Source organism: Microtus oregoni, unplaced genomic scaffold (assembly GCF_018167655.1).
Source record: "Microtus oregoni isolate MIOR12 unplaced genomic scaffold, Mior012 000053F_ref0000044, whole genome shotgun sequence".
Classification (NCBI taxonomy): Eukaryota; Metazoa; Chordata; class Mammalia; order Rodentia; family Cricetidae; genus Microtus; species Microtus oregoni.
Window position 1 is genome coordinate 4,601,243 of NW_024543829.1, and position 72,089 is coordinate 4,673,331.

The window sequence follows — 72,089 nt, forward strand, 5'->3', positions numbered from 1 at the left end:
TTAAACCTCTGTGTACAGTTGTGAAAGAACTGGGTCGTCCAGGCAACGTTGAGATTTGCTTGAGCATGATTTACCTCTCATATGCCAAAGCACATTTTATCTGTTTGCTGGTTGTGTGTTCTAGGTTTTGGCTAAACCTGTTTCTCCAGTTGCAGCACTGTCTGAGATTATCTGGAATTGAATGAAAACCAGAGTAATCTGCTTTACATACAAATATTTGAGTATACTTTGCTATTGGTGAAAAGGCGACAATAAGAAATATTTGAAGCAACTACTCCAAACAGGTTCCCAAATTTCAACTATTTGTTAATAGCTGTAATTTTCTCCTCATTTAGTATTAACATTAAATGAACTCATTAATGTCAGTGTGATAATGGATAGCATGAGTTAGTCATTGTTCAATCAATACACATTAAATATCTTACTAAAATTGAAAAGTATGTACTAATGCATTTACATACAATTATCTGGAAAAAATCGGTGGCACATGCCAGATAACAGTGTATCAATATGAAATGTTAGGGGCAAATGTTCTAGAGTCAAGCTATATCCAAAAAGGATGATTTCAATGAAAAGAAGCCAAAGGACATGGATCTTTCAGTTTGATGCTTTATTGCTCAGCAAACACATGCAGAAACGGACAGTTTCCTACAGTAGAGAGGACACAAATTACAGAACGTTCTCAAAGAAGAATCTGTGCCCACATGGACACAATGGTTAACCTCCAAGCAACGAGATGAATTGGCACACAGCTCTCTACAACCAAAGTCTTCCGAGGTACATTGTAAGAAAGCAAAGCATCCAGCTACACAATGTAAGCAGCATGCAAGTCAGCAGGTCAAGGACTATAAAACTATGCACTGCTTCTCAGTTTCACAATTCATATGGATGCTTAGGTCCACAAAGGGCCTATGAGCTAGCATAGATCTCTATATATAGCATAACTGGATAACTTCATGGCTGTTAGGGACCTCTGAATCATATATACATAAATAAATATTTCTCCATAGATGATGACAATGTGTATAGAAAAGATATGCACATATACAATATAGTTTTTACTTGGAAAATTGTGTCTTTAAGAATACTTTCAGAATTGTAACACAGAGAAGACAAATAGTATACTATAATTTCTGTAGATAGCAAATGAAATTCACAAGGTTTAGAAAATACACAATAGCTTATTTATACACACATCTACCTATGGAGTCTGGGTGACTATTTCCTCATCCAATATAAATATCAGAAAGTCTTTTATTTCTCTTTCTTTCCTTTCTGCTAGTGGCTTACCTTAACTAATTTCTGATGACCATACCACACTGGAAGCAGCCTTAATAGCCAGAGCTGATTCTTTTTAACCTGCACTTATTCATTTTCTTTCTCTTGTATGGATTGTCTTTTCTTGACCATCTAAACCAAGCCTATCCTTAAAAGAAATCCAATCTTCTTTATAAAATCCTTCACACGACTCTAGGACTCACTGATAGTCTATTCCCCTAGAGGAGTTCTAATGTTTGCAGTATGAAGTCATATAGGTTGTCTTTCTATTACGTACTCTGCATGTTTTATTCATTTTATTCGCATTTTAGTGATAATCTGTAATCACCTCTGAGCAAACAGACAATGTTTGATCATTACTAAATTAGGCGACAGATGTGAGGATGCTATTGAAGTTTGCACTCATGGTATATACACAAGGTCACGCTCATGGTATATACACAAGGTTGTGCTCATGGTATATATACAAGGTCACACTCATGGTGTATACACAAGGTTGCGCTCATGGTGGGTGTTTACACAAGGTCATGCTCATGGTGCATACACAAGGTCACGCTCATGGTGTATACACAAGGTCACGCTCATGGTGTATACACAAGGTCACGCTCATGGTGTATACACAAGGTCGTGTTCATGGTATATACACGAGGTTGCACTTATGGTATATATACAAGGTCACACTCATGGTGTATACACAAGGTCGCATTCATGGTATATACACAAAGTAACGCTCATGGTGTATACACAAGGTTGCACTCATGGTGTATAAACAAGGCCGCACTCATGTTGTATACACAAGGTCACACTCATGTTGTATACACAAGGTCGCGCTCATGGTGTATACACAAGGAGTGGTTGTCATCATCACCTGGCACAAATATAGTACAATTTAATGAGCCAAGAGAATGAATGGTTTAAGACAATAAAAACAATCAATAAGTTACATAATGGTAAAGATAAACCTACAGGAAAATCAGGCAGCATAAAGATTTTAGGTTATATTTTTTTGAGGGGGGGTGGTTTCAAAATAAAGATTCTCTGTAGCTTTTTGAAGCCTGTCCTGGACTCATTCTATAGATCAGGCTGACCTCAAACTCTGCCTGTCTCTGCCTCTCAAGTGTTGGGGTTAAAGGAGTGTTCCACCACAGCCCCTCTAGGTTATATTTTTTGGTTGGAGATTCACTGATTTACTTATTCAATCATTCAGCAGAAACTCAATGTCAAAGTCATGGTCTGACTTTAATTTGTGGGCTGTGAAGATGAAATGAATTTGTCCTAATGACATTTTCTTTTTATTTGCTTATTCAGAGTTATTCAGTATTCACGATTTTTGAAGGGTATATATGGAGGCTCAGAACAAAGTGACTTTCAGGCTGAGCTCAGAGTCCTCAGTAAGTGATAATTTCTTGAGACAGAGATAGACAAAGCACATATTAAGATAAACTCTCCAGTAATTTTTATGTATATCAAAACAGGAGTGGCTTGTACTCATAGGGATTAAATATTTGATTACTTATTGTGCCATCCTGTACCCTGTCAGCATCATGATGCCCTTACTGACTTCTGGATGAAGGCCTTTGGTCAGTTGGAACAAACTTATTCTGAATCGTACTGTACTTGTTTCTTTTCTGGAAAGATTTCACCTTTATTAATACTGGTCCAAGATGTTCGTGAGGAAGTTCATATTTCTTCCTGTTTGGCAGTCAAAGAATATGCACATGAATGGGATCCGTTTTTCTGTAAAGAAAGAAAAAGAAAGAAAGAAAGGAAGAAAGAAAGAAAGAAAGAGTCACTTAAACACTTGCAGGAATTCTAACTAATACTACGGTTAACACTACTGGTTACCAGCCTCTTAGTATAACTTTCAATACCCATTATTTCATTTTCTGCTAAAATAACATTTCCATTATTTCAGCTGAGATTCTATGGTATGGGCTCTATCAATACTTGAAGCCATCATTATGTGACTATGTAGTTTGTCACTGAATTCTTTTCTTGTCTTGCTACATCCAGATTATTGATAGTTTTGGACAATGTACTAACTTAGTATTGCATGTCCCAGCCTTTTCCAGTGTTTCTAGACAGAATTCTTTTTTTTTTTTTTTTTTTTTTTTTTTTTTTTTTTTTTTTTTTTGGTTTTTCGAGACAGGGTTTCTCTGTGGCTTTGGAGCCTGTCCTGGAACTAGCTCTGTAGACCAGGCTGGTCTCGAACTCACAGAGATCCGCCTGCCTCTGCCTCCCAAGTGCTGGGATTAAAGGCGTGCGCCACCAACGCCCGGCTGACAGAATTCTTAAAATATGAAAAAATCATATTCTATTTGGTTATCATATAGGTGCTTTGTATAAAAGAAGGCAGATTACATCTCGTTTGGTCTGATAATATCGAATACAAACATCCATGATCACTCTTGTCAAAGGATATTATTTGGGTATTGAATTAAGAATGATACGGATTAAACTTGCCAGTCAATGCAGTCCATTTGCTGTTGAAAAATCTTAATAGTAAACTGTATCCCAGTATGCAACTCCCCTGAATGACATCAACTGCTGAATGATTTAAGATCATAATTATAAATAAACACACAAGGAAAACCTTCCAGTGTCCTTTATGGTCTTCTTTATTTTGTGGAAAGTAAAAATAAGAGTGAAAATAGTTATTCCTAATTATAGTCCATTAAAATAGATTATGTAAATAAACCTTCTATCAAGTCATCTTAGGTATTAGCAGGTGGAATATTAAAGACTGGTTTAGGCTATAGTTCCTATGACTCTAATCTGCATTCTAAATACTGCCTAAGAGTGGCTATCTTAGGTTATATCACACAGAACTGCTTTCTTTCATTTTAGGGTAAGTTTTGTAAGAATAGAAAAGACTCGTTTGTCTCTCATAAAATTTTAGCAATGGTTTTTAGATATATTTAATGTTCTTTTCCAGGTTTCTAACTGCAGCTTGTGAAATGCCAAGTCTCTATTCATATTCATCATATCACATTCATATCTCTAAACATATCAATTCCACATTATTCCTACTATACAAATCATGGCAACCTAAATAGAAATTGTAGAAGCAACAGACCAGTTTTTCATTAACTAATACATTTATAAAAATTAGCATTTGCATAATATTTTCCTATACTTAGTATTTTCAGCAGAACATTTGTACATTCACTTAGGATACTTCAGGTCCACATTTGCTCTTTGAGGAAGTTGAGCAGAGTTTTCCTGCTCTGTGTAAAGTGGTATTTGTGGAAGGATGAGAGTTTGAAAGGAGGGAACAGGGAGACAACTATCAACAGAGTGTTCTACAAGATGTGTGTGTGTGTGTATTTGCTAGTGTAACACTTTATATTTGTTCAGCACAGTGTTTGTTTTTGTATATATTTATCCATTACCAGCTGAAGACATTTAAAATAAATTGCTCCAGAGTCTCAAGTTTGTGTCCTTGTCGCCAGAATGGTTCTAAATATTTGAAATGTTTCTTCAGCTTGGGGCTTCCTAGTCTTCTTGCAATCCCATATGCTTTCCTGACTTCACATGCAACACCCCATCCCCTCTAGGAGTTGAATCGGAAGGAAAATAATACTGAATATGTTGTTTGTAAAATTAATAGAACTATGGGTTAACAATTCAAATTACTGTCCTCTTAAAAGTTAATTCTTCCAACTTATCATTTGTAGATTAGAACGATATCACTAGTCCACATTTTTAAAGAAGCGACCAGAACAGAGTAGCTCTTGCTTTGCTAAGACGTGCACCCTCCATGAAACAGCTCCACTAGCGACTTAAAACCTGGTTCCATTCCGCGTTCCTTTACATGGCTTTGCTAAGCTGTTCCCACAAACCACTCATTGCTTTGGGTAGGTTATCAAGGTTTACCCATAATTCTGTGCATTTTACGTACTTAGAAATGTTTATGGGATTTGAATCTTTCCCATTTAACTTCAGCATGTAGAATACTTGTGATCTGCGTCAAACTTGAAAGGTTTGCCCAAACAGAGGAAGAAACCCTAAGAGGGATTCTTTATTTGCTTTTGGGATTCATCCACCTTTGCACACTTTCCTCAGGTGTGCAATCTCCCCAAAGTCCCTCAGCAATGAACAGAATTAGAAGTAATATTACAATGCTAGGAACCTTAGGGAGTCTCTTAATAAGATGATTTCTCTACACCAGCACAACTTAATTTGGTCCTGTAGTTTCCATTTGATGATATATAGTTCTGATTATCTATGGAGATACTTTATGAGTTAATGCAGCATGATACTGAATATTTTAGAAAGTTATACCTCCTTGGTGTAAATTCAGCTATCTGTTGGCCATTACACAGAAACGTTTACTTTTAGAATGGCATTTTCTTTGAAGGTGAAACACTATGGACTGAATTCTTTTGAATTTCTCATCTGATCTAAAAAAAAAAAAGGCTAACAAACAACTTTTCAAAACTTAAAAGGGAAAAACTGAGGCTATATATTGAATGTTCTAAGGTCAGAAAAGTGGATTTATCATGCATATATATGTATATTAGGTTAAACATGTTGTTTGCAATATCTGATACTGTTATTCATATGTGTCTGTATGTATTGTGTGGCCACTGGGTCACGATAATTTAATTATCAACTTTACAAAAAGAAAAAAAATTTCCCTCTCTGTAGTTGCCACACGATGTTTGAAGACACGGTAACTGAGATAACGGTGCTTAAGAGTCTACCAGTGTGTTAAACACATAGTAGATGTTCAATTAGATTATTTCCTCTCCCTAATGTAGGATGTTTAAAATATTCCTATTCTATTTTACATAAATTTTTGTACATGTGGATGTGTATTTTCTTGCACCTAAATATGTGCTTATGTGATTTGAGGTTGGGTCATTCTATTTTCCTATCTATATTTCTCCAATAGTAATTAATCCAGAATAGAAATTAAATAAAATAGATTGCTTAGTGTTATGCAGGTAAACTTCTGGTCCTTTCTGTAAATTTTTGGTTGCATCTTTTTACTGATAATGTGGAAGGAGAAAAATGTCTTTCTGGAGTAGATGAAGAAAATTTCATACAAGTATACCTAGAATGGATCCTGGATGATAGGATCCTCATGAACTCAATATATTCTTTATTAAGAAGGTTTAAAGGGTTAATTATCATTATCAAATAAACTTTAAAGAAAAACCATAAAATAAAGATATATGCTGGAGAGAGGAAAGTGACAGCTTTACGGGGCCTTTAAAATATGGCTTTTAGGCCCAACTATTAAAAATTAATGACTATGAAGCTCTCACCAAGACCAATTTATAGTCTTCAATATCTGACTGGTTTTATCCCAGTGGGTGAGTTATTTGAAGAGGATTAAAATAATACCTGTAAGCTTCCTGGGTAGAGGCACATTCATACCTGTCTAATAATAACTAGAAGGCTAGGTCAAAGTTCAACCTGTACAGATGAGCTAGCAATAATAGGCTGAAATCAGTTTAAAATAAACTCAGGAGGTTTGCAGTGTTTTAATTTAGAATCTGTAAACAAAATATCCTAGGTATTTGAAGTGAAGTAAGTCTGAAAAATGACAAGGGAGAGCAGGGAAAGACAATTGGAGGCAAGTTAAAGTCCAACTCAGAATCGGGTGTCTTCGCGTTGAGACAAAATAGCAAGAATTTGACTGATTTCAAACAGCTGAACCTCAGAAACTGCTTCAGACTTTTAAGCATGGCCCAGCTGGACGAATTTGCTTGACATAGCTCATTAGCTGATGAACAAGAAGGTTCAAAGGGGATTTTGGCTTTAATGGTTTTGAGAAAAAAAGTGAAAGCATGTTTTAAATACCCAGCCTGGCACTTGCTATATATTTGAATTTCATTGTATGTTGGGAGGTCGCTTCACAGAAGTTTAGACTGGGCATGCCTTTATTCCATTCATCATTTCGGAAACCTAAGAGCTGACAAAACTTAGGTTTGCTTCACATCAAATCCTCATGTTTATGATTTGGGGGGTATTTTGAGTTTCTAGTTCATTTTTAAACATGTAGCTTAGATATTCATAAAACAGTACTATACGTTGTTAAATGAAATGCTTAATTAAATCATTTTAAAATCACATTTTTTTTCAAACTGCAAAACGTGTAGATATTTGGAGCATGTGTGTATAAAATCACATTTGATAACGTTTTTGTGAAGAATTTAAACTATTGTCAAGATTTCATGGCAATGTCTTTACCCCAGGAAAGAGAAGGATTTCTCACTTTAAATGAAAGCGAACTGCCCTTTAGTTTCTATCACTTATCCCCTTCAGAGACAGACCCCAGTTTTGTGATTCTAGTTTGGAAAGAAGGAAAGTGAAAAAACACTGTCATGGGTTAAAGCATTCAGGGCCAAGACTTGTAGAATTAAAGGCAAGCCTGCCTGCTGTGTCTCCAGGGTAAGTATTGTCTGTTTTCTCTCGCATAGATCACAGCACAGAATTTCACTATGATTCACTTGCTTCTTATTCATGAATCAGCTCTGACTAAAGGTTACCTCAGAAGCCGAGCAGGTGTCATCAAATGACACTTTTGTGGTTGACACGTAAGTCTCAGTGACGGTGATGTCATCCAGCTCTGTGCTGAACCGGTCTGACTCCTTGATGACGCTGTAATTTAGAGCCACGCTGTAGTTGGCCGGTTTCTCTGTGGGCTTCTGCTTGCAATTGCAGAGCTTTCTGAAGGCTGCACGGAATTTCTGAGACATGAGGTTGTAAATCACTGGGTTGATGGCACTGTTGAGGTAAATGCAAATTCTGCAAAAGAGCAGGAACCAATTTTCCTGGAAAGGGCTAGAGAGAAATGAGTTGACAACCACAAGAGTCCTGTAGGGCATCCATAAAAGGGCAAACAGAATTACAACCACTGCCAGCATCTTGGTGACCTGTGGAGAAACAGAGAGATGCAGTACAGACACCAACAGAAACAAATCAAGCTAATCCTGCCGCCTTCTTCCCTTCCACAGTTATCTTTTCCAAGATGTAGTCTAAGACTGCCTTTCAGTCAGGTTTTTTTTTTTTTTTTTTTTTTTGTGAAGTTTAACCCAGAAAGTAGAATTGAGGGAGCAGAGAAGAATGTGACCCAGGAGGAAAGAACAAAATCGGAGTTTAGCTGAGATAGCTCTCGCTTGGACAACTGAACTCAAATTCTGTATTCCAGAATTATCTGTCAAAAAGACATTTATTCACCAGCTGCCCGCTACTCTTTGTTGAAGGATGTCTCACCTAAGTATTTCCAGGGCTTTCTATCTTAAGAACTCCTAGAGATTTTAAGACACATTTCTTTGATAGAAAAAAAGTCCCAACCTACAGGGACCTCTGAGTACCTAAAATGCAATGCCGTCAGGAGCGACCCACTTCAACAGTAGGTGGGATTAGTCCAGCTAAGGCTTTCCTTGCTGCTTCCAAATGTGTCTGTGACAAATACTATGAGACATATTTCTAAATCCATCACCTTAACTGTAGGAAATTATCCTAGACTTCCTCATAGGCCATCTGTAAGATGGGACCAAAGTACCTTCCATCATCAAAGGTGATAACATAATTGTGCTTTAAGATGCAGAAAAATTGCAGGAGCTGTGGCATGTCTTCTCGGTATCAGGTAACACTCAAGCGTTGCGTATTTCTAATCAGAAATGAAAAGATTATAATCACTTGGAGGGAGTACTGTGTCTGCCAGTTTTCAGACCAGGGAATGGGAGTCCTGCTGGAGTGAGGTGATCAAGGGCGCTCAGTGAAATCTGGCATTGTTCACATTGGACTTACAGTAAGATCACCTGGCTTTGATTCTACAAGTAGTTTTAAGATCTTAATCAAGTTATTCTTCCTTTTGGACATCTGAAGATCTGCCTGCTATGTTTTCTTCACTTTACAGAGTTATTGAATAATTAAAATAATGAGTGGGGTGGGACTAAAGCACCATAAAATTCTAACCTCCCATTAAGGGCATTATAGAGAGATCATAGTTTCCCAACTACATGATGAATGTACGTAATTATTGCAGAGATCATCTTTGCATGCAGATAATAACTAATTGATATTCTTTAGATATTTTTTGTTGCTTTGAGAGAAACCAACTTCTTTAGTTCACACTTTGTAGATGTTCTAGTGACCAATATCAGAAGTATATTCTTTCTCTTCCAATACTGAGGTGAAGTGAGTTGACAAGACAAAAAAAAGCAGGTGGAGTGCTCCCCTTTAGCGATCACGTCCTCCCCACTTCCTCCTTCCCAAAGCCTAGACCACTATTAATCTAAGCGGTGATCCTATAGAGTTACCTACTTCAAATATTTTATATGAATGAAACATACAGTCAATTGTGCACAGGTTGAGATATTTAGTGACCTGTACTGCAGCTTGTATTGGTTGCTTATTTCTTTTCATTGCTGGATACTATTTAATAGTGCATACATATTACATTAATTTTATTCATACTTTAAATATTTAGTTGTAATCACTGATACAGCTATGAAACTTTGGAGTTGTATGTGATTGATTGTGGCTCTTTCTGTTACCTTTTACTTCTGTTCCATCTGTAGCAGTAAAAGTACTGGTTGGTACATTTTTAAACTGATATCTTATATAATAATATGAAATACTCCTTTAACTTTGAAAGATAATTGTCATTATGATACATAGCAAAAACACTAATTGACTTTACAGATATATTAGAACGCAAGAAAGACACAGAGTAAGATGAAACCAAAATAGTTGGGATCCATATTTTTATGCTGTTCTTAAAAATAGAAGACTAGGGTCTGGAAGGATGCTCAGCGGTTAAGAATGTTTGCTGCTCTTCCAGGATCGGGGTCCCAGTATGCTCATCAGGTGGCTCACAGCCCTTTTAAGTGCCAGTTCTAGGGAATCACAGTCCATGTTCCTTTTCTGTTTGTCCAGACACAGTACACACCACACACACACACACACACACACACACTTACTAGAGAGGGGAGAGAAAAAAATCTGTTTTCTTTCTTTCTTTCTTTCTTTCTTTCTTTCTTTCTTTCTTTCTTTCTTTCGAAGATGGACTATAGCACAGCATTTTTGTTTCCTTAGGAAGCAGTTCCATAAAGGAAAACATTTATGATACAGGAGAGAATGAGGAATAAGATGCTTGAAGGACCAGTGTTCAGGATAGAGACCGCATCCAGTCATTATTAGTGGGGACAGGATCTCTTTTGCTTTTTCAGCCACATTTAAGACGTCAACACACTTTATAAAAAGAGCCAGATAAAAAATTATTTTTAATCACTCTCTAGAATCTAATAGAGTTCTAGTCATAGCTAATAGCTGAGGCCTTTGGAATTAGCTGATTTCTTTCACATCACTGGAGCATCTGCGGGAGAAGTTGGTCTTTCCATTTTGTTGATGAGGAAGTGGGAAATGAGCTCAGAGAAGCTGAGCAAAGGAGCCTGCTGCAGGTGACAGAGCAGCTGTTGAGCCTACACCCTTGACTCTGGTTCTTATTGTCTTTCCCTTCCTGTTCATTCACTACGACATCTACTTCTATAGATTTTGTTTGTGGACAATCTCGAAGGGTTGGTATTGCTACCACACATCACTGGAAACCTGAAATCTCCATGCTGCCCCCCCATGTCTTTTGGCCCCCAATTGAAGTCCTCCATTTAGTGTCCTGATTAGGGGACAAACAGTTGCCCCAAGGCAGTCAGGAGTCCTTCACACCAATCTGCTTCCCAAGGAAACAAACAAGAAAATTGAAATGCAGAAAATAGCCATGAAAAGTAATGGAAACTCGCGTTTCTTAAGACACAGTGCAATTAATTGCAAATCATTTATTAGGCTCTGGTTTCGTGGGACCTGGTGACACTTTAATTAATTGTCAGAGATCAACTTATTAGTCTTCCTAGGAAGACATAGGATATTTAGTTGGGATTCTTGTACTGATTGAGAAAAATACCTAAACTTTGATTCTGTGAATGATTCAGAGGGGGAAAGATTCTGTGTGTGGTCTTGGGATTCGCTGCTGTCAATGAATGAATGGAGTAGAAAAAGAAGGTGGAACTGATAGACAGTGTCAAGGTTTTCTAGTTTGTATCTGCCTTCCAGGAACGTGGGGCACAGACCATGACCCACGTTTAAACTTCCCTTGTACTCTCTTGTATTCTGTTGTCCTCTCCAGCGCCGAGGAGCTTTGCTAAGGCTAAAAAGTTGACGTCCAAACCTGTCCTTAAAGAGTTTCTATTGACAGCTCTTTACCTCTTTGTTTAATGAGTGATTTTCCAGGCATCATAGCAGGAAATCTTAATTTGTGAACAAGTTCTTTACCAATTTTGGATTCCTTATAGTATAAGTCCAGTGCTCTGCTTTCGACTTCTCAAGAAAAATAAATCAAGATGACACTTAGGAAACACATCTTGGGGATAAAAAGTCAGGAGGAGCCCTCAGTACAGAAGCCTAACCCATAACACATGCTCAGTGAATGGTTGTATTGCTGGGTAAATGTTTATTCTTACCAAATATGTGTGAGATAAGAATCCTTTAAATTAGCAAAGTGCTGTGGCTCTCGCACTTTTTTTTATGACTGGGAGACTCACTTTCAGAACACTTCATTCTGAAAGCAGTGGTTGGTTAATGAATACAAACCAGTTAGCCTTTAACATTCTAATGCCATCCTTTAAAGGGCAGCAATACATTCTGTGTCTGGACTCTATCCATGTTCTCTTGCTTTCTGCATATTAACAAAGTGTTCCAAAACTGGTTATATTTTGCTCTTAGCTCTCAGCAAAATGATCAATGACCTTTTGCATTTTGTTATATTAATTGAGGCAGTTGAAGGATAAACTGACTTCATAATTAAATAGATCTGAGTGAAGCCATGCCGCCGTGCTGATTGGGGCCCTGGTTTTTTTTTTTTGTTTTTTTTTTTTTTTTTTTGCTAGCAGAGTGTTCCGTTTTCTTTTGATGTATGTCTGGACATTCAGCTTTGAAAACAATAATTGGTGTGAGGCACTGCATACCAGTGTGAGGTCACCACTGGTGTTTAAAAGTTGAGTGATGATACTGGAAAGGGTCTTGGAATCAGCTCAAGATCCGTGGAAGCACAATAAAAATGAGTAAAGACTGAGTAACAATTCACTGTGGAGGGACCATGACTGTCAGACACTCTACTCCACATTGCTTATGGGTCTCTTGACAGGAAGCCATGCAGAAATGCAATTCCATGGGCTTCATGACTACTCCTGTCACCCATTATTGAATGTTTTATTCAGAATAGATATTTAAATTGTATTTGGTAATTCTTTCTTGAGAGATAGGGCTTGAAGGAAAGGGGCACACTGATAGATGGTTTTTAAAGATATGGGGGCAAACTGGTAGATGGTTTTTAAAGGTATAGGATTATGAAAGTGGTGCATACAACAAAAACGTTTTTCCTTTTTTCTCCACAGGTCTAGAATGGGTTGAGGTGGAGGTTTTCCCTAAAAGGCACAAACAAGAAGATGAAACTGGACTCAGGAGGCCCTCAGGTTTAGTAGGGACACACAATCTGTCATCAAAAGATACCAGAGTTGAGGTTACATGCAAATAAATGTATTTCTATGCAACACACAGTGTGACTTTTTCTATGTGACAACCACAGTTCTCAGGAAAATATACAAGTGTCACCTCACCCAATATAAGTGTGCAAGACTTTCTAGGCAAAATGGGTAGTGCTTTACACTGTTGTATGACATAGGATGAACGTGAGGCAAAAACCCATCAAGAGGGCATTGGGATGGGACTTTGAGCTGTGTGAAACTGAGGACCAAAGATAACTTATGTTGACAGTTCTCAGCACACAAGAAAGCTGAGTGCCTGTTATGGAGGGAGTGTGCAGTAACGTCTAATCATGTTTTCATATAAAATGGCAACACAGGATGGATGCTGAGAATATCCTACTCTAGTAACAGGAATTAGCATCCCAAAGGGAAGAAAAGAAGACATTTGACAGAATCTGTGCTGTTCCATGGCACATGTGTGTGTATTCTCTTCACATCAGCCCTGCCTCACCTGCATTGTGGAGGGTAAAATTGACAGCAGAAAATTAATATGTTAGTGTACAAGGCTACCTTGAGAAGATATGCACATTTGAGAACATAGTCTTTTTATCTTTATTAAGTACCATATATGGTTTTTCGAGACAGGGTTTCTCTGTGGCTTTGGAGCCTGTCCTGGAACTAGCTCTTGTAGACCAGGCTGGTCTCGAATTCACAGAGATCCGCCTGCCTATGCCTCCCAAGTGCTGGGATTAAAGGCGTGCGCCACCACCGCCCGGCTAAGTACCTTATATTTTGAGAGAAATTTTTTTTTTGATGTTTTCAAAACAGCAAACAAAACAAAAGTTTGGGCTTAAAGTTGGAATCGATGGAGGCTGTTTGTAAGAAGGAAGCCAGCATGAAATGAATTATTTCTAAACTGAGCCAAATGCCTGAAGTAAATAGCAAGACGATTTCTTTTCTCACTGTGACATTAAACCCTGTTGGGACATGTTTTTGAATGCGTTATTTCAGGGTTCTTCTGTTGCAAGCGATTGTGTCCTATGTAGCTGCTATAGTTAGGCTCCGTGCAGAACTTTCCATAATGCTAGCAACTATTGCTGCATGACTGTTCCAGGATTGATTACGTAGTCTTGAGAATGGTGCCTGCTGAAAGGCTGACTCTTCCCCTGTTGCTTGGATGTTTTCTTGCTCGCAGGAGGTGGATGTTTGGAAACACGCCGGGAAAGGCAAATCTCAGCTGGCAGCATTGAGATTCAAATTACAATAATATCTGAATTTAGAAAATAAAATGTCACTTTGAATTTTTTTTTTTTTTTGTGAGCCGTGCTACGTTTTATCTGCTGTGCTTTTGGTTTGTTCTTGAGCCATTCTATGCGCTATCTTTTCCAGGTAAGTTACCAGCAAAATGCTAACCGTAGGGAACGGCTGCCTCGTACGTCTTACTTCAGCGTCCTTAGTTTTGCTCTATAGCGTATGGTTACTGATTTTGAACATTTTATCCTGCTTGGAATGTTATGATTTTCACTGCATCTGGTGTCCCACGGCTGTTAGCATTCAGGCAAAATGCTTAATCACCCCAGGTGTTACCAGTTTCGGGGGGGTCCCAAGGCTGCGCATGCGCCAGCAGCATTCAGGCACATTGCCTAGTCACCCTAGGGTCTTATGCCCTATGTAATCTGTGCACACGCACAGCGTGGTCTCTTAATCTATAAGCGTGCATGGCGTAGCCATATAACCCCCTATATGTATACACCAACTACCTTTAAAAGGCTGACATGCCCATCACACACTCTCTCTCTTTCACCACATTCTTTCAGAGAAGTCTGTGCCCTCTCTTCTTTCCTTTCCCCACTATTTAAAAACTCTTAAAGTGGGTTTCTTTGTATATGTCGTCATCTGTTCTCGTGCATGGTAATGTCCCAGAACCCGCCTTAGACGTTCTAAATGGTCAGTTCTCTTAGCAAGGAAACTGGCATTTTGGCTGCTAGGTGTCACAGTTCTCTGCAGATTCTTCCTGAAGGTGACATTTTTTCCAATCTTCTCTCTCTCCCTTGCTTTTCTAGCTCTACAGACATGGTCTGGCAAGAGGGGACTGAAATATACACCGGTGGTCTGTTGTCCTTTGTTTGCCCGCTAGAAGCTTCGAAAACCAGTCTTAAAATCTAAAGTCTCAATGACAGAGGAGAAGTAAAGCTCTGAAATTTATCAAGAGTTTTGTGGGCATTTAGGGTTTTTTTCCTTCTAAAACTCTTGGACACCATCCTTTATCGAAAGACTGGCAGTGCCTGGGATGTATGTCACTCAGAACACACAGTCTGGACCTTGGTGAGACCTGTTAGAGCTTCAGAGCTAATTTCCTCACTAGCCTGGAAAAATACACAGAACAAACTGCAGCCCAGCTGTGTTTCATGCCTTCAACAAATCGCAAACTCAACCCGGTTTCATGATTTCAGCTTTTCTTAATTTTTATTTTTAGATAGGGTCTCTTTTACCCTATGCTGTACTGTATCTTCCCTAGAGGATGGCGATGGGATTTCAGACATGCACCACACAACTGGCTCTATTTTAGCTCTCTGATGTGCTACACACATTGTTCAAAACCAGAACCTGATTACTAGTCTAAGTTCCCAGCCAGTGTCACTCAGATCTCCTTTTTGTTTGTTTTCATTTTTTTTGGGGGGGGAGGTGCAGAGGGGGGCTTTCAAGACAGAGTTTCTCTGTAGCTTTGGAGTCTGTCCTGGGATTAGCTCTTCCAAGTAGACTGACCTCGAACTCACAGAGATCTGCCTGCCTCTGCCTCCCGAATGCTCGGATTAAAGATGTGCACCACCACTGCCCAGCTCCTTTGGGTTTTGATGTCTGTAATGTGGAATATGTTTAGTAAGAGGAATTGTATGTGTGGTGATTAATCATAAGGAAGATAGGAAATTCCAAAGTAATATGCATATACTTTTTCCATGTAAGGATGGTTATATTCACTGTCCTGTTGTGGAATCTGCATCCTTGCTAAGGGATGACCACTTCATCATCATATTAACCCAATGCCCAGAATGAAGCTTCTTTTGCATTTACCTTCTTATCGACTGAACTAGAAACTCAGCTGAGTCTGTAAGGTCTATGAGGCAAAGCAGGGCTTGCGAGGCCTGGGTTTGTTTTCTAGGCTTTTGACATAGATTTGCATACACCCAAGTCCCTTTTGGATGATATGGTCTCGGCTAATTTAAGAGTTATATAATAAATAAGGGGACAACTATTCAGACAGAGCTGTACTTTATTTCCAGTTCTACCCATATCTGTGTGACAGGGAACAAGCCATTTTACCCTTTGCAGCTACAGTACTCTTCTGTGAAATAGGAGATATCAACAAACAGACATGGTGGCACATACTTGTACACCCAGCATTGTGCAGGTGGAACCAGGAGGATCAAAAGTTCCAGGCCAGACTCAACTGTAGAACAGAACTCTATCTCAAAACCAATAAACACATAAGAACTATCTTAAATAGCATGCTCAAAAAATGACAGCTAAATTTACATTAGACTGATGAGATTTTCAACTATAGGAGAGCCATGGAAAAATTAGCCAAATAATCCCCTTTCAAAAGTAGCAATATTTAATATATCTTTACCACAGCACTAGGGACTTCATTGAATTATTTAAGTTTCAGAGTATTTGTGAGGTAAATATTTTCTTTATTTTTAAAGGAGACCCACTGACGTTAATTCTGGACAGAAGAGTGGATACTAATCATTCTTCAAGGTGTTCTCTCTCCTGTTCTGCTGCCTTACTCTTTTTTTTTGTTGATAGCTAAAAGCTGTATCCATCCTGTTCTTGCATTTGCTTGCCCACTTATCACTCTTTTCCTTCCTAGAACAAAGGTTCCCTTTCCTCCCTAGAATGATGAGGCCTACTCTACTCTACTCTACATACATGAAGCAATATGAACATGAATATCTAGCATGAAAAATAAATATTGAGGAAATGAATGGGGAAAGAATTCACTAATGCTGTGCATAACCTTGCTGCCTCCCTGGAATTCCAGAGACTGGTTCATACTTCCAGCCTGAATCACACATGTCACTATAAGGCTGTGTCTCTTTTCTTCTCTGACATGGAGGATCTTGGTGGCAGGAGTAATATTTTGGGCATGTTTTTTTTTATCTCTGCCCTAAAACAAGTCTATGAATAAAATGTTTGAAATAAAAGTTAAATTTAGAAAAAGAGGAAATTGTCTTATCTATCATCTCAATTTCTGCTGATTTCTCCCCCCAAAGGTTTTTTTGGGCACAGTTTTTATTCTGTGAAAGTGAAGAATTATTGGGTATACTGTTATAAAGAATTTAGGAAGATTAAAGAATCAAGGAGATTCCAACTTAATGTGGTTCATGCTTGAGTCGTGTTCAGTACAAAATGTTGATTGATGCTCTGTTACCACAAGCTTAAGTGAGGTGGGATTTGCCACCAAAAGTTACAATATCATTCTGACAGTTGTTCTATCTCATCTGCCTGATGTCACAATCAATCAGTTTGGTTCCTTAGTTATTCAGAAGTTGTAGAAAGCTGTTTCTCCCAGAGTCACCCTGCATGTAGAGATGACAATTTGGTCTTTTAGAGTTTCTTAATCTAGGATTCTTTACTACAGTGGGCAAAATATCTTCTTTAGAGAGATTTGGAGTTAAGTTTAAGGGAATGGTGTACAGGCAAAGTGGCACTGAATCTTTTTCAAATCAGTACTGTGACTTATGGATAAATTTCCAAGCCTTTTATCTAATAATTCTTGGGTCTTTGATATAAATTAATAATTGCAGGTTTTTACCTCTGGTACTAAAGTTTGGCTTTTAAGTTTTAGCATTGATTTTCTAGCAATTTCTAAATGTTGTCATTGAGACAACAAGATGGTGCTGTTTAACGAGCATGGAATCCAGTTTTCTAGAAGAAAAACCCTAAGAATGAATAGATCAGCAGTTGTATAGAAGCAAGAACAAGAGGTCTTGGAAGAGACACGATTTGAATTGATGGGGGTGACACCCTGGTTCTCAGCTTCCCCATCAGTTTCTCCATCAATTTCTCCTAAGTTACCAGGAGAAAAATCTCACCTCGTCCACAGCTGTCATTCTGGTCAGGGCATAGAGAACTTACTAGACCTGGGCCATTTCTATTTCAAATTTTCATCTTTCTCCTCAGTAAAGTGGTGACAGAAATTTCATCTCTCCCCTAGAGGTATTGAGGGGAGAAGAGCAGTGATGAAAGGTCGCTCCTTGGGACAGTCAAAGACATCATTAGAAAACACCCTACTTACTGGGTTTCAATAATTGTTTGGAACACTTCACACATATGGGTTCATTTCATTCTATAATGGCACATGGGAAAACACTCTGATTACTTCCATTTGGAAAATAAGGGAGTTCAGGTAGCAGGTGCACTTCTGAATGGTAAGATCAGTACCTAAGTCAGTTAGAACAGTGGCAGGTCCCATCTCTCCCAAATAGATAACGTCTGTTCCTCAGGTTGAGAGATTGCTGTCCTTTCTTCCTCAAATGCTAACACAACATTTGGATAAAAGATCATTTATTAAAACTTCTCTTAGCCATCATTTTACCTAGTGGTCCTTCTTCCATTGCTGGGGAATGCTTCAATTTTTAATCAGAACGCATAAGACATTTTGTTTTAGAATGAATGTCAATAGGTTTTATGAAATAAAACTGGTATTACTAATGCCACATTTCTTTGCTTAAAGCCTAATGACCTCTGAGATCAGCCTGCCGTTTTACTATTGCAGCAAATATGAAGGACTTGGTTGAGTTTCAAGCATTGATTTGCTCATGTGTGCATATAGAATTACAATTGTTATTTTTAAAATGACAAATCTACTTTATCCTTTTCTTATTCCCCTTATATTCACAAATTTTCTTCAAAATTTTATATATTCCACCTTGGCATAGTTTGTGTGGTTACCAATTTTTCTATGCCCTTTCCTAATAGAATGTGAGGTTCATGGGGTGAAAATTTGTTCATTGCTGGGTTTTTAAGTTTTTAATTAGTGGTTAGAATTTTTAAAGAAACATTCAATGCAATTTTTGTAAAATGACTAATAAATTTAGCTGCTATGTATATAAGGATAAGTTTCATTTTTCTTGGACAAATAAGATGGACCAGAATGTGAGGATGTGGATCAAAGGCTATGATTGCCTACTAGAATTAGATTTCTTGTTCTTCCAGTTTTTGAGGACTTTGATGAAACTGTTAAGCCTCAGATCTCTATTCATTCATAGCAACAGCAGTAATGGGCATGGCACGGGAAAGCCCCTTAGCACTGTGCCTGACACACAGTAAGAGGGCAGCAGTATGACCTACCATAATGGTTAAAGCACACCTGATACCAGTGCAAGAGGGCAGATGCTTGCACATTAGGACTGTCAGGAAGAACAGACAGGTGGTGTGGTGTGAGACGGTAAAGGGAGGATGCAAGCTGGCGTGTTTTAATAGTGGTTCTTAAACTGGTGTGAGGAAGCGTGAGGAGGGCTTGAGGAGAATATTGGAAGGTTCTCCAAATGTCTCTTTGCTCCAGGGAAGCCCCCAGTGTGGCTTCACTATTAGAATTTGAATCAGCTACTAACAGGAGAATTCTCTAGGTTTCAATGAGTTTAGAGTGGAACAAATGATAAAGACAAGCACATTATTAAGATAGAATATATTCACATCTTTATGATGAGTGTGAACTGTCAAATACAAAAACGATTGGCTAGCCAGTACCCAAGAAAAATCACGATTTGTTTCAGTCATTTATGCATTTTATTTCCCACAGTTCTAATCTGTGACCATTTACCAGGCTCTTTTACTTCTCAGTGCTGACATTTAGCTTCTGTTTAGGGAATGTATCTTTGTGAATTGTATGCTTGCTGGTCATTATTCTTCGAGGTGCTTTTATGAAAAATTATTAGAGTTTCTAACAAAATAAATTTCCTATTGTTACAAAATATCTTGATTTTGAACTCTTAAAAAAACATGTTGGGTCAAGTTTAGGTCAGTCAAAGGTGGCCTTCCTGAACGAATGGGATCCTAATGATGAAAGCTTGGCTTTTTAGATAGCAGAATTATACATAACGGACATTTGCAAAACTATTTCCTTTTAAAATGCGTTCAAGACATTTTCAGTAATCACTACGATTCATTTGAGGTAAGTTAAGTCTACCACAGCCCAGTAATTTTCATACCTCACTACTAAAGTGTTCAAAGAAAATATGCTTCCTTCTAGTATTTGAGCAGTGATGACTTCAAATATTGCTTGAAATTAATGAGTGCTTTTTAAACTTACAGTATGCATACACAAAGATATTTGTCCATTTTAAAATATTATTGCAACAGAAAAAGTAAGCCTAGTGCAATTCAGTAACATCTTTTGAGCATTATTTGGAGGAAGTGTAAGCCAATGAAGAGCGGCTGGCAATAGAGACTACTACTCTTCAGTTTAAAAGGTAAGGCCAAACACCGCAGCTTCCCACTCTTCCAAAGTCGGCCCGTACTGGATTTTGAGGGACAGACACAAAATTGGGAGCGTTTCCCCAAGGAATAAACAGACATCCTGTGCTGCTGATTGTGAGAGCGAAGCACAGATAGAGAACTCCTTCTGGCTTATTTCTCTACTGTGCTCAGAATCTGCTCGTCTGCAAACAAAGAGTCAAGCGCTCTTGAAGCCAGCTCACTTTATTAAGAGCATTTCGTGTATCTTGAGATGGATGTCAGCAGCAACGTCAAGAACTGTGGGCTTTTATCCCAAGTCTAATTTCGTCTAAGTGGGTTCCCTGAATTCTTTAGAGGCAAAGTGGAAAGAGTCAAGACAACCAAGACATCTGAGTTAAAAAAAGAAATGGCTCAACCCTAGACATGTATGTTGGAGATACTGAGAAAGGACAGACCTCGCTTAAGATTCGGGGTGGGGTAGGAATTTCTCCCTGTGAGCTTTTTCTTTTTTCTATTTTAGAGAGGTATTTGGCCTCTATTGATTTGAATTAGGGCTTCAGATGGAACTTTTTAGCAAATAAGGAGGTCCAGGCCATGCGGTAATGCATCCAATCTGATTCAGTCTGGCCCTCTGTCTTAAGATCCTCCCATCAGTGAAGCAGATAGAGTGCCATGCATGAAACAGTACAAATTGTAATGTATTTCTATTGTAGCCCAAAAGAAATCGCCTCAAGGGTAGTACCAGCTAGGCTTTTGGGAAACAAACTGGTTCATCCAAATATGCTTTAGAGAGAGTGAGTTGGGAAAATATAACCACTGGAGTGTGAGCATTTACACGTCACTAGTAAATTCAGATGTTCAGTAATTTATGATCTTGCTAGCTCTGTTCTTCTAATCATGAATGGGACTTAACTCTGCTATCATCCTATTCATTATTTATCTCCCGTTTTGTGCCACGGACAGCTGCGTGACTCCTCTTCCTGCTATTACCTGCACCAATCCCGCCAGGAAAATAAAGACCAGCTTGCAAGGACTTGTAGCTTTCTCCCCTAACACTGATCTTGGTCTACACCCATGACAACCAATCTCTGCTCATCCCATGTGTAGTCCTGTTTCTATCCACTCCCTGATCCATCTGTCCACAGAACACTTACTGGATACTGCCATGCGGACCCATACAGTACCAGGTGGTGCAGATGGTTCAGTGACTCAGACACACAGTTCCTGCTGATGAGGGCAAGGGAGATTTCTTTTCTGTAACCCTTCTTAACTCCTTGGGCATCATAATAAAGTTTTGTTCTATATCTATAAATAATTCCTTCTAGTCCATTGGCTCTTCTCATGAAGATTTAAAAGGCGTGGATTCTTCTGTATTCAGAAGTAAAGCCCAACAAAAATGCCTTGCCTAATTTCTCCTTGTTCCCACTGTTCTTTCATCATCAGGCTGGCCCATGGCTAGCCTTCCTGGGTCTTTCTCCATCCCTGATCTGTCATCTCGCTGCAGCACCATTCACCGCCCTCCCTGCTTTATGGAGTCTGCTCTGACCACATTTATCCCCGACCCCTTGAGTGTTTGTCTTTACAATTTTCTACTGATCACTACTGAAACAGCATGCTGGTTTTCTGGCTTATGCTCAGAGTAAAAAAACTTAACCATTTCTTTATCCCCAGTACTCTGGCCACTTTAAGGTTTCTTTCCTATACCACAGCATTTCCTACAGAGACTGTGTCTGTTCTTGAGCCATTATCAGCATCTACATCCTACTTGTTCAGAATCTTAGGATAACTGTGTAGGCGGAGTCTGCTCGTCCATTTTCTGGTGGCGCAGACCTGAAATAATCACACATAAACTATATTAATTAAAACACTGCTTGGCCAATCACTAAAGTGTATAGCTAGCTAACTCTTATATCTTAAATTAACCCATTTCTATGATTTTATATTTTACCATGAGACTCGTGGTTTACCAGTTAAAGTTCCTAGGCATCTGTTTCTTTTGGCTCCTACACAGCTCCTCTTTGACTCCCCCTACTCTCTCTTTCTTTATTTGCTTTGAATTCCTGCCTTACCCTATTCTTTACCACAATAGGCCCAAAGCAGGTTCTTTATTAGCCAATGGTATTCATGGCAAGCAGAGGGAAATCCCACATCATAAATGCTTCTTCTGAGCCCCAATTCTAGTTTTTTAATTGTGCCTTTGCAGTTTCTAAATGCCCCAGAGGCAAGCCATGTTCGCCCTATTGAAGTCTGTTGTCCCTATTTACTGTCCTCACTAAGATAAAGTACACTCTCAATAAAGGGTAGTGTTAATCTATGGTTATTGTTTTCATACTCCAGGTCCTACAATAAGTGCTTAAATGGTTTTTCTTTTTTACTAATCCTAATTATTTTTGAACAAAAGTATTGCTATTATCATGTTTTGACAGATGTACAAACTGCGGCTCAAGACTGTAAATTAAGTGGTTCACATAAGATTGGCTCTGACACAATTCTATAATATTGTAGAATTCATGCTCACAAATACCATTACTATTTTCTCTTCCAATAGTTCAAGCGTCACCTTTGAATATTTTTCTTTCATTTTCTACCCATTTATTTACCCTAAGTCTATTGATTTTATTCCAAATGAGCGAAAATCTGTCTATATTCATTGCTATTTATCTTATTTTTTACCCCTTTGTATGATGACTCCCATTGCTGCAGATATCCCCTAAATATTGCCTTTGACCTTACTTCTTAATTATTTTCCTATATTGAAAATAGAATGATATTCATAGATCTTGCTGCAACATAAGTTTTTGCTTTGCAATCTGCTGGTGATTTCTTTTATAGCCTTTAAATCTTGTCCAGCTCCCAAAATAGCTAGATAAAGATTTTTTCCAGTGCCTTCATCTTTCATTAGTCTTAAGGAGGCACTGGCAGTTACCTTGCAGGGTTAGTCTTTCAGGCTTTCTTGTCTTTTCTTGTATAGTTTGCTCTGCTGAAACCATCATCTTTCCATTCCATCCACAATATCTCTTAACTCACCAGGCTCAGCTCAGGAGTTCTACTTTCCACATAGCTCTATGGTTGCCTACTTCTTCTCAGTCACCAAAAGGCAATGGTTACCATCATAACTGTAATGCTTTGTAACTTTAGTTCTTATAGTGGCATGGATCAGAATGGCCCCAATAGGCTCAGGGAATAGTACTACTTGGGAGGAATGAGAAGGCAGGGCCTTGTTGGAGGAAATATGTCACTAGTGGTGAGCTATGAGGTTTCAAAACCCTTGGCTGGGCCCGGCATCTCACTCTTCCTGCTGCCTGTAGATCCAGATGAAGAACTCTCAGCTTCTCTTCCAGTTCCATATCTGCCTGCTTGCTGCCATGCTTCCCAACATGCAGAAAATGAACTAAATCTCTGAAACTGCAAGCAGCCCCAGTTAAATGCTGTCTCTTATAAGAGCTGCCTTGGTCATGGTAGTTCTTCATGGCAATAGAACATTGACCAAGACAATTATTACTTTCTTTCTTAGATTGCAAACTCTTTGTGAGCAGAAATGTTGCCTCACTCAGATTTGCAAGATGGTGCCTAACACAGTGCTTGACCTAGAAGTTGACTTTTTAAATGAACTTATTGGTGAAAAGTGCAAATCTGTCAGGATTTGTATCTATGCTTTTTATTTCCCGTGTTTGCTCCCTTATGTAGCAACCTGATGGAAGGGATTGTAAGAGCTTAACTAGACTGTACTGAAGCCAGAGCAGAGCCTCCAGTTGGCACTGCAGTTGGTGTATACAAAATAGCTGATTTTATTGCTCTTAATATTGAGATATATCTACTTGATTCCTAAAGAAATTCCTCGAGATTCACCCTGGCATTTTAAACATTAAATATTTCTCTTATAATTTTACTGTTACTATGAGCCTATTCCCATCTTTTTTGATAAAATAGAAACTGTATCAGGGAATTCTTTTTTTCATGCCCTACCTCATATCTGTCGTCACTCAAATATTAACAAAGTAGAAACAATCCAAGCTGAGCATTATCAGGACAAGCATGCTAGGTATCAGCCTGGAACACTGATGGACACCTTGTGTCACTTCACTTTACAATTCTCAGAATGTCATGGAGTGCGTAGAACTTACTTGCCATAGTGCTCCCTGTCTCAAGCAACTCAGTGAGATACGTGATATCACTATATTTCCTCAAATAATTACTGCTGCCTGAATAAACACACTGAGTTCACCTATATTCTCAATCTCCATGCCAGTCAAACAGTAATGGCTCCAAACTGAAAAGCATAGGATACTCTACCTGTTCCCAGCTACTACAGAGTTATGTCCAAGGCAGTCTGACAGGGTGTGTAGCCAGAAAGGACTTGAGTTGTTCACGAGAGGCAGAAACACTTTATTTTCTAAAATGCTATACTAGCAGTACTCTGAGATAAATTGGAAGAGGAAATGGAGAGGCAAGGACATTGCGTACTGAGCCTCTGTAAGTTTGGTGAGACTAGCCACCTCACTTACCGTGCATAGAGGGAAGAAATGCTGTGGGATTCAGGTAACACAACAGGAAGAGGATGATTTCAGGTGTGGTAGATTTCAGAGAGAAGAGACTTCAGAAGAGAGTGTTTTGAAAATGGTAGTTAAATAATTGACAAAAAGAACTGATTATAGTCCCGAAACTACTGCCAGAGATCACTGAAGACCTATTTGGAACAGAACTCCGAGTGAGGTGACTGTGGTGAACTCACCGTTCCAACCTCAGTCTCGTTCAGCTCTTAGTTTATTGGCCATGTTTGCGTCAAATGAACATTTGCCTTATAGGATAGCATTTCTGAATCAGAAATCCTTATTTTCATACTGGCCTCTTCTCTATTCTTCTATTGATAATAACATAATTTCACACTCTTTCTTTCCTTTATCTGAAAAGACTTCTCCCATTCTTTTCAACAGTCCTCCTCAATTCTCCATATACCTTTCATACTCCCAGCTTCAAGAAATTTATATAACTTCTACTAAATTAATCATTAAGTTTTCCCATGGCCCTTATATTCTGGAGGGAAAGTACTGTGTTCAAACCCTAGCTTTATGAAAAAGAGATGTGATCTGGCACAGGTGACTAAGAAACCCTGTTCTATAATTGGTCTCCACTTCTCAAGATTGTTGTGGAGATTACTGAGTTAGTATGTTTGTTCAAAGTGCACAAATAGTGTAAACATATAATAAAAAGTTGATGAATGTTTATTATGCATGGGACTTAGAGGTATTCTTAGTGTAATGCTCTCTGAGCACATCAAAGGAGTTCAAGAATGATTTACTGACTTAGTATTCCTTAATATTCTGTTAGACATGTTTACTGTCTATAGTAGAAATATCAGTCTATAGTTTTGATATTTTATGAATGAGTAAATAAGTGGTATTTTAAAAATAAATTTCTGTATTAGACACCACAGGCTAGCAAATAAAAACCCCAGCCCCTCAAATGAATTTTCTCTTTATGAGTTGTGGGTGAGCGAGCTGATAATGCAGTCAATACTCTTGTTTACTGTCCAGACCATGACAGTAAGATCCTATTGCTGAAGGCACCACACAGGTCTGAATAATAGAATGGAGAAATCAAGTTGTTACTGGTCTGGAAGATTTTAAAATTTGTTATTTTTATATGAGTGGGTGTTTTACCTTCATGTGAGTCTATGCATAACATGAATTCTTGGTGTTCACAAAGGCCAGAAGAACTCCCCAACACCCTGGAACTCGATTTGTACGTAGTTTTGAATCACCACATGAGTGCTGGAAATTGAATTGGGTAGAGCAAGTCAGAAGAGCAATCAGTGATCTTAATTGCTGGGACAACTCTCCACCCCCCTGACCTGGAAGCTCCATTCAACCCTACTAGACAGCTTTCTTAGTACCATGAGGTTCTATGCATACTACTAAAGAATAAAATAATCTTTAGTCTTACCAAGCTGTGACCCCTCGGAGCTTCAAGAATGGCTGTCCTGAAAAGACATACCCACTGTCTCAGTAGGAGCATGAAGATCCTGGGAGCAAACAACCACTTTCTGATTGGATCGAAGGCCCACTCCACAAGAGGAAACCCATTCCTGGCACTTTAGGAAGACCCAAAACCTGTTGCTAGATACATCATAGGCCCGATGAGAGAGCTCTTCTGCCTTCACTCTGTGATATGTGTATCCCAGTATTCTGCTTGCATTCCAGCTAAGACTGTCTTCCTTACCTGTCAAATTTTGCTGTTAGTGTCTACTGATTTTGTTTTTACTTATTTCTTATCTGCGGTCCTTCCTACACACCTCAGCCATTGCTTCTTACCCCAAGTCTTATATCCTTCTTGCTGGATTGCAATAACCTCATTTCTGGCTCCTTGATTCTTGCTGGCTAGATAGTATAATTTTAAAATCAAGTTTAAAATGTCAAGTTGCATTTTCTACCACCACTGGAAAAGACTGTGTTGGTTCTCTAGTACTTTTTGACCAAGTTAAGATGCTTTCGGATATCACAAAATACATGCCAGGGTCTTATATTGAATACCTTGCTTACACAGATGACTTCTGTTTCTATGAGCATCTTTGCTTTTTGTGTTGGCTTGGCAGATAATTATTCTTTAAGAATGGGAGTAGGTCTCATCGCCGTTGAAGCTGACTCTCTAGCCTTATATGTCATAATCACCCTTTATTGCTGCCTCTTCTGCACACTATAAACCTTAACTGCCTGCCTCTCCCCGTTATTTGTGTTAATCTTTCACGTCTGACAGTAAGTTCTATACAACATTGACATCAGTGGTTTTTCTAAGACAGTGCCTGGCATGAGATTGGTGCTCAATAAATGATTATTGAATTAAATAAACTACAGGTGAGCTAAGCCAGAAAACATGATAAGGTTTTCAAAGCCAGTTAGAGGAGACTGGAAATACTATTTTATGGGACATGATGTCAGTCACACAGGGACATTTACCTGGATCTATTACTGTCTTCACACTGATACACATATTGCTTATCTTCCCTGGGTTGCCATTGCTTTACCTCTTTGTTTCTTCTATCCAAAGAAGAAATCCTCAGGAGAAGATTTTTAAAGCTGGTGGGAAAGGCAACTGGATATTGCATTACAAAATGAATTACTGTCCGATTCTGCAATGCTTCAGAATTAGCCCTGTCAGAGTTGTAGGAAAAAAAAATCTTCCTACAAGGTCTTATCTATTAAGTTCATCTCCATCTACTGGTTAGTTTCATTTGAGTAATTTTTGATTTTAAAGAAGGATTTAATAAAAGAGATGCAAATTTTACTAATGATTATGGAAGGATATGGCACAGGTAGGTAGTATTTTCTTATGGGCAACAAACACACTGTTGGCTATAAATGAGACCCTAAGCACACACAAATTTACTTTTTACACTTTTACTTATATTACTTATGAAAAGTGGTGTCTTTGGGGGAATATGCCGGTAAATATTTCACATTTAGCTGAACAAAAGGAGAAAAGACTTTATCATCACATTTATTAATTTCTATAGTGAAATCACGGAAGACAAGGTCAATTTTAAGCAATGCTGTGGTGGTCCTGGGTGCAGAGGTGGAAAGAATGGACAGCCTGCTCCTGCAAAACTTGTGCTCCCAGGGCACGAGTGTTTCCTTACGCTTGGGGAGCTTATCACATTCCAACTCAGTGCTGAGCATCCGAGAGGACACAAGGTCTTGCTATTTAGGATATCGGAAGGAATAGAAGGCAGACAGGTTAATAATTCTACTGGCTAATGTTACTAAATAAGAAATAAATGCAAAATACTATGGACGCATAGGAAAAGCACTTAAATGTGTACTGCTAGCTAGGGAATCGGATGTGTAACTCTGCCTGAGAATTTCAGAAAAGGCTCTGCGGCGTGCATGAGAGATTGATTTGAGATTTGAAAGACAGTTGGGAAACTGCCAGATGAAGGAGGTTCTGGCTGAGAACAGGGCATTTTCAGAGAACTGAAAATAATTTGGCTCTGTTGGAGCATAAGGTGTAAGTTGAGAGAGCCATGGGAGATGAAGCTGAAAAGTGCGGGAAGGTGCCAGGGTTTTATTTGTTATGCAAGGCGGTTTAAATGGTAGGCTTCAGGGAACCCTAAAAACTATTTTTGATACTGTAGCTCTCCATGAGAGAGATCACTTAATCAGCAATGTGCAGAGTGCTTTGGTGGAGGGGGAAGGGAGTTGGAGAGGCTGGTGAGGTGTGCATTGAAATAGAACAGTGTGAGGCGGTGAGCTGGCGCAATGGCGCGCTGGCACAATGGCAGTGTGGGTGGAGAAGTGGGTCAGCTACGAGAGTCCCCACTAGAGCCTCAAGATCTTCACTACTGCTTGGATTTAGGTCAGACATAATAGGAATGAAATGCGCTTAGATGGACTCTTGGGTTTCTATCTGTAAACAGAAAACGGACAGAAGAGGCATAGGAAAGTCACAGTCTCCCTCAGGCCACCCCCACCCACGTCTGTTGGCTCTTGCAGAACATTGTAGTTGATTCAGGGTTGTTTGTGTGCAAGGCAAACATGAAGGTTCTTGAAGTTAAAAAAAAAAAAGTTATCGTCCACTATTACCCCATCCTCCCCATTTAGGGTGATGTTAGACACGTCCTGTTTGTGAAAGAATGTTTAATGGTATTATAGGGGGTATTGACTAAAAATGGATGCGAGACTTGAAATTTTGATGAATGTTAATTCAGGTGTACATTTTACTTTTCTCCTATTTATTAAAAAGGCAACAAGACTTAAGAAATGTTACAGATCATTCTGAAAAATTGGATTTTTTTGCAAACAAACAGGGTGTACTTATCTAGGATGAAGGATACAAATCACACAGCTATAGAGGTCATCATTTAGTGTGTCTATGGGACATGCCCTTGAAACAATATATGAATCAGGAAACAGGAAACTATTCTTTAAATAAAATCCAAGTGGCATACTTAACTACATGTGTGGTAAGGGGTAAATTACTTATTTTTTGTAACTTAGATTTTTTTTTTTTGCACTAGTATGAACAGAGCTGAGTCCACGTGATGGGAAGAAATAAATCATGAAAAACAAGCCAGTGTAAACAGCCCTAGTAAACTTGGGAAAGTTTTTTTGAGACCAGGTTTTCTACATAACTGTACTGGCTGCCCTGGAACTTCCTTTGTAAACCAGCTGGCCTTGAACTCAGAGATACACCTATCTCTGACTCGTGTGTGCTGGCATTAAAGACCTGCACTTCCAACTTAGTGCAGTGAAGGCTTAGTGCTAAAAAGCTGACTGTTCTCATGCCTGACCCTCACTGGCTAAGGTCCTGGGTGAGACAGGAGATTAGATTATGTTGAGCTGGGTTCTGAAGCAGAAAGGAGAGTTGTTCTTCAAGAGGTGCGTGCAGTTGCAGACTGCTGAGTCATGCAGCTTACAAGACTTTGTGCTCCCACATCTTATGGCCAGGGCATTCCAGGACTGTGCCTTCTCTTCTTTCCTTTGTGTTTGTTTAATTAGAGTCTGCTGTGGTCATTAAACTGCTCAGTGATTCTACTAACTGGCCTTGAACTTCTAGTCTTCTTGCCTAACCTTTGAAGTGCAGACATCACAGGGTTGAATCATCACCATGATTAATTTTCTTTGTGCTTTGTGCAAGATTCTTTCTTTTAAATACATTATTTTTAATATTTTGAGATTATAATTACATAGTTTCCCTTTCTGCCCTCCAACCTCCAACTCTTCCCATGTGTCTTCACCTTGCTCTCCTTCAAGGTCTCCTTTTCTTTAATTGTTGTTATTGTTGGTGGTGTGTGTACGTGTGTGTATGTGTGTGTGTGTGCATATGTATCTGTATGTATTCCTAATTATATAACTACAACTGCCTCCACCTGTGTGATGTTCCTGACATGTTTTCAGCCCTGTCCATTTGATACTAGATAACCTACTAGTGTACTCTTTCTTGGGGAAGACTATTTCTCCTTCCTTCAGTACTCCATAGTTGCCTGCAGTTCTTTGTCTAGAGTTGAGGCCATGTGAGCTTTCTACCTTCCCTGTTAGCATGGCTATGGCTACTGATGTCTCTCTGGTTTCTGTATCGAGCTCATGGTGAGCTAGAAAGATGACTCAGTTGGTAAAGAGTTTGCTGCACAAATCCGAGAACTGGAGTTCCCATCCTCAGCACCCGTGTGTGCTGTTGCTCGTGTCAGTAAGCCCAGGTCTTGACAAATCCATGAGTTCTATTAGTAAGAGAACTTGTCTAAAGAGTAGAGCAAAGGACAACCAGAGAAGATACCCCTTGCTATCTTTGGCTTCCACACACATGAGTATGTATATATTTATATACCACTGCAGACATGTACATGAGTGCATGCATGCACACACACACACACACACACACACACACACACACACACACACACAAGAGGTGGGTAACGTTAGAGAAAGACTAGAGAAAGGTAGGAGGAGAGGAGGGCAGGCACATTACAACCTTTATTTCCATGAATGCACAGAATGGCTAGCACTGCGTCAGAACATATGGGGGAGGAGTTGAAGGAAGATTTAATTCCTGAAAAGCAGGGATGGATGACACCATTTGCAACATTATAAACACCACCACCATCTTCAGTGTCATCCCCAAATGGCACATGTCGCTTTAAAAAGGGAAGCTGTTTTGTTTTGTTTCTTGGACTTCCAACCGTTTTCTTTAGTAAGCACTTCATAGGAGGAAAGGCTGGTAATTTGAAGACTGAATTAAATAGATAAACCTACAAAAATTGACAATATCTCTAGAAGCTTCTATTGGGATTAGGTCACACTATTTTCTTATTCCTTATCCTGTAAGACAAGAGAAATTGCTAAATGGTTCCCCTGGAAACAAAACCAGAAGCCTAGTTTGTAAAATACCTTACATATCCCTGTGGCCCATGAAAAGTAAATATTTAAAATTAATGTATTTATTGATAGTACAGAGTTTTACCACAAAGGGCCCCTGTATTTCCAAATTTAAAATTCAATAACGTATGCAGAAATACAGTCAATGATAGAGATGGCTTCTCTTCCTAATGCTGAACATAGGAGCCGAATGCACTGCAGCCTATGGCTTGTGTAGTAGAGCTAAAGGGTAGCGAAAACCACCACTTCAACCCTGTCCTTTAGAGTCCAACCACCCAACTGGTAAACAAAAGACTTCAATCAAGCAATTCCTTCACAGAGCGTCTAGCCACTGAGTGCAGCTGAATTTAATTTATCTCAACTCAGGTAGTGTACCACAATATAATCAAGTCTTTGAGTAATAGAGAAAAGTTTTTGATCTAGATGTTTTTACATTGGCGATATGAGTGAAAAATGAGCAGGCAAAGAAAGCATCATATTTGTCTTTTGCATAAAAACAATCTTTCTTTTATTTTCTTTAAAAAAAAAAGTAGCCCTCTAAGCTATGTGCATTTGATTTTAGTAACTCAGTAAGAAGATGCTGGCCCAGATAAGTATTTATTAAAATGTAAATTACACTTGCCTAAAAGAAAAAAAATCAGAGAGAAATATTAAAATAAAAGTCCTTAGGTTATAGGACATGCAGATTTGAACCTTATGAAGAATTAAGACTTTTTTAGAAAAGGGCAAGGCTAGAATATAGGTCTCTAAGTTTAGAACACATTGGCCCCATTCACAGCCATGATTCCACTTTCCGGGGCCGCTCCTTGCGGTCGAGAATGCATCTCATTTGGTTTCATCAACAACCATACAAGTAGAAGCACCCATTTTATTGATGAGAAAACTGGGGCTTAGAAAAACTGATTAAGGCATGATTGCTTTTACTTCTTGTATTCTATTTAAGAATAATTTCATTATTTTGGGAGTAAGTGTGAGCCTGCTACATATTGAATGGCCCCTTTCTCATCCCTTAGGTCTTATATGCTCACGGTTTTCAATCTGAGGGTCCTGACGCCATCAGGGTCAAATGACCTTTTCACAGAGGTAGCCTAAGACCATCAGAAAACAAAGATATTTACATTATGATTCACAGCAGTAGCAAAATTACAGATATGAAGTAGCAGTGAAAATAATTTTATGGTTGGAGACCTCCACAATATGACAAACCACAACGAAGGGCCACAGCTTAGGCAGGTTGAGAACCTTTGTCTGATAAGGAGGATCTTACTCCTGCAAACATATTGCCACCCATCTCTCAGCCTTCCAATCGTCCTTATCCAGAGCTGGGAGCTTCTCATCTCTACACACTCTACACGGCTCTCACATGCTCACCACTAACATCCTTTGAAAGTATTGTGAGCATGTAACTTAACTAGCAATCTAAAGTACATTATAAATGCTGATAGGTGCTAATGACTGTAATCAAAAGAATGGACATTAGACCAGACAAACAAGCTATAAATACCATATATATATATATATATATATATATATATATATATATATATATATATAATGTAAACGTGGGTATAAGGAACAATATACCCTTGCTGCTGATACTAACTAATGTTTGGTTTCCAGCTAATATGTGCATATTCTTGATTGTCTTACTGCATTGTTAATATTTGTCTTGGCAGGTGGCCAATGTTTCTCTCTCCATCTCCATGAATCAAGCTTTGAGTAATGTCCAGCTACACCTTGCATTAAGTAGCATTGCTGTCTAGCCATGGAAGCAAAGACTTGGTAGTCGTTACTCACGTGCTCCCTCTGTCTTCATAATAAATGCCACGTGAATTGAGTGTCACGCATCATTCAAAATGCTGCATGCATTCTTTTCAGCTACATCCCACCTTTTATTGCCAACATCTCCACTTTTATGAGTTTGCCCTGTTGTGTGCATGTATACATGTGTGTTTATTTATCCAGTCAAAGTTCATAATGTACTAGGTAGCCTAGAGATTAAGAGGTAACAGTATGCCTGATCCACATACAGGCTTTTAAGAGCACACTGTTTTTTACCCATATAAATGCAATTAACTGTTTTCCCTGAAGGAAATAAAAAGAAAATTCAGATGATTTGAAAGAACTGGTATTGTTGATTGCATGGTTTCTCTTTTCATTATGAGAATAAATATCTACTACCTATTTATTACATGCAAGAGAGAAGCAGGAAGAATTGAGAGCTGGGCTCATGTGTATCTTAGGACCCTTGTGCCGACACAAACAGATGAGTATATGTCACAGAGCCTCCTATTTTTACATTATCTGATGAATGAGGTGCTTTACTCACTAATAAAACCATCATTCCACAGCAGCTATATGTGCACTTGGCTTACCTGAACGCATAAAAGAGTTCCAGTTACTAAGCTAGAAACCTACATTAAAAAATTGTTTTTAACTGATTCAGCTTGATGTTGATCATCCTTTTGAATTATTTTTTTCCCCCTGTGGAAAATGTATTTCCAGTTTCTGCATGCTAGGGTAACTTGGAGAGAGCAAGAGAAAAGGATTAGAGAATCATCTTCCATTAAGACCAACCGAATAAGGCTGGTTACCTGTTTTGGGGGTTCTTTTTTTGTGGGATTAGTTATGAGAAACTGCACACTGCAAAAAAAGTTTCCTTATTTTGAATCACTGATATATTCTCAAAGTCTCCTGATAACTGTGTCGTCAAATTCCTGAAATTACCTTTCTTCTTCATGCAATAGAATTTTACCCTACAGAGGCCGGAAGATTTCTCAATGTTCAGTTAACATTTTCTGAGAGACACAAGAGTTTTAAGCCAAGACTCCTGGGGTTCTGTTTACAATCCCCTTCATCCTAACAGGGAACTGCTTCCTGCTACAGGGCTAGCAAATCCCTCCATTTATTTTTAGATCTCCAGTGGATCCAGAGGTGTGTTTAACATGCAAAGCAGAAGCTTATACTGGGAAACATTTGCATGATTGTGTTTTGGTTTTGCCGTCAGCTAAGTAGGACAAAGTTGATCTCATTTTTCCTAATCTCTATTCCACACTTCCCCTCCTCACTTGCACGTTCAGCTTTGCTTACCTGCTTCCTGGAAGACACAGTGCTGTTGAAACATCTGTTGGCGGCATTTACATTCAAATTCTTGTTCTGATGGGTTGACTCATTTTTCCACATTTTAGAGTTCTCTTTAGGGTCGGAAGGAATGGGGTTTAAGAAAAGGATTCTGGCTATAAATCCATAGAGCACAGTGGCCAGGATCATTGGTACCACGTAAAAGACACCGAAGTCCATTAGGTAAATAGGCGAGTAGTAGTTCCTGGAGATCTTGTAGCCACAGGATACCACAATGGCACCTTTGTAGGTGCTAATATTGAGATCCAGCAGGAAGAACCAGAGCATGCAATAAATGGATGTGAAGGCCCAGACAAATATAATGATCTTTTTGGCTCTGGAAAATGTGCAGAGAAACTGGGCTTTGATGGGATGGCAGATTGCTATGTACCTCTCAATGGTAAAGGCGGTTATGGAACATGAGGATGCGTTAATCCCTAAATACTGGAGATAGGTAATGCAGAGGCAACCAGCATAGCCATAGACCCAGGAACCGTAGATGCTGTCGGTTATGTTGGGGAGGCCTGCAGCTATCAGGACCATGAGATCAGCCACAGCCAGACTCACCAGGTAGCAATTGGTAGGGGTTCTCATGTGCTTGGTTCTCATGACCACCAGGACGACCATGATGTTGCCCACGATGCCCAGTCCGCAAATAATGAGCACAAGTAAGATAGTGACCACCTGGTACTCGAGCGCCACCACTGCCTGGGGCTGAAGCTCGGTTTGGTTCAGTTCACTGACTGTTTCATTCTCCATCTTCTGTGGCTTGAAGTTTCTCTCTCACACAGACTCTTTAGAACATCTCTCTATGCTTCACCTTTATTGAAATACTTCTTCCCCCTGGGAAAAGTCACACACATGTTCACTCACAATGCCATGACCGCCAAGCAAGGCACAATCACAGGCGACTCATTTCCTCTCTTTACACCTGAGTTTCTACAGTAACGGGGCTCCTATGCACTTCTGGAAACTCCTTATTTTGCAATTCTAGGCAGAATGTAGCAATTGTTTTGACCACATCATGCTAAGAGGACGAGGTAAGTCTCTCTTCACAGAGAAAAATGCTGAAGACAAGAGAGGCAGAAAAGACTCCTCTTTTGAAACCGGGTCCACTTGGGAGAACAAAAAACAACAAACAAACAATTCCAAACTTAAAAAGAAAATGTGCTAGCTGCAAAATAAATACAAAGAAACCCCTCAGATGCTCGGAAAAAGTACAGTGAAGAAGGAAAAGGTACCAGTGGAAAAGCCAAAAGCCTCAGTGGTCAAGCCTGGTAGGAATTTAGCTACTGCCTCTGGCTCTCAGGAGTAAAACATCATTAATAAAATAGCAAACCTTTGCACATAAGTTCCCCATTTCCCCAACCCCCTGCCTCAATAGAAGACAGTTCTTCTCTTACCTTTTCACTCTGTCTCGCTGCCTGCTTCTCAGGGCAGACGAAGAGAAATAGGTCCAAGTTTCCAGTCCTGCAGAAAATCGTGTCTAGTCTGTCTGGCAGGGAGATCACTTAGCAGAGGCTCAGTCTTTGGAGCGGCAGTTCCTTCAACGCCTCACATCCCTTTTCAACTCATGAGAGATCCTACAGCCGCAGTAACAGAGGCAGCAGCAGGCGTAGCAGTGAGGCTGTCAAATCATAGATCGTCCCTTAATGAGAGCTCTCTCTCTCTCTCTCTCTCTCACACACACACACACACACACACACACACACTGCACATGAATTCCCAACTGCCCGTCAGATCTGACTGATTCGTAATCCATTGAAGAATGTGCTCTTAAACATGTGGCTGATAGTGTGCAGTGTGGAAGACTGATCACAGGTAAAAGATCAAGAAAAGCTGATCTTGTACATAATGGTGCTCTAAGTTCTGCAGAAACTCCCATGCCCGAGCTGCTCTGAAATATGTTTTTACTTCTTTCTTGACAGTGTTCTAGAAGGTAGCAAAACCTTCTGGGCAGAGCCCTTGAAGCCTGCGATAACTGTCTACAGTGAGATCAACTTCTCTCTCTGTTGTGGAAAGCCTCAGACTGATTCTTCAGTAAATCAGTAAAAGTAGCTCTCTCTCCTTTTGTATTATATGAATGAAAAATAAGTTAAAATTGATTTTAAAACATTTTGACTATGAGCTTCTGAGGCTCACATAAAAGCATTAGTTTTCAAAAAGGACTTGCAGATTAGGAGCCGTGGTGCACACTGGCATCTCAGGGGATGGTGGTGTGAAGCCAGTTTGGGCTGTATATCAAGACCTTGCCTCATGAATAAAAACAAACAAACAAATAAGTAAATAAGTAAAATTAGCAATCAGAATATTTCAATTTAAAGCCACCCGTGGAAACTTGTGAGACTTGTGAGGCTGCCCGTGAAAACTTTATCTAAATACACACCTAAGAGGGAGAATTATCCAGTGAAATTCTAGCCCAGAGTCATTCCCACTCTCTAAAGCCTCCTGTGGCCAGTCTATGACAGGGTTCTTCTCTGGACACCGACTGAATGCACCAGACGTTAATGTTTGTGTACTTTTAGCTGACTGTCTTACCATGGAAAACAACCGTTAGCTGGACTCCCAGCCTGAGGCACCAAGTCTCTGTTTTAAAAGATCAGATCCTCAGAGAGTCTATTTTAAGTGGACAAGACCAAAAGGGCATCTGAGCTATGCCCAATGCCAGTAACAATGAGACTGAGCTAAAGCTCCGAATAGGGAACAATCTCTCTTTTGAACCTTGGTACCCATCTCTTTTACCCAATCATCGCTCCTTACAGAGCAACACCCCAGAAGGCACATTTAGGTTCCAGGCGTGTATTGTTTGGCCTAAACAGGACCAGCTCAAGTGTGATTTTAAGAATTGGATTATTTTACCTTTCAAAATTTAGAAATTACATATTAAAATCAGGACATTTTTTCATAAAAATTTAAAGGGTCTGGCCCTGGTGGGCTTACAGTCCCGCTTGGAGATTAATGGAGGACAAGCATTGACTGGTAGTCAGAGTCCTTGATCTAGGATGCCATCTCTCCCATGTTCTACATGTGGCACAACCTTCCACCTGTCTTTTACACAAGCCAGTTCCCCCCCCCCCCCCCATAACCATACATGTATGGCCCCTGTCAAGGTTTGAGTTTTGGCCTCTGAATTATCCCCAAATTCTGAGTGGCGAGGAGCGAGGAGGAAACCAGTCCAGTGTAGGTTCTCTCACCCTGGGTCTATCTTTGCCTGAATTTTAGTTTGTTCTGCCCACTGGTTTGGCTGAGGGATGCTTTCTCCCTGGTCTACAGGGCAGCAATGACTCTGAACCATTTCTTACTTGGCTACTCATCAGCATGAAAATGCTTTTGAGGGAGGGATTGTCTTCCTCTTCAGTCCTAACTTCCCTACTTCAAATTAAAGCCTTACTTCCTAAGCTAACCTTCCCTCCTCATTCTCCTAGGGCCTTTAATTAGATCTCAGTTGGTATGGGATGACTCCCGTGCTGTACGTCTTTACAATACAGCGAGCAATTGCGGGCTAGGAAGTCAGTTCTTTCAGCTCCAGCTCCATGTCAAATCTTTCCCCAGGGCATCCCTCAGCATCTCTATTCTGAATAAATACTCTTCACCTCATTTTGTTTTCCCTCCTAACAGATAACTGTTAAGGTCGGACTATGTGCTGTATGGTTAGTAAGTAAACATCACATTTTATCCTCAAATAGCTCACAGTTATTGGGAGAAACAGGCTTAGGAAAAGTTACCTAATTTGTACATTGAAAATGGACATTCAGTGGGTTGAATCATGAAACGAAGGTGCTCGTGAGTGGCTGTGCAGTGGACAGAGAAACCGAGTTGTGTTCTCCCACACAAGGTAGCATCTGAAAAGTTTTGAAGAAAAGCACAGCTTTCTTTAGAAGAAGGAACAAGAGATGACATTGGGATTAATGATAATGAGATGGACAAGGCTGTGTGAAGTGGCAAGGATTTCATGGGGTCGGGAAAGATGTGCCTGCCTCCTTGACCTAGAGGAGTTGAGCAGTGATGAGACAGACATTGGGTGGCTGCCAGATCGGGTGTTTAAGGAGGGTTCTCCCTGGGCTGGGGCTTACATTATCCCCTTCAACTTGCTCTTTACAGTCTGGAGAAAGTTCTTCACATACCTATCTTCACCTCCAAACTTATCAGATCATTATCTTCCTACATGTTTTCTATCAACTCCATGCCCCCTACAACACTGTATTTTTTTTTTTTTTGAGACAGGGTTTCTCTGTAGCTTTTGGTTCCTGTCCTGGAACTAGCTCTTGTAGACCAGGCTGGCCTTGAACTCACAGAGATCTGCCCGCCTCTGCCTCCTGAATGCTGGGATTAAAGGCATGCGCCACCACTAATTAGAGAGAAATGAAGGCGTTTCTTCTGAAATAGTAGGTGTGCCATAATAAGTACAATAAACAGATGATGGACCCAAGGTGTCACGCACACATCTCGAGTCCACGTGCTGGCTGTTTCTCTCTGGCCCTCTGCCATTTAGGCAAAGCTTCTCAGCCATGTGCCGCATTTCTCACAAGAAAAATCAGCACCACAGTTCATAGGGTACCTCAGAAGAGTGTCTCAGTTCCTGGCTGGGACTTGTTCATTGGTTTTCTGATCTTGCCTTACACTTCCAGTTTGAGCTTGAGAAAATTGCAAGCACTTGTTTAGGTCCCATCATATTCTCCATTAGATGACTTGCTCGTGATATTTGGTTTTCTCTTTCCTAATTGCCACAAGAAAGTTTACATTCATAGAACCAAACTCCTTCCGTAGGACATGCATGGCTGAATGCTGCCAAAACCACAGGAGCAATTTATAAGGGAGTTATCTCCACACTTAGGGGGAGCTTTTCTAGTAGCATGGTGGTTCTTCACCATTCATCATAAATCCACTAATAGTTCACAATTTGTGCTGTCCACATTTCTCATTTGAGGCTGCTGGAGGCCATGGGAGGTGTCATCAAATTGTCATAGGTAACTTGGCAAGGAAAAGTGGCAAGTTCAGAAAACAATGAGAGAGAGAGAGAGAGAGAGAGAGAGAGACAGAGACAGAGAGACAGAGAGAGAGAGAGAGACAGAGACAGAGAGACAGAGAGTCAGAGACTTAGTACTTTGTACTATATACTATCTTCTTATCAGGCCAGACGAACCTTATATTCAGGAAAGGTTAACAGTTTGAAGAAGTTTCTCTAAAGTGTTACACGAGGAAATGACCTAACAAAAGAATAGACTTTAATCAAACTGTCTAGATTGTGAGCTCATATCTAGTTTGATTTATTGCATATTTTATGAAGCAATAACCTGATTTTCCAAAATGAACGTAACCTGAGGAGGTTACGATAAGAAAACAAGTGTGAAATCGGAATATTATAGTGGATTGTATCTACGCTCTTTTTTGTACTCTAGAAATTTTAAGTTAATTTCCCCTCTATAAATGAAAAGTTGTATAAATCTTTACTGCTAAAATGGTATTTTTTTCCTCACTAAGTTCATCAATTTAGAACTTGACCATTGGTTACTCTCCTAGTGTTATGTTTTTATTATACCCTATGTGTATATGAATGAACACCTATATATAATGTTTATATATACGGTTTTATTATACCATATATTTTTATTATACCTTATGTGTATATAAATGAACACCTATACATACTGTTTATATATACTGTTTTATTACACCATATGTGTATGCAAATAAACACCCATATATACTGTTTATATATGCTGTTTTATTTTTTGTTTTTTTTAGAAATATTTATTTATTTATTTATTATGTATACAATATTCTTTCTGTGTGTATGCCTGAAGGCCAGAAGAGGGCACCAGACCTCATTACAGATGGTTGTGAGCCACCATGTGGTTGCTGGGAATTGAACTCAGGACCTTTGGAAGAGCGGGCAATGCTCTTAACCGCTGAGCCATCTCTCCAGCCCTATATACTGTTTTATTATACCATGTTTTTATTATACCATATATGTATACAAATGAACAAGTATATACTATTTCCCAGACCTCTCAGAAAATCATAAGGATCAAACAAATGCATACACATTACTTAAAAGAAACTTCATTGAAATGCAAGTTCTGTAGAACAAAAGAATTCTTTTTATGAATTTTCTGAGCTACAGCAACTATGTAAGTTTCTTATAGCCATATCAAAAAAAAAAACTTTATCATCCTAAAATGGTCTCTGTGCATTGCTCCTGAATAAATTCTGTAGTCAACTAGTCATGGCTCAGTTTTCTATCTCTAGAATATGTTTGTCTTACAGAATTGTCACATAAATGGGAATGTAGTGCATGCAACTGTTTTTTTTTAAGTAGCATAATTTAAATACTTGTAAGACTCAGTACTTGGTTCTTGCTTTTGCTGTATAATATTTTATTGTAGAAATACAGGGTTATATCACAAACTCATTGTCTCACTGATGTTAGGACTCATAGTCTTCAACATAAATATTAGAATAACTCATTTCCTTCTTTAGCATTAATAAATTGCATTAATATGTTATACTTTTATTCTTACTAAGTTCGCTATATTTTCTGTATGTATATGAGTGTGTGTGTGCAGAATCAGGCATGTTCAGAGTACATTGTACAGAGTACACCGAACAGGAGTATTTCATGTGTCTTACTCTATGATATTCACTTGTTTGCTTCCCAGTTGCCAGATTCCCAAAATAATCACACAGAAACTATATTATTGGCAATCTGTTTGGCCAATAGCTTAAGAATATTGCTAGCTAACTCTTACATTTAGAATCAACCCATTTCCACTATTTTATATGTTACCATGAAGTTTGTGGCCTACTGGCAAGTTTTCAACTGGCAACTCTCATTTTTCCTCTCTGGTGGCTCCATGGAGTCTCACTGAGTCCACCTTCTTTCTCCCAGCATTCAGTTTAGTTTTACCTGCCTAGCTCTAATCTACCCTATCAGGGCCAAGCCAGTTTCTTTTTTAACCAATGGTATTCATAGCATATAGAAAGGAATCCCATATCAATATTCCACCTTCTTTCCTTGAGACAGGATCTCTCAGTGAACCTGGAGTGAGGCTTGGCATCCAAAAATCTCCATTAGCCCTGCCCCCAGTCTCTATGCTCACAGGCACATTCATCTTTTTTATATGAGGGTTCTTGGGATTTGAACTAAGGTCCACAAGCCTGTATGGCAGGCATTTACCCACTGAGTCATCCCCAAAATGCAAAATCATTTTCTCCATGACTTTCATATTATGATGTCTTTAAGACCTTAGGAATGGGCTATTTAATTTTCAGATTCTCGTAGGTTTTCCAGACATGTTTTGTTATTTACTGTCTTTACTTTAATCCCATACTAGTCATGATTTCAATTCTTTTTAATGTATTGCAATTTATCTTTATGGCCTAGAACATGCTTTATTGTGATGGATATTCCACATGCTCTCTTCAGGTTGACAGAACGTTCTGTAAATATTGATTAGCTTGAAATGGCTGGTGGTGCTAAGTATTCCACATCCCTAATGATCTTTCTGCCTACTTGTTCTGTTGATTTCTGGGATACAGTGTGGAAATATACAGAAAAATTCACATGTTTTCCATTTCTTTGTTGTTGTCATGCTGTGAATCACATATTTTTAGGTTCTGTCATCTTGTCTCCTTGGTGATATGGCATTACTGTCTCTATAGTGATGTGTCTTTTTGCCAAACCACCAAAAAGCTCATTGGATACAGAAAGAGATAATTTTGTAAGTTTGATATCACTTTGAAAGTGTTAAGTGGAGTTTTAACAAGGATAATGATATCAGTTCTATCTTTCACAATCCACTCACATTGATAGATTAGTAAGCAGAAGCTTTAATTGTGCGCCAGCCACTTGACCGAGTCTCTGACAACTGCATGGTGCATCACTAACTTATCATGGCTACGCTGTAAGTTAAATTGTAAGTCAATTGCCTGAGGAATCAAGCAACTTATTTACAGAGAACTTTGTGTTGTGTTATATAGTCTGCCCTCTCTGCTGCATTGGCTTAGGTATTGTTTTCAGACAGAAAGGACAGCACACAGTATTAAATCAGATACACATTTCTTACTCCCTCAAAATGAAAGGAAGGAAGTAACCATGACTGGAATTCAGTCAAGGATTCCAGTTGTTAACACTAACTGGATGGTGAACAAGGTCACCCCAGCACTGATGTGCAGCCACACGCTTTATATTCCTTCATGGAAACATCTGACAGCCCATGGGTGGCCCAATCCTTTAGAAGGTGGATTTGGTGAGAACTTGTTGGGAGTCATCATGGTAGGCAATGGCATTTTACTTGAAGGAGGTAAGCAAAACCTGGCACAGGCAGAGAAGCATCACACTTTAGATAATCGGAAGCTACTTTTATAGTGGAAATATCAAACTATTAGTGTAACACAAATAACACTAACAGCAAGACACTTCTGAGATACCTTGTTATATTTTTGGCTTGAAATTTCCAGCCCACTAGGAAAGCCTCTGTAACAAAGACTGGCAGAGAAGCGTGGTGAGTGAAATAGGAACTTACATTAAGGAGATTTCTCACCTGCGGTGAGGAGGTTTGCCTCGCCACCCATTCACACTGGTTAAGTGCTCACTGATCGAGTGCCAATTATTTGGCAGGCTATATGCCAGCCCTTGCAATGACAAATATAAATAGAGAAAGCACAGAGGAGTTCCTAGGCTGGCATTGGTGACTTAACAAAAACTGCCAATTATAAGGCCAAGTGTTCCTTGCTATCCCTGAGTTTTGTGCACATCGTCAAGTGAGTACAGAGATAGAAATGTATGACATAGAGAAGATTTCTGAGACCAGGGAGAAGCCAAGAGGAAAACAAAAGAGGCTAGAGAGGGCTGGGAAAAGATCTTCGGGCCCGCCAACTGGAGCATAAGGAAGAATCCACACAAAGCAAATTCTCAGAACAGCGAGTGCCTAAATCTTTCTCTAAAGGGGTCCTGTGGTGAGCTCTACTCCACAGCCCAGGCTGACACTGACTCCTCCCTGGGTCTTGGGCTTCATTACAAAGGCCTATGCTCACCGCATGACTTTTGATTTCCGTCCAAGCTCACTTACTGCCTGTTTGACTGAACGTCATTTAAATTCTCTGTGCCTTGATTTCCTCCCGTGCAAAGTAGGATTAGTAAAAGTAGTTATTGCTTAAGGTTGTATTGTTATTGCTTTTTTTTAGCATTAGGTGGAATTATATGAGTAGAAATTTCTAGAACTATACCTGAAAAAATGCACACTAAGTTTTAGCAGTTGCTTCCATTTGTATAGATTTCAAAGCTCTTTCTGATTGTGCTGGTCATTGAGATTTAGGCTTCTGAAATTGTTGTCAGGTTATTGCTACATACAGTGCCAACTTTAGAAAACTTAATGCTCATTTGTATTACAGAGAACAGAATTCAAGTGCTGTAATGTAGATCCCTTCTTGATGAAAACATCTTTGAAATAAAGGGCTAAGCGTATTGATCCTTCTGGCTGAAATTGTATCATCTGTCCATGCGAAAAGAAAGCAATTCATTTTCATGTGAACTAGCAAAAATGGTTATATAAAAGATATATCCACTAGCAATGACAATAAATGTTGGCTCTGAAACCAACTTGAAATTCCATGAGAAATTTGCTTTAAGTGCAGATGATATTACAAAGTGTTTCATAAGCTTCTGGTTTTGTTTATATATATAAATAATACAAATCATAACACCTCACATTATTCTAAGAACTCAATTGATATGATAGTTCAGTTAACTCACATGGCAACCCCAAGAGATAGATCTTATTACTAACATAAATTTGCAAATGAAGAAACTAAGAGGTTGAAAAACCTGTAAGGACAGAGGCAATGCCAGTTTGGAAGCCTGGCTCTGGAAACTAGGAAAGATACAAGGGTAATGTATGCTGCTCATACTACCATGGGCCTGCAGCAGTAGCGTTTGTTTGAAAGAGACCACCAGGGAGAGAGGATGGGCAGACCCATCACCCCACCCCTTCTAAGCAGAGGCACTACGTCTGTAGACTGTCAACTGTCTTGGCAAGAACTCCTAGTGTCAGTGTTCAGGTTACTTCTGAGTTTTAGCCAAATGATCTAATCAATTTAAGAATGAAAAAGGAATAAAAGTGCATACAAAAGAAAAAAGCATCAACGTCTTGAAGGACACGCTTTTAGGGACTTCTAGGATGTGCCAGCTCTAAAATTTCAGTATCTCTCACAAAACATTTCTTAGGCAGTAAGTATTCTATGCTTTTACATATTCCATGGGCAAAGATAAATAGAACAAAGTCCTCCACATGCAAGTAATTCGTCGTTCTAATAGATGAATAACCTAATAGATGTATAACACAATACAACTTACAATAAAACCTTGTAAGTGTGATAGGGAGAGTACAAGAAATTATGCAAGGTCTTCAACTAGATATAACAGTGACCACTGCTCTGGCTTGCAGGGTCAGAAAACCTCAGGAGTAATCTCGAAGCTTGACCTCAAGCTTGAAGCTAGAAAGAAGAGAGGTACATTTCATGCTGAGGGAAGAATGTGTAGAAAACAGGAGGACTGGGAAAGCAGATCATGGCTTGTTCCAATCTATTAATCAAACATCAAGCTTTCCATTATTGAGATCATCATTGGAAACAATATTTCCTAAGTCCTCATAGCTGAAGAAAGACCGAACCTTGGAAAAGAAGGTGTTTTCTTTTTCTTACACTATGTACAACTGGATGCTACTGAGACAGGAAAAAAGAAAGTGTCCCCAATATTATGCCCATTCTTAATAAGTCCTCCCTGAAATGGCTTACCTAAGGGGCTGCACACTTCAAAGTCTGAGCACTTCCTATTGATTGATGTGTGATCTTTCAAGAGAGATGCTGTGGGCAGCAACTTCAAACTTGCCTCACTTTGTTTCAATTTGATTCTGTCAAGTGTTTACCACTTCTCCCAGTGAAACAACACCGTAGAAGATTGTCTCCTTCTCCTAGACACAGGTTTCTCAGTAAGCAACAAAATTCTTGACAATGGTGTGCTTCGCAGCAATCCAGTGTCTTTAAGACAAATGTCTGCAGTTTTGGAAGAACAAAAGAGGAAGGTGATCTTATAGGTTATGGAAACGAAGTACTTGAGTCTTCTCTCGCTGTATAGGAGACAGCAAAATGGCTCAGAGAGGAGAAATGTTTGAGTACAGGCATGGAGACCTGAGTTTGATACCCAGATCCCCTAATGTTATAGGAGAGATTATTAACACCTACAATCCTCCTTTGACTTCCATATGTACCCACTTGTTTCCCATCTCTCTAATTTTCTCTCTCTTACACATTCATGCACACACACACACACCCACCCACACACACACACACACACACAAACTTCAGTAACCCATAAATAAGTTAGTACTGAGCTATTTGTTTCTGTGCCTTTGTTTCCTTGTTTGTGAAATGAGGATTAGAAGAAGTGATGTTTTGCTTTGCTTTTCACATTGGATTTTAAGATTATTTCAGGCTCTGCTGGAGAGCCACAGAAGGTTCTGGTGGCTTGTGGTGAAGCCATAGCATCTCTCTCAGCTGACTATTTTGAGGAAACTGAAGCAGAGGTTAGTTTCTTCTTTTGCTAGACAAAGCTTTGCTTTGATCTTAGAAGATGCAGTTGAACCTGTAGTGTGTGCACCCTGCTTTTCCTCACAATCTGTCAAACGTCGCTGCTCATGTTCACCGGATGCCTACGAGGCTGCTGTGTGTGACCTCTACCGTGCTGTCTCTGTTGTACTTCCTCATTTCCCTGGTGGAAATGCCTAGCCTCTTCTGTATACAAGGCTCACTGCCACTGGCTGATGTTTATGAAGACTAAGAGTTATATAAACATACAGATAAAAATTGTGCATTGAGGTCAAAGAACCAAGAACGGGACTGTTCAATCTCTAGATATATAAGCACACCTCTCGAAGACAGAGTGATACCTCCTATTTGGAGGTAACTGTGGTATTTACTCATTTGTTTTCTCTTCTTATATATGCATATTAATCCAAGAGGAAAGAAAACAGAGCTCTGTAGTCTAAAGATGTATGTTTTCTGGCCTTTTTGTTGTAAGCTCGCACCTTTTATCTGTTATCTATTTAATTGTGGTTTAGGAAATGCTGAATCCTGCCCTGGCTGTTGCTATAGTGATGCCTGAGAGACAAAAGCCAGGCATGAAGTATTCAGGTGAAATGTTTTACCAAACTGATGTTTAAATTCAATGTGGTTTTTACTTTGATTTATTAAAACATTTGGAATCTGGTCATCTGGGAGGATGAAGCACTACTCTCGCAATTGCTGTGCCCTCTCTGTGATTGCTTTCGTTTGTACATCTCTGTCTGTCTCAGGAGTGACGTACCTGCACTGGCTTGTCTCCTTTTCAGCTGCGGATGGTTGAGCCACAGAGCTGATCTGCCCAAGGCATTTAGTTTTCTGAGTGACTGTTCAAACTTTGATTCTTCAATAGGAGCACTCTGACAAAAAACAGTCTTCAAATGTGAATTCCCTTTTTTCTGCCTAGAACACTGGCCAAGATCACCTGCAAGCGCATGCATGTGTGCGCACGCATGCACGTGTGTGTGTGTGTGTGTGTGTGTGTGTGTGTGTGTGTGTGTGTGGTATATAGCTGCCTGTGCACTGTGCCCATCTGTGTATGTGGTACTCTTAGGAGAGAACAGTAGGTGTCTTTCTTTATCCTTATTTGACTTACTCCTTTGAGATGCAGTCTCTCACGGTATCTGGAGCTAGCCACAACCCTCTTGTCTCTGCTCTTCCCTTGCCAGACATAGGTTATAAGTATATAAATATTAGAGTACTACTCAGCAGTAAAAAACAAGGACTTCTTGAATTTTGCATGCAAATGGATGGAAATAGAAAACACTATCCTGAGTGAGGTAAGCCAGGTTCCAAAAAGAGGAACATGGGATGTACTCACTCATATTTGGTTTCTAGCCATAAATAAAGGACATTGAGCCTATAATTCGTGATCCTAGAGAAGCTAAATAAGAAGGAGAACCCAAAGAAAAACATATAGGCATCCTCCTGAATATTAACCTGCATCAGGCGATGAAAGGAGACAGAGACAGAGACCCACATTGGAGCACCGGACATAAATCTCAAGGTCCAAATCAGGAGCAGAAGGAGAGAGAGCACGAGCAAGGAACTCAGGACCGCAAGGGGTGCACCCACACACTGAGACAATAGGGATGTTCTATCGGGAACTCACCAAGGCCAGCTGGCCTGGGTCTGAAAAAGCCTGGGATAAAACCAACTCGCTGAACATAGCGGACAATGAGGACTACTGAGAACTCAAGAACAATGACAATGGGTTTTTGATCCTACTGCACGTACTGGCTTTGTGGGAGCCTAGGCAGTTTGTATGCTCACCTTACTAGACCTGGATGGAGGTGGATGGTCCTTGGACTTCCCACAGGGCAGGGAACCCTGATTGTTCTTTGGGCTGACGAAGGAGGGGGACTTGATTGGGGGAGGGGGAGGGAAATGGGAGGCGGTGGAGGGGAAGAGACAGAAATCTTTAATAAATAAATAAATTAAAAAAAATACACACCAGAATGAACTTCACTGTGTGTTAATAAAACTTTATACATTAGCAATGAATTTAGACTCTTGTGTGATTTTCATATATCACACAACACACTTATTTCAATTTTCCAAGTTACTCTTAGTTCACAGATAATTGGAATAGAGGAGTTGCTATGTCCAGAAGGAAGTGAAATAAATATTTGGATAGAATGTTAAGAAAGTATGATTTGGGTTTATACTAGCTCTTTGGGAAGCCTGGATTATTTGGTCTTACTCAATTTCAGGTCATACTTATTTTTTTGGGAAGCCTGGATGATTTTGTCTTACTCAACTTGTGCAGCTCATCTTCATGTCATGGTATCTCAATGTGTACCAGGAAGTTGGTAATAATGCAAAACCAAAGAAAAATGTTGAAGTCAACAGAACATCAAAAGCCTCTTTTTATCCACCTGCCCTTGCCCACAGGCTCCTGGCCAGCCTCAACGGACCATTTACAATGAATGGTTCTCCAAGGAAACAGCTGCTTGTTCTCCTCATTCTGGCATCTTCTGTCTCACAAAATTTAATCATTTTTATTTGCTCCCTACTGCAGCGTCTAAATGTCGACACGGTGCTTTCAGGACTAGTCTCGTCATTTTTAGGCCTGATGATGGTCATGTTTTATACCTCATAAATCTATGCAGACAGATTTTTGCTGAACATTGTGCAGCTGTTGGGCATCAGAAAACTGCCCTATCAGCGCCACCCATAAAAAACAAAACCACAGTTATTTTAATGACACTTATATCTTTTGTGATATAACTCTTTCCGGTTATTGCTAACTTCTGTTCCTTTAGGAGAATTTAGGGTCGAGGATTTGGCTGGGATGGGAGGCAGCATAGAAGAGAAAGGATAGGCATATCCTATTTGGAAGGAGTTCACAAATACCTGGAGATTGTCTTATTAATGGTCTTCATCCTTCTTGGAATGCAGTGGGATTTAAAATCTCTCAGCAGTTTTCTTGGAATACCAAAACAAAAGCTGATTTCATTTTCTCTAAAATAGGATGAAAGTCATAAAAAAAGAACGTTGTGCTAAAATATTTTCTTTAACTTAGGGGTCGCAGACATCAGTTTGTAGAATTTCAAAATGGAGACTACTGTCAGTATTTTGTAAATTGTTTTTATTGAGCTATATATTTTCTTCACTCTCCACCTTTCTACTTCTTTCCCCTTCTACCATCTTGGCCCCCATGCTCTCAATTTTCTCAGGAGAGCTTGTCTTTTTTTTACCTCCCATGTAGATTAGATCCATGTATGTATCTCTTAGAGTCCTCTTTGTTGTCAAGGTTCTTTGGGGTTGTGAATTGTAGGCTGGTTTTTCATTGCTTTATGTCTAAAAGCCACCTATGAGTGAGTACATACTATACTGTATTTGTCTTTCTGAGCCTAGGTTACCTCACTCAATATGATGTTTTCTAGATCCATCCATTTGCCTGCAAATTTCAAGATGTCATTATTTTTTCCACTATATAGTACTCCATTGTTGTAAATATACCACATCTTCTTTATGCATTCTTCAGTAATATTGGCACAGGAGATCACTTCCTAAATAGAACTCCAGTAGCACAGACACTGAGAGCAACAGTAAATAAATGGGACCACCTGGAACTGAGAAGCTTCTGTCAAGGAAAGAACATGATCAACAAGGCAAAACTGTAGCCTACAAAATTGGGAAAGATCTTCACCAACCCCATATCAGACAGAGGGCTGATCTCCAAAATACAAAGAACTCAAGAAAATGGACATCAAAATAATAAATAATCCAATAAAACAATGGGGTACATACCTAAACAGAGAACTCTCAACAGATGATCTGAAATGACCGAGACACTTAAGGAAATGCTCAACATCCTTAACCATCAGGGAAATGCAATTCAAAACAACTCTGATATTCCTTCTTATACCTGTCAGAATGGCCAAGATCAAAAACACTGATGAGAACCTATGCTGGAGAGGTTGTGGGGTAAAGAGAGCACTCCTGCATTGCTGGTGGGAGTGCAAACTGGCACAGCCACTTTGGAAATCATTATGGTGATTTCTTATAAAATTAGGAAAGAACCTACCTCAAGACCCAGTAATACCACTTTTGGGTATATACCCAAGAGATGCTCAGTCACACCACAAGGACACGTGCTCAACTATGTTCATAGCACTATTATTTGTAATAACCAGAACCTGGAAGCAGCCTAAATGCCCCACGCTCAGTGTTTTTAATTATTTCATGAGAAATGTGGCTAATTTTTTTCGGAGATTGGTCATTTTTAATTAAACCTTTGAAAAAATTTAGGTATGTGTGTTTTAGGAGTGAAGTTGTAATTAGTTAATTTATTCAAACACGAAAGTCTGAGTTCCAAAGTTAGCTCTAATTGGTGCCCTAGAATTCAGCAGCGCCGGGACTTTGGTGAGTTACTGAAGGCCTTTTGCCAGATTATTTTGCTCCTATTTCTAAACCTAGTTTCCTTTGAGGTAAGAAATAGGGGCGTAGTAATTGCATTCACAGCATCAATGTCTGAAGAATGAGAGGAATAGGAGTTATGGTAGACGGAGAATGATGGCTGGCATGGAGCAGGAGTTCAATGTCTTCACTTTGTAATTAATTTTTCACTTGTGTGTCCTCAGAATCCTCAGATCTTGGCCCCTCACCTCTGTAAGATGTGGAATCTTGCTCAAGTTGCTTCCCTTCCTAATGCATGGCTTCTTATCCACAATACGTTAATAATAAAAGCACCTTTGCTGTGGCACCGAGGTGAGAAGAAAGGGTGATAACATATTTAGTGTTTAAATCACACTGCTCAGTGAGTGCTCATTTTTATTGCTGATATCACTACAGCTGCCATTTTCCCAGGGGAAGTCAGGCATATCTGAGATAGTTTCCGCACACAAACTGGTAAGCCCACAGGTATTCGTGATGAGATGCATACACTGGCTAACTTAAAGTACATAACTACAACCTTTCTTCTCCCTTAAAACCAGTATCTCAGGATGCTTTTAGTTTACATGCATTCTGACCAAAAACAGAAAGGCAAGCTGGCTTCATTGCAGCAGGAGGCTGAGGGATCCAGAGGAAAGTGGGTATAGTTCATCATGCATGAGTTTGGTCCTCTGATATTTACTAATTAAGATCTTGTTAAGGTTTAAATGTGTAATGTTCAAACAGTATCCTGTTTTGAAGAGTTGATTCCAAGCTAGTAGCGTTATTTTGGGAGTTTCTGGCAAGTAGGAGGTGAGACTAAGGACAGGTCCTTGAGGGCTTCTTGTCCCTCTCCCTGTCTTGTTTCTCTTTCCTTGCTTTGTGGCCGCATGGAGTGAGCTGCTTTGCTCTGTCATGCCGTCTGTCTTTTGGTGGCACCTCTGAAATCATGAGCCCCATGTTTCCTTCTTCCTGTAAGCTGTTTATATGGGCATTCTGCCACAGCAAGGAAAAAGTAACCAATACAGGCTCACAGACTCTCTGAGGCACCAAGGCTTCCAGTGAGCTTCATCCCACCTAGCTGAACAGAAGTTCAGAGAAAATATGTGTTTCATACCTGGCACATGAGAGCTATGGATAAGGTTCTAACATCAGAAACTAAGTTGTAAGGAGTGACTACCACTGCCAAATATGTAATAAAATTATAAAACCAATCATTTGTTGATTTCAATAAGCCTAATCACTCAGCCCGTAGAGACAAAAACATTAACATTGCTAGTCAAATTAACATTATTAATTTTGAACTTACGAAGAGTGAAAGAACAAGAATGATTGCTGAGGCCACACAGTAAAAACATTAAAATTGTCAGAAGTTACATTTAAAAAATATAATTCATGCAACAAACGATGCTCGAATAATAGGAGAGGCAAATGTAAAAACCAACCACATAGGACATAGTATGTAAAGGTGTTCCATACCAAAGAAGTTCAAATTATATTAACAATGAGATGCCACTTGCTAGAAAGACCAAAATCCATAAGTCTAGTATCAAAAGGTGGGGAGGAGATGGTGCAACAAAAATGCCCAAGAAACACAAAACGATAGAAATACACACGGTGATCGTGAAATTTCTGATAAAAGTAAATACATTTATATCATAAATTTAGCTACTACTGTTCTTGATATTTACAGTTCTTGATATTCAATTAGCAGAATTGAATCTTACCTATTTAAATTAATGTTCTAGAAACAGCTAATGTTACAAAAACAATAAAGTGATCAATGATCGCCCAAGGCTGTGGTCTGGGGAGAGACAGATATATAGGAGAGAGACTTCAGGGCCAGTAAAATTATTATTCATGATGCTAGTGTGGTAGGTGCACACCATCATATGCTGGTCACAGAGTGCACAGCAGCAGGTGTATGCCATCGTGAACTGTGAACCCTGGAAGTTGCTGTGTGGATTGGATACAGTTCATCAGTTACAATGATTGTACCACTTTGGAATGGGAACGGTCTTGATAAAGGGGAAAGCCATGCAAGCGTGTGTCAGAGCAGTGCAGGAAGCCTCAGTACTTTTCCCTTACCTTTTCTGTGAAACTGAAAGTTTGTTCAAAAAATTTATTAAAAGATACTGAAACCCTGAACAAAGGTAAAATTAACGAATTTGTCAAGTCTTCCTGTGCATTATGGAGAGAAAATCCCCACCATGTTTTAGTGAAAACACATATTTTTCTAATATTATATGATAAGAATTTTGTGATTTAAAATTTAAAGAAACTCTGTATTAAACAAAGTTATTTATTGAATAACATTTCCTACCTCTTTATGAAATGTTGACAGAATAAATGAAGTACCTCTGTGAAGGTATAGAGTATATAGCACATCGTCTTATGTTTAAGCATAGAATTCATTGGCGTGCACTTTCTGTGTTTTCTTTTACTAGAAGTAATTTTGGAAAGTAATGCATTAGCTCTCAAACAACACTCCCGTAAGTCCGTACCATTGCTTCTCACATCCCTGTGGATATCCTGAGGGTCAAAACATAATGCTATACCAGGCACAATCTTGTTTCCCATCTCCCGAAACTTAAAGGACTGCTAGAGACATTTTTACTTTGAACTGCCTCTAGTGAGTTTATAATAAACATCTTAAAATATTTTTAAAGGAAACTCTCTCAAAGCATCAGATTAACACTTTGAAATAGGGAAAACAAAACCACCTCACAAATGATAGAGAGGGACGAGTGATAGTTGAATCCATTGCAAATGTGCAGTTCTCGGTCTTTCATCTCAGGCTTGAGAAGATTTTGTTTGTGCATTAATAAATCTTTGCCCTCTATGAAATTCAGGCTTTTGTACACATTACTTCTAGTTGCTGCATGCAAAGTTCTTGTAAGCAGCAAGAGGTCCTATCCATGCAGCATCGGCAAGGATGAGCTGCCTGACAGTGAATGTGTTGTTTGAAGAAGAAAAGAAGTGAATAGCAATGGCCAGGGTCAGCTGTCATAACATCTTACCTGTAAGGACAAGCTGGAAAGTACTTGAGCAGATTGTCAAAAACCCATATGAGGTTCTTTTGTTTTGTTTCACTTTTTTTTTTTTTTTGCTTTGTGTGTGTATTTTCTTCTTGAGATAGGGTTTTAGTACATAGCCTGGGTTGGCCAGACCTTTGTATCTGTTCCTCTCCAGGAGAATGGATTTATGTATTCCTGCCAAATCCCCAAGCAAAGTAGCAGCATTTCTAGAGTGAAGAGTTTCTTTGAGAGACTCATTTAGAGCTGACATGAAAACGTGGTTGGGCTCCTTTCAGAGCTCTTAATCATGGAGGCAAGGGATCCATTTGTACTATGGCTAACTCAGATATCAGTCCTGTTCTGTTTTGCATGGTGATGTAGGAATAACCTCTCCATGCCTAATGTGGAATAAAGATTGATTTAATAAATTCAGCTTAGCCAAATCTGCATCATTTGAAAAATTTAAAACTACCCAATAATCAATTCTGTTCTTTTTTCTACTTTATTGCATCATATAAACTTGACTAGTCAGGCTTACGTAGCTCCATGTACAATGGATTATTGAAAAGTAGCAGATTATTGAAAAGTAAAAGTACAGGCAACTAGAGGATAGATGTTAGACCACACAGTCCGGGTGTGACTCTGAAAGGACTAGAGACCGCCCTTAGATTTCTCAGTTGCTTTTAATTTGTCATCAAAACAGAAATGGTGATTTGGGAACATGTGTTCAGCTCTCTTCCAAGATTATTGAGAAATTATGCATTTAAGAGATTTAAGTCATTAATTATAAAGGTCATTATAATTATTTATTATTTTAAAAGCAAGTAGTTGGGCTTTCAGATTTAACTTTATTGCTTATGAATATCTGGGAGAAAACATTAGATTCCTCATACTCAGACTTATTTGTTCTCTGCTACCGCATTCCTTCTTCAGTCATTCCGTGAGCCTTATTGCCAACCCTACCTGAAACCAGCTGAGAACCCACTCTATAAAATGCCAGCATTCTAGTCCTGCAGGTGGGAAAACTTAGGCAGTTATGCAGTGCTGAGGGTGGGAGGTGGACTCTTCCTGAGCTCTGGCTCCTCATTACGCTTTGGGACTCCCAGTGCCCACACAAAGTAGACTTTCCTTTGGATATATGCATTTGTCAAGTATTGCACGGTGGCCACATGCCATGCATGCATAGCAATTTACATGGTCAAATGATAAGCTAATTTTGACAAACTAATATTTAGCTAATGCTAGAGGGCGAAGATGGTTGAAGTAAAGATAGGGCATTCCATGGATTTGTTAAGGTTCTGTTTTGCCTGGCATATCATTCTCATTAACGAAGATAGAATCATATTGGTATGGCAGCATGATAAGCTGTTTAACTAATTTCCTTGAAAGTGATATTTTAAAAGGAATGCTGAGTAGCTCAGGCTCACGGACGATACAAAGCAGTCTCTGTGGTCAGCGTAAATTACACCTTCCTTCTTTTGATTCTCCAGCCCACAGGAGGCTCATTAAGTTTGCCTTCCTAGCTTCTTTTCCTCTCCCAAGTGGAATGACGCCCTCCAGCTAGCCTCTGTATGATTCCCCCCTCCCCCCTTCCCGGTACTATCCACAGCCTGTTAAATCTTGATTGTGCCTTGGAGATGACAAGATGCCAGCCTGTGCTTCATTTACATTCGTCTCTGATGAAGTCTGGAGTTGCTGTGGTTGCAGCTTCTGGCTGATGGGCATCCTGGGGCCCACTTCGCTCCCTCAAGCATTCTGCACAGTTTTGTAGACATCACCCTTTCAAGTCTTTGCTCACGAAGTTTGCGATCCTCTATTTTGGACACGGCTTCAGGGTAAGAGCATGAAAACTGTGAATGGAGAGCTGCAAAGTTATTTGTTGCCAAAATGAAATGGAGTCACCTGCCCCAAAATTAACTGGGGAAAAGGCCACCATTATATTCGACAGTCATTTCATCTCCAGGAAAGCAAGCATGTTTCATCTTGTGAACCATGATTTATGGAGAGAGGATTTCTTCCTAGACATTTTGGCAGATGTTGCTATCAGTCTCCCAATATTCATTTTCCTCTGAGCACTGTGAGCATCTCTGACCTCTAATTCCTAGTTGCAGATATATATGTGGGAGTTGCCTTTCCAGAGTTCTTAGAAGGGTAAAGTTTGCAAATTAAGAGGTGAGATCTTAGGATTTTGTCTCTTCCTAGGGAACAGAAGAGATCCCTTGAGATATTGCAGCCATTATGGATCCCAGAATATCTTCTAGATGCTGCCTTATCTGGCAAGGGAAAGCCGGGTCTCTGCTGTCCTTAAACAGAGCCATTCTCAGTCTCCTACATTTGCAATTATTTCATGTTTTATTAATTATAATTAGTGTGTTTATACTATAGACTTTTATACAATTTATTCTTTATTGTCCTTTTTGTTCTTTTTCTTTTTTGGTTTAATTTATTCTAATCAATGGAGGTTGACTAATGGTCCATCAGTTAGGGGACAAGAGATGGCACCAGACTTACTTCCATGAAGCCATGTCAACAAAATTGTTATCCATTGTTATTCCCATTTGCCCTTAAGAATTAAACACAGAATACCTGTGAGAAATGAGAACACTTGGCTGCCATTTTCAAGACAGTTTTGTTATCTCACTGACAAAAACTACGTTACTCAATACATTAAGCAATAGGTCCACAGTTACTCAAGACAGATGTGATCTTATTTAAGCAGAGGAAATTTAAATAGTAACACCCTGAGCAGCTTGTCAGAGCAGCAAGTCAGTGGCCACTTTCCCTCTCTTGGAGAGAGATGACTCATGCTGCAGAATTAGTGAGACAACATGGTGAGGGTAGGAAGGCAGTCACAGCAGACTGGGTGGAAATGAGGCTGCCTTGACAGAATAGTCACCATGGCTACAAAGGATGCCTCAACTTCTTGGCTGAGGGAGATATTTTCAATTCTATTAACATTATACAAAACCGTGGAAACCAGATATTTGCTTGTTAATGGAGGTGGTATTAATATTCAGGTATATATTTTGAAGAAGACGGCCCATGGAAAGGGTAATAAAAATGAAAGTTCTTTTGGTTGCAGGTGCTGAGACCACATTAACACCATTATTCAGAACCAAAAGGCACTGGGATACCATCTTTTGACTCTAGTGAGCACTTGAATGTGAAAAACCTTAACATAAAATTTTGGAAGAGATCTTCTTGGAGACTAAATGCAGTTGAAATCTTGTCGAAATACAGTTTTGCAGCATTAAATGTTATGACCGGAACAGAGAACAGGTGAAGCTTTCTTCATTGACACTCTGTGTACCTGACCTTTAACGTTGTATAATCCCTAAAGACCTACTATGAGTGGCCAGTGTTTTCCATTTCAATTTTTAAATACTTCACTGGCTGCTAATATAGAAGAGGTAAAAGTACACAATTAGCATGTTATTGAAAACTAGTCTAAGGCTGTTTCCATTGTGTAGTAAGGAGCTAGCTTGTTTGTTTCCCGACTGATCAACCTAGAAATAATCACACAGAAGCCATTCTATTTGCAATACTGTTTGGCCAGTAGCTTAAGCATATTTTTGGCTAACTCATATCCTAAACTAGCCCATCTCTATTAACCTGTGTATCTCCACGTGGCTATGGCTAACCAAGGAAGGTTTTGTCCGGCGTTTATCTCCAGTGGAGGCTCCATGGCTTCTTTTGGACCCTGCTTTCTTCCCCCCAGCATTTAGTTTTGGTTTTCCCCACCTACCTCTATTCTGCCCTGCTATAGGTACAAAGCAGTTTTTTTATTCAACACAAAGAGGGGAGTCCTGTATCACTTCCTCTTTTCTGTTTAAATAAAAAAGGTTTTAACTTTAGCATAGTAATTACACATAACAAAACAGTTACCAAGCAAGAATTACAGTTACAATATTTGTATCTATTTTATCTATCATAACTAAGGAAAACTGTAGCTATATATTTTTCAACTCTATCAAAGACTCCAGAAGGAGATATTACCTAAATAAACAGGAAGTACATTGTAGACAACTTCAAAACTCCAGAATTGTTAGAGACATCTTTCTACCTGGACAGTCACCCAAAGTTTTTCTGTATCATTGGGGCATCCAATATTCAGCCCACAGTCCCATAGTATCTGGCAGACTTTTCCACGAAACAGGAAATTTCAAAGACAATTCCTCCTGTTTTGGCAGTTTGTCAGTCACATTCTTCTGTGTCCTGTAGAATGTCTAGCATACTTTTCACGAAGCAGGAACCCTGAAGGAATTTCTCACCTTTAGGCAAGTTCAGCAGTCATTTCTCTGTGGGTCCTGCAAGTCCGGTTCATCAAGCAGTCCAGGCAAAAGCTGTTTCTTGACAAATGGCTATCAAGCTCCATGAGGAGCCTCTTTAATGCCCATCTTCCTCTTGAAGTTATTGGTGCTGCCAGAAGCAGATGTGTCTCACTGTCATGAAAAGTCCTAAGTTCTTAAACATTTTAAATGCCATATTCTGAAGGTCTCTGAAAAATTTGAAGAATAACCTATCTAACTGAAATATATGTCTCTATATATAGAAAACTTAACTAACATGACTACAAGCTTAGATGACTATCTACCAATCTTTATTTCTTAATTATATATTACATTTTTATAAAGAATTGTACAAACACAATACCTTAATCAAGAACAGCAATATACATATAGTAAAATTGACCTAAAATTTGTATCAATAAACCAAGATCCATACCAATGCAAAGTATTCATTTTATAGCATCATTGCGCTTCAATTTTTAATGATTTGGGATATTTTAATAGCAAACTGGAATATATTTGTCCAGTATTAGTGATATAAAAGGAACAGGCTTTCTAGTTCTTACAGGATCCAGAAGTTTTCTTGGATAAAGAACTTTCAGTTGTGAAACTTAGAAATCCCAAAGAATAGGGGGTGGTGTCACCTTTTAATAACCATTTGTGGAACTTTAAAACAAAGCAATTGTTGGCTTCTTTTTTATTGATTTTTATTGAGCTCTTCATTTTTCTCTGCAATTGTTGGCTTTAAAGGTCACAGAGATACCAAAAGACATGAGACATTAGGGTGCTACTTAGACTGAATTAATAAACAGAAGGGAGTATTCATTGTTACTATTAAAAGCTAGAGGAAATAAAGACAGAAATGTGTGAATGTTCAACTCATTAAAAACGCATGATCATAAACCCTGCTAGAATGAACAAGCTTGAGGAGAAGGGCATTTGTGACCAGTGATGTTTGAAATATTGTACAGAGGGAGGTAGGATCTTTTCCTGTGAGTGTTTAATGAGGTATTAATGAAGCGTGGAATAAAAATCACCTTTTTCCAAAATCAAATAGAAAATACAGTGGAAATTCTAAAATTATATAAGCATGAACTTAGTAGAGTCAAATTTATGGTTACTTCAAAGAGCTAACAGGAATTGTAAATGTATCTGAGCCAGACACCATTATAGTCATTTCACATTTACTCCTCAGCTATGTGAAGGAGATGCTGCTCATGCTGGTTTTTTTTTTGTTTTTTGTTTTTGTTTGTTTGTTTGTTTTTGTAGTCACTGGAAAAATACATGAGAGAAACAATTCAAAGAAGAAAGAATTTGGATTCAAGTTTTAGTCTAATGTTTGTGGATCTATTGCTTTGGACCTAAGGCTAGGTAGATTATAAGGAAGGGCATGTGGCAGAGTTTTCATTTTCATCTTGAACACAAAGAAGAGGCGGGCAGGCAGAGCTAGGGCAAACTATAATCCTCAAGGTTATGTCTTCTTCCCAGTGTGCTGCTTTCTTTAGCTAGGCTCACCTCCGAAGGTTTCCATCATTGCCTAATAAAGCTTTCATTTTATGAATCTATCAAGGGTGGCTTGGAGCCTTTGTGATCACATTGTCTCTCAGTGGCTGTATTTACCACCTGGAAAATAATCCTTCAGAGCATGAGACTTGGAGAAGCATTTCTTATCCAGGCCATAGCACTTATTGTCTCCATTCCAAATTGGGGGAAACTGAGGTATATCTAACATGACAAAGACGGAATGCAAATTCAAACCAATGGCTGTGGAGTCTATGTGCTTACTTTCTGTGCCTCACGCAGTTGAAAGTGTGATAGGGAATGTGGGATAGCTATTGATTTACAATTGTTCTTTAGTTTCTGATTGTTGGCTGGTTGTGGTAGTATGCAACTATAATCTCAGTATGTGGAAAGTGAAGTTGTGAGTTCAAGATCATCTTTAGCTACATGGTGAGTTTGAGGCACCTGGGCCAGTGAGATCCTATCACAAAAACAAAAACAGCAAAAAAGAAAAAAATGCAGTATTTTACGTATATTTTCCAGTGAAAATAGAGTCTTGTGGAAAAGGACAACACCTCTTAGGTACTAGGAGTGAAGTTGCTAAGGGCTCCAAGTTATCTTTAAAATGCTAATGTTCTTGTGGGTATGGCATACAAGCTGTGCGCTTTGGATGTTGTAAACTTGCATTCTTCTAGGCTGTGTCGTTAGCCAAGTGTCTGTCTCTTAATTTCTTAGATACACACACACACACACAGAGACAGAGAAAGACAGAGACACACACAGAGACAGACAGACAGACACAGAGAGACACAGAGAGAGAGCCAGTTATTTTAACTTGCTAATAACCCTACTAGTCACAATAGGTGAAAAAATGCAAAGCCTGGAGTCAGGAATGGTTCATATCTTTTGGGGATGTTGAACAGTGATGTCCCATATGTCCTCAAACATTTCAGGACACTGCCATTGCTCTTTCTTACCTTCTAGAACTTGATGATAAGACTTCATTGTTGAAGACACCACATAGTCATAGAACCTGATAAATCACTAGAATGTATTTGGAAGTATCTTTTCTACTAGCTAGCTTTGGTACTGATAGCAGGTTTCGGTGTAAAGTTATAGGAGAAGAAAAGTATTTGCCAATCTTACCTAGTTGGGAAGTCTTCTGGTTGCAAAAATGACCGAGAATACATGCCCACAAGTATAATGATGGCATTAGCATGATGGGAGTAACAAGCTTCTTTCTGGTGGTATTTAAACCCCACTCAAAAGATGACACTCATACCTGACACAATTTTTGTGTCAAGAATCTAGGTTAGTCAGGTCACAGACCTAAGGAAGAACCCACTACTATTGTTCTGCTAAATGGCCAATTTCTATTACACCAACTTCTAAAGTTTTATCATTATAGCTGTAGATCAATGCTTCTCTCAACCTTCATAAAAGAAGTCTCTATTTTCAGTAGAATATGATTAACGTTGATCTTAACTTGCCAAAGTGCAGACAATAAGAGGCAGTAGAATGCTCAGCCCTAAAGGGAGTATATATTCTGATCTACTACCCCACCTAGGCTCAGAGATCACTGTGGAAGGGGCACCAGGGAGAATGTAAGAACTTGACGTGTTAGATGAATGAAACCAAGCCTATCAGGGACACAGTAGGACAGTTAGAGACGTGAACTCTATGAGTGCAGAGCAGTTCTAACAGCCTCCATTACTACTGTGCAGATCTAAGCCAGACCAGCTCGGAGAAAATAACTGGGCACAACACCTTACCACTAACTACACAGTAGTTGGCAATTGTTGGTTACTGGGGAAGGAAGGGTCAGTCTTCTCCAAGAGTGCAGCCCCTGGTATATCAGCCACTCTCCAGTGGAAGATCACACAGACAAGAATATTCTGAGCATCAAAAACTGGAGTTGGCCAAGTTAAAAAAGAAAAGGATACAGAGTTGGATGGATAGGAAAGGGGAGTGGATCTGGGAATGTAAACAATAAGAGACCATTAATCTGAAAGAAAGAAAGAAAGAAAGAAAGAAAGAAAGAAAGAAAGAAAGAAAGGGAAGGAAGGGTTATATGGAAGGGTGTAAGGAGAGGAAAGAGAAGAGAGAAATGTTGCAATTATAATGTAATCTAAAAATTAATTTAAAGGAGAAAACTATGGAACAATAACAACAAAAATCTAAAACCAAACAAAAAGCATAGATGTTAGTTAATAAATAGTAAACACAGTTATTCCATGGACTTCCTGTGTTATTTCTTATAAATTCTTGACTTTCCTTTTTTACGAAATTTGTAACAAAATTATATTCTTTACAATTGGAAAAAGGTCTTCAAAAAATGCTTTGCCTCTCTGAACCTACCCAGATAATCAATTTGGAAGTGCTGTTCTAGCGTTAGGTAGATGCCTACACATTAAAAAATGTAGGTTGTAAGTTTTATTAAAATAGGTTGTTTCTAATGCTACTTGTGTGATTAAAAACCTTGCCAGAATATCTGAATTTCAGTGATTTCTTAAAAACCATTCAGGATTATTCCCAGTCATGCGTTGTAAGATTTAGAGCTGGCAGAGTTAGTAGTCTAGTAATTAAGAATTATGATTGAAAGGTAGAAAAAAATCCTAACCGATAAGCCATGAACTTAGGTTCGAAGGATTGCTACCACTTGATGGCTTCTTTCCTTTCAGCTTTTCAGGATTGTCTGAACGAGGTCACTGTGATTGAAGCAATGCAGAAGGATTAATTGTTTCTTGATCTAGTATTCTGAAATCAATCCTGTTACTCTTAAATATTCAGATGGGAAAGATGCCTGACTCCTCTAAAGACTTCCAAAATGCAGTTGTTACTAATCACACGTGGTTCCTATTTCCTTCTTTTAGGCCAGGTGTTGGATTCCAAGGGCAATGACAAGAGGCTAAATCATGGCTGACCTGTAGAAATCTATTTTCTCTGTTCTAATCCCTTCTGCTTTTATTTCTGTCTATTTACATCATCATTAGAGAAATTAATTATAATTGAATATCTCTAATTAAAATGAACATTCAGAATCCACTGCTACAGACACACAAAACAAAATGTTAATTTTAAGACTGATTAATACCATTTCTCAATTGCAGAATGGTTTTATGAGCTTTCCAACCATGACAACTAGAAGCAAGCTACTAAGAGTGGGGAACTCTTAGAGAAGTTATGATTTAAATGATCATATTTGCTTAAACTCAGAAGGATAGGTGTGTTTATTGTGATACCTTCAGGAACCCACAATGATTTAGAGAAAGTGGCTAAGTATTTAAAATCTAGACATTATGCAACATGTTAGAGAACTCTCACCCAGTTTATGGAAAAGGAAGTAACTTATTCTCAAATTCATGAGGTGAAATTATTGTGTTCATCACATTTGACTCAGAATCGCACTGGTAATCTCTGTCTCTTATTAAGTCCCTCATTCTCCATTCTTGGCAGACTGTTTGTAGTCTCTGTGACTTGTTATATTCCTGATGTTTCTTTATTATTTTGATATTTTTTGGTGACATGCATTTTCACAGACTTTCCTCTGATTCTAACATCTTTTCCATTAATGGAAATACCTATTTATTCTGGCTAAAACTTTCTTGAGCTAATCATTCAACTACATCTATTGTTTTGTTATTCAAGTCCCATCTAGCTATAGTGTGAAGTGTGGGGTGGGAGATCCTATAATCACAAGCGTGACACTTGCTTGGCCACTTGGGGTTTATATCTTGGCCAATTTAAAAAAAGAAAGCTAGGTTGTTTCCAGTTTGGGTCTTCACCAATAAAATGGCAATGAGTATTCAAATGTGAGTCTTTGTTCATCCATATGTCTTCTATTTTCTTTTCTGAAAATACACCTAGAATTGAAGCCAAAGGGGAGGCATATATTAGACTTTTCTAAAATGAAAGAACTATTTTCTCTGTCATTACCACATGAGAACCTTAGCTCTTACGCATTCTGACACAGCCAGGCACTATCAGCCTTTAGTGGTGGCCATTCCAGTTGTGTTTTGTGTAGACTTATGCTTACTGAAAGACTAATGAAGACTTTAACATCCTAATGTTCTAATGTGTTATTCCTAGGCTTTTGTGAAGTATTTATTTATTTTTGAGACACCAGGTTAGCTTAGAATCAACTATAGAGCCAATCTGAACTTGACCTTAAACCGAATTTACTGTCTCAGCCTCCTGATTGTGAGGCTTATAAGCATGAACCACTATTTGTAACTAAAATCAGATAAAATCCATTTTTTCTCTTTCATGATTCTATTCTAGCTAAAAATCGTGTAGTCAAAGTTCACAAGTATCTTTCATTTAATTTGAGAAATTTTCTATTTTTACATTTTATATTTAAAAGTATGACATGTTGTTAGTTGATTTGTATGCAGAAAACTGTAGTCAAGTGTAGGAAGATAAGGCCTCCAACGCTGAGCCAACCTGAAGTCTGTCTGAGGGCCTATCAACAGGTGCTAAGTCCTATTAGTGCCTGTCCAATGAGGGGCGACCATGCAATGTCAAAGGATAGAAAGGCAGCCTGGGTGCTGGGAGGAGGGTATGTAAGGCTCTCCCTACTGCTGAATAAACGAATCTGCTTTTTGGCTTTTACTTGACTTAATGTCTACGGTGTTGATACCACATCTTCTCACCCCCTCGTCCAAGTGAGCTGTTAGGACCCAGCAATAGTCAAGGTATTTTTTTTTTAGTTTATTGTTCCTTTTTATGATCATTCTAGTTGACAATGATTCATTTTTATACAATTTATTTATACTTTCAGGATACATTTTCTATTCATGTTTAAGTTTTGTTTAGATGATTGGTTTTTACTCTTTATCTTCAAAACTTCTCTCTACGTTTAATTTGGTTTCCTTTTATAACTATGGAGGGTGAAGGGAGGGTAATACAGATGGAAATGGAAAAATAAAAGTTAAACAATACTGAAGATTTTTTAAAAAGCTATAAGGAAACATTATTTTATAATCTTACTTAAAATACATATATAACATAAACATACACACATATTAAATGGAATAATAACTCATGGAACGACTATGTTCCTCCCAGGTCCATGACCTATTTAACAAAATACCCAGTACCAGGCATAGGTAATCTCTCTTTAAGCTGTTAAAAGGGAGACTCCTCAGCATATAAAGGCTATTCACAGTGCCCTTGTTTGCCTCCCAGGATAAGACCCTATAGCTGAAGACACTACATACATACTTCAGACACACGACCTGGAAAAAGAATCTACATAATACTGACAGGAAGAATCCCCCATGAGGACTAGCTCTTGTATTATTGGAAGTGCAACACAGGCCACCAAAGGAGGAACTCAATCAGTAGCTGTGTTCAGCTATACATGGCATAAACCATAACATGATTAGCTTGGCAAGACATCCCCAATGGTGCACTTTTATCTTGGGGGTAACCAATAGCTGCCTAATTGAACGTAAGGACTACTTAATAGGAAGGAGCTTCATGCATTGTACTATAAATTTAACCAACAACTAGTGGCTAGAGATGTCATGGACCAAAGAAGAGAAGCCACCAATACTGCCATTTTTCTAAACCAATATAATTTCTAAATATAGTCTATCTAACTACTTATTCTTATAGCCATAGGTAAGTGTGGCTTTCACCTTTCATCAAAAACTTTCTTTTTTGAACATATAGAGGATACTATAGAGACTCAAAACTTGTCAAAAGAAGAAATTAAATGATCACAGGGTGTCTGGAACAACCGGTACACCTACACTTCAGAAGACAGAACAAAGAGATCGTAGGACCTGGAGGACTACGATTTCTGCAGGACAGTGTCTTCTACCTGTGACAGAAATGCTGCATGCATGAAATCTTGACAATCTACCTGTCTGGAGATAATTAGCATGGCAACAACACTAGATGACGAACGAATCTTAACAGAGGAAATTTCCCAGGGTCCCACACTCAAACGAAGAGCTAGAAGCAGTCAATGGCAGCTGAAAGATGGAGAATCTGCCTACTCCACAGGTAATTTCCATTGTCCTTGCTTGCTTCCCAAGTGTAGGTTATCCAATCTAAAGCAATACAAGTACATGAAAGTGGCAACGAATGGACTCATTGGGTAGTGAGTGTGTATGGAGTGGGTGCGTATGTGTGTAACAGTATTAATTACAGAGCAAGAGATTTGAGAATGAGAGGGTGTTGGAGGGGCATGATAGGAGTTGGAAGAGGGAGGAGTGGGAATGAAGTCAGTACAGTACTCATATATGAAATACTCAAAAATATGTTTTAGTAAATGTATAAAAACTCCAAGTGTTTATGTTAACTGGCTACATGATGTTTTGGTATATATATATACATATATATGCATGTAAGTTTATGTAACACTTAAATTTTGACAAACAAATTGTGCCTCCATGCTAAGTATATTGGTTGTTATCAATAGGTATTTATTGAATAAATGTTCATTGCTCCAAATTTTCCAAGTATGGACTTAGTAGAACCCCCTCAAATTTCATGTTGTGATTCATTTTTCATCCAATTAAAAGCATATTATAAATTCACTTCCATTTTCTCCTTTGAAATGTGTGTTATTTGGAGTAGAATTGCTTAGTATACCAATGAGAACAACATCAAGTATTTTTCTATCATTGATAGTTGCTCAACTCTGTTGTGCTTTGGTAATATACTTCTATACAGGATTTCAGTTTCATTTGAAGAATTCTAAAGGCTTTCTTTGTGATGGACTGTATGTACTCTTTGATGTTTTCTGTGTACTTGTGATCAGATGGTGAACTGTAGCTGTTGGGTAAAATGCAAAAATCAAATACAACAAGTTGGCTGACAATGCTCGAATCTGTACCCTTGAGGATTCTGGCTGCTCGGTCAATCCTCAAATAAGAGACAACTGCTGGTATTCCTAACTGTTGCTTTCTCTATCTCCTTAAGTTTTACCACTATTCTGTTCCAAAGGTCTATGAACATCAATATGTTTAGTGTGTGTTTTATTTTTAAATAACATAAAATTTTATGGTTATAAAATATATGCTTCATATTTATGAGGTAAAACAAGGTATTCCAATATATGCTTATAATGCTGAATGGTTGAGACATTTCTATCTCTGTTGTTTCTTTGTGTTTGGGACCTTCAAACTGCTCTCATAGATCTTAATGAAGCATGTAATATATTGTTGTAAATTATAGCAAAATTAGATACTGTGAAACACTAGAACTTATTGCTTTTATCTTATTTAATTTTGTTATTCTTTATCTAACCTGATCATTTCCCATGCCTTCTTTGTTTTCTCCTTCTCTAGAGATGACTATTCCACTTTAATCTTACTTGAGATCTGTTTTTGCTTTCACCTATAAGATTTTGAAATGTGCCTCTGTACATGTGACAATATTTATTATTGTTTAGTATATTTTATCTTAAAATAATATTATCAATTTCAGTTTTTATAGGAATTGAAAATGGTAAGCTTGTCTTTCTTCTCTTACTTCAAAGTCAATTTTACTTTAGTAGGTTGTTGATCCTACACACCACTGCAAATATTTTTAAACATCCATTTATTTAGTAAAAGGGTTATAGAGTTAGTAAATTTGTCTTTCACATTACCTAAATCAGTACTAATTCCTGGGTTCTCATTCCCTTGATATCCTACTTCAACACAGATACTTATTTCTGAGCAATTTTTAATTAGGTGCTTTAAAATCTCCATTGAGCTTGGTCATTTATTGGGAGTAAATTGTAATTTGTACAAATCTATAAAACATACTGGGTGTATTTCTCAAAAGGACTTTGCCTGTCTCCATCTTTTTTTTTTTCCTTTTTTTTTCTGGGGTTTCAATAGCAGTGTTGATATTGGCCTATGGGCTACCATGACTGCTTCATCATTTTGATAATTTATCTGATGCTTCCACACCTATTGGTATTTTTTTCTTTCTTTTCTTCTTTTAATCCTACCTGATGCAGTTTTTAAACTCTAATTATTTCTGGGTATATTTTATATGTTTCACTTTATTCATTTCTTCATCTGGTTTGTGTAGGCGACCATAGTGTTTTCATCCTTACACTTAAACACATAAAATAGGATATTGTTATAGTATCTGCATCAATGCCTTTGTCAGTGACCCTATCCTTTTGTTCTTATAGCATCTATTAAATAGAAATAGAATCTATTTTTACAGATTCATATCAATTCTATTTCTGCTTAGTGTTTTTCTGTTGTGTTATTTGTTTTCCTGCTTCATAATTTTTATTAAACTTCAAGCATTCTTAAAATTTATATTTTCAGAATTACATTTAGCTCTAGCATTCAAATGGTGATAGGTTTTGCTCAGACAATGTTTACTTGCTTTTATTCTTACACATTTTATTCTTACACATTGAGGGACTGTTTTTGTTACTTGCTTGGGATGGTCAGGACCAGACTTAATTTTTCAGGCACAGTACTGTAGGGAGTTTGTATGTGTGCTGCAATGGGGCTTGACTATTGTCCTTCTAAGTTTGTGTCTTGTGCAAACTTCTCATCAATCTCTGCTGGCTGAGTGAACACATTCATAATTTGTCTATTTGTTCAATTAAAGGGGAGAAGCTACCATTGAATTAAAAACATTTGCATTTATTACAAAGTAAACAAAACTATTATAAACTTTTTCTTTGATTAAGCTAAAATTTTTCCGTAAGCTTGTAATATATAATTTTGGCTAGATTTGAAAGCAACTATTTCCGTATAACTCAGAAATAACAGTTGTTTCAGAGTAGAATATCAAATATGCTAAGGAAGCTATGGGAAAATAGAAAGAACATTAATCTTCAAAGCAGAAAATCTGAATTTGACTCCAAATTCCCCTATTCTTTCCTGAATGATCACGAGCAAGTTATGAATGGCTTTCAGAGGTAAGCAAGCTCTGGCCTGAGGATCTGCCATCTGTTTTGTGAACAGCGTTACTGGATCACAACCACATTCATTAGCTTAAGCGGGGCCCGTGGTGGCTTTCACAACGGCTGAGCTGAGCAGCTGTGAGAGAGTTTCAGTTGCCCACAAAGTCTAAAATAGTTACTTTCCTGGTATTTACTAGAAAAAGTTTTGTGAGTGCCGCAATAGGACCTCAAATTATTTATCTGCAAAAACAGGAAAGATAATGTCCACACCAAAGCTATTATTGTAGGATGTTTATTGTGATATTTATGTGTGAAATCTTTAGGACTGTGACTGGTACATGGCCATTACACAAAGCCTTAATAAATTTGTCAAAAATGTTACACTCCTCCCAATGAACGGTTTTAAAAATAAATCATTGTTCTTATTAACTTTGTTTGTACAATGTGAACCAATTATAATTTTTTAAAGTTAAGACTTTTCATTACTCCAAAAACCCTGCACTGCTTCTGTTTGCTTAGTCAATATGACTTTGTCAAGCAATATGACCTTTATGCATCTTTGTCATAAATACTTGAAAAGCTGCGGTGAATACAGTGTGCCCTCCACAGTGAGCTCTGTATTAGAAAGGAGGTGGTGGGATCTGTCTGAGCTTTTAAATTTTCTTTATACAGCACCAGACAGAAAAGCTTGTTAAAACAAATTAAGATTACTTAGAGTTCTTGATGATGCTGTTTAAAATGTCCTAAAATTTTTCTATATTTGAAATTTAAAAGCATCTAAGCACAAAAAGAAAACCAAAAAAAATTTATTTAGAAACTAAAATTAGCCTAAATATCCTATATAAAACATTGTTCCAGCCACTGCCTGCTGGAATTCGTTGTTGCTGATGTGACTTATGGGAAATACTCAAAAGGGGCCAGTCACCAGGAAGTACTGCCTCCTCGTCGAATTTCTCTTTATGACATTGTAATCTACTGGAAACATCAGCCTAGATTGAAGTAAGCTATGAGAGCATTATTGAGCATATCCTACCCGATCTTTGTGCAGCAAATGACTGTGCTTGTCCTAAGAAATTGCTATTTCCATGTAATGGGTGATGTTCTTGGAATAGCTGATGTTGCTTACACTTTCTAGTAGACCTGGTAGAATGTTCTGAGCCAGACTGTGGCAGGGTTACAGTAATCTTATAAGGGTCACGATTTGCATTTTCTTGTCATTCCTAGTTTCATTTTTATGCCCCGTTCCTGCTTTTGTGCTTCATGTGTTTATGCTTTCTAAGTGCTTTGTGTAATGTTGTGAGATAGCTTTATTCCTTTCTGGAAAAAAACTGCATATAAATAGGTCGGAACTAGAGAAATAAGTGGGTAGGTAATTTCCATTAAAGTCCTAATATGCCTATCTTGTTCTCTTCTGAAATAACAGATAAGCAATACTAATTCAAACCCAGCTTACCTAGTTTTGTAAATCTTAGCATTTAAAGACAGTTGCTGAGATCTCTACAATGTATAAGATGACTGGGACATTGTTGAAACTTTCCAATGCTTTCAAAGTAAGCCTCTAATCTGTGCATCAATTCTCTTGTTTATTTTGGAAATGATAGAAATTCACCTTCTTTTATTAATATTATAAATAAAGTCATTTCAAAATCCAATACACAATGTAATATTTTAGAGGGAAGAAAGTTGACACGCATACAGGCTGAGAAACATTTTGAAATTAGAAGACATTTCCATAGTCTATGCCAGGTTGAGAAAGAGAGCAAGGTTTTCTCTTTCTCAAATCTTGACCACTCTTTATTTTTTATTGTTTTTATTGAGCTATATATTTTTTTCTACTCCCCTTCCTTTTTTCACCAGTATTTCTTATTTGTTTTCTTTATCCGAGTCATTCTGACTCGAGTAAGATGAAATCTCAAAGTAGTTATAATTTGTATTTCCCTGATCTCATCACATGAATATGTCATTTATTAAAGTTACAAAATAGTTTTTAGTAATATTTATTTCTTCCAAAACTTTTCTAGAGTCAAACGTCATTCCTTATATATATGATTATTTATTTCCTTCATGAACACCAATTTGTGTTGCCCAAATATTCTTGGATGTCTGGTCATCCACTGGAGAATGGTTGATTTACCAGAGGCTACACTCTTAGAGAATACTATCTGTACCACCCCCAACAGCTAAAATTTCTAAAATTGCCAATAGCTTCATGTAAAGGAGTAAAATTTTGTGTCCAGCTTCCATCTCCTTGCTGGGAACTGGTCTGGCTTGGGCTTACACAGATGTTGAAGATGCTGTCACAACCATTGTGAATTTATACGCGCAGCTGCCCTCCTGTGCCTAGCAGACATTGCTTCTTTATAGTCATCCTCAATCTCTGGCTCTTACATCCTTTCTGTCCCTTCTTACACAAGGACCTCTGAAGGGTACAGTATATGTGTTCCATTTAGGGCTGAGCATTCTAAAGTCTCATTTTCTGCCGCTTGAACAGTTGTTTGTCTTTGCAAATACATCACTCAAAGTTAAGAGTTTAGGGATACATTGCTCTTTTGATATTATGATAAGTCACTGGAGTTGGTTTAATAATATCCTGGCAGAATAACAGTAGTAGATTTGTCCTTGGGGTTAATGACATGTCTAGACATAGAAGAAATATTTGTGGTCTCTAATTAAGGTGGTTTTGTTTTTATCTTTTTGTTTGTTTTGACAGATTAAGATGATATTATTAGTGGTTCTATACTTGTGAGGTGATGATTAGGCAGGAGTGTTTTATTTTTTTTTTTTTTTTTTTTTTGTGTACACATTGGTTTTATTGTAACAAAGCAACTTGTACACTTCAACATTTAAAATGAGCATCTTTTCCTTCCAGTGAAAACCAAAAAACTAAAAATAAAAAAAAAAAATTAAAAATAAAGTTACAACAGAGAATGTGAACTCCAAATAAACCCCTACAGGTTCTGCTGATTCTCCCATTGAGTGGTAGGGCTCGAGTCATCGTTAGGAGAGAATTTTATTTTAAAAGTGTCATCTTAAACTGCAAGGATGTCTGTTAAACATCACAATTAAACATGCCAAAGGAGAAGCCATGTTGTCACAATGCCCACTTACCCCCCCAGACACCTCAAACCCACCAGCTAACTTAGGATGATGTTGTAGCTCAGAGATGAGCACTTACCTTAGCATGTGCAAGGCTGAGGGTCCAAGCCCAGAACCTCAAATTAAATAAGTAAATATCCAAAAAGTGTACAAGTGTCATAGTTCAAATGTAATTGGCCCCCATAAACTCATAGGGAGTAGCATATTAGGAGGAGTGACCTTGTTGAAGTAGGTTTGACCCTGTTGGAGGAAGTGTATCATTGTGGGGTGGCCTTTGAATTCTCCTATGCTCAAGCTATTTTTAGTTCAGTTCACTTCCTATTGCCTACAATCAAGATGTAGAACTCTCAGCATCTTCTCCAGCACCACGTCTGTCTGCATACCTCTGCATATCCTGCTATGATGATAATGGACAAAACCTCAGTAACTGTAAATTACCCAATTAAAAGTTTCCTTTATAAGACCTGTCATAGTGATGGTGTCTCTTCATAGCGATAAATACTCTAAGTCAGCAAATCAATGTATAAATACACATTTTCATATGAGAGATCCTGTATCATTCATTAAACTATGTACCAGATGATTCTCTTAGCATTCTATGTACAGCAAGAACAAGACAACTTATCTTCTTTGTGATAACTTTATCAAAATGGACAATTTTAGAATAAAATAAAAAAAATTCATGGTGATATCTTTTTGGTCAGGGCCTACCTAGGAAAACTGATCTCAGAGATCTGCTATTGATAGATGTGAACCAAAGCTCTCTCACCTGATTTCAAAGGGAGGGTTAAGGATTAATGACGTTTGATTCACTATTTGACTTTTACTCTCTAAAAGAAATTGGTCTAGACATGATACCATAATGGTTTTATTTTAAGTGGAAGCTTCACTCTTTTCTGGGTGGGGACTACAGCAGAGGCACATGGAAAGTTAAAGTTGATAGCACAAATAAGCACATCCTGGAAGAGGTGAAGACTAAGGAAAGTCATATGCAAGCAGTTAAGGCAGACATCAGATGTGAAAACTGGAGTTTTCAGTCAACATGAGTTACAAATTATCAGAGAGAAATAAAATTGTGGTATTAGAAATGTCCTGTC

At 38.6% G+C, this 72,089-nt stretch overlaps 1 protein-coding gene across 1 annotated transcript; it reads right to left on the reverse strand.

The window, feature by feature from the left end:
* Positions 1 to 636: 636 nt before the first annotated feature.
* On the reverse strand, positions 637 to 35,750 carry Trhr (thyrotropin releasing hormone receptor). Its single transcript, XM_041637721.1, has 4 exons — positions 35,626 to 35,750; positions 34,193 to 35,065; positions 7,779 to 8,165; positions 637 to 3,015 (listed from the first exon to the last, which is right to left on the reverse strand). Exons 2-4 carry the CDS (start codon positions 34,979 to 34,981, stop codon positions 2,959 to 2,961), a joined length of 1,233 nt encoding a protein of 410 aa, XP_041493655.1. The 5' UTR covers positions 34,982 to 35,065; positions 35,626 to 35,750; the 3' UTR covers positions 637 to 2,958.
* Between the last annotated feature and the right edge of the window lie 36,339 nt (positions 35,751 to 72,089).

Coding starts and splice junctions, on each gene's coding strand:
- Trhr (XM_041637721.1), bottom strand. CDS start 34,981: ATGGAGAATGAAACAGTCAGTGAACTGAACCAAACCGAGCTTCAGCCC. Junction 8,166..34,192: donor CTGTGTCTTCCAGGAAGCAG/GTAAGCAAAGCT, acceptor GTTTCTCCACAG/GTCACCAAGATGCTGGCAGT. Junction 3,016..7,778: donor ACACCTGCTCGGCTTCTGAG/GTAACCTTTAGT, acceptor CTTTCTTTACAG/AAAAACGGATCCCATTCATG.